The sequence below is a fragment of the Oncorhynchus mykiss genome, chromosome 3, assembly GCF_057628025.1.
Source record: "Oncorhynchus mykiss isolate SJ-2025 chromosome 3, ASM5762802v1, whole genome shotgun sequence".
NCBI classification, from domain to species: Eukaryota; Metazoa; Chordata; class Actinopteri; order Salmoniformes; family Salmonidae; genus Oncorhynchus; species Oncorhynchus mykiss.
The window spans coordinates 59,956,946-60,029,034 of NC_143024.1; the positions used below are offsets into that span (position 1 = coordinate 59,956,946).

Here is a 72,089-nt window from a genome sequence, read left to right on the forward strand (position 1 = left end):
AGTGTCACCTGTAGCTTAGACAAACTACAAGTGATACGTTGAGATTCCCCTCACTTTCCCCTATCCCGGGCTGCTAAACCTGGCTTTGCTGACCCCTGGACCCCTAGTCAGACAGTTATCCTCCTTGGTGATGGGCAGATGGAGAGGGAAAAGTTGTGGATCCTTAACTGGTTGAGGCTCAGCTGACTGTTAATTGGAGGTGGGCAGTGGCAGGCAAGTTGGAGGCTATCAAAGTCTCAAAGTCTCATCAAGACTCTGTGATTCTCTCTCCATCTAGCCTGGAGTCAGAAGAGACCCGGGCTATAGAGTTCTATAGCTCCAAGGGCTCAGCTCAACTCAACAGATCATACAGTAGAAGCAGCTGGGCTGTATCGATTGGTTTGGGAATTGTTTGAATACATATAAATGCTGGGTTGAATTGAAAAATGTGTAAATACATTATTTTCCTTTGTTGGAGTTAAGAAACAGTGAACGTGTGGCCCTTTCAAAAGTTTAGGTTTCAAATCTAATTTAACGCATTGCAAAAAGCATGTTTACTTATACCGTTATTATTAAATTATTCAGGTTTTTTTTTTTTTTTTTTTACAAAGTGATCGTCCTCAGTTTTTGCTGTCTCCAAAAATGACCTCGGTATTTCTGATCACTGATGCGTTTTGTTTCTTCTCATCTGATTACTTTCTCAAGTCAAGATTTGCTCTACTTGTATTGGCAAAACAAACTTAATCTCATTCTGGTTTTAAAATCTGAGGAAATACACATATTATCTTTAGGACATGTTTTTATATATATATATATATAAACATGTCCTAAAGATAATACGTGTATATATATATATATATCTGTAGGAAATGTCTGATATTATTAGCCAATAATATTCATGTACACTGAGTGTACAAAACATTAGGATCTTCTGCTCTTTCCGTGACATAGACTGACCAGGTGAATCCAGGTGAAAGCTATGAACCCTTGTTGATGTCACCTGTTAAATCCACTTCAATCAGTGTAGATGAAGGGGAGGTGACAGGTTAAAGAAGGATTTTTAAGACTTGAGACACATGGATTGTGTATGTGTGCCATTCAGAGGGTGAATGTGCAAGTCAAAGATTGAAGTGCCTTTGAACAGGGTATGGTAGTAGGTGCCAGGCGCACCGGTTTAAGTCAAAAACTGCAACGCTACTGGGTTTGTCATGCTCTACAGTATCCTGTGTGTATCAAGAGTGGTCCACCACCCAAAGGACATCCAGTCAACTTGACACAACTGTGGGTAAGCATTGGAGTCAACATGGGCCAGCATCCCTGTGGAACACTTTCGACACCTTGTGGTCCGTGCCCCAACAAATTGAGGCTGTTCTGACGGAGAAAGGGGGTGTAACTCAATATTAGGAAGGTGTTTTGCACACTCAGTGTATACGGACTATGAAAAAACATACAGTCTGTGTTTGTCGTGGTACAGTAGACTACTGTGTTTAATACCACCTCAATGAAAGCAAAAGCTGTATAGAGTACACACACTAGGTAATCCCTAGTAAAACAAAGGGTGTTATTTTAATGCACGGTTGAGACACCGATAATGAGACAGTCTAGTTCTAATCAACCACACAGAGCTCTAAAGAGGAACAGTAATCTGTCTGCTGCACACACAACACCACTTACAATTTTCAATTAATACAAATGTAATTTTGCCTGGTCCCTTAGGATAGGGATTAAATATGACTTCAGGGCCAACTCACACACGACACCACATTGTGGACAACACTTACTACACACACACACACACACACACACACACACACACACACACACACACACACACACACACACACAAACACACAGAAAACGCAGACCCATCATTGGAACTGTCTGTACGGTTTGTTAGCACTTGAGAGATAAAACTTTACATGCTGCTCCCAATTAGCACAGCAGTGACCATGCACTGTCTCATCTGCTGAACGCTCCTCCTGAAGAGGAGCTAGTTATGTGGGGGGGTGGGGGGGCTCGTGAGAATGGAAAGAGAGAGAGGAGATACGGACTGTGGATGTTGGAGAGGGAGGGTGGAGAGAACTAGAGCGAGGGGGGAGCGATGAAATGGTTTAAGCATTCATTTTGAGTAGAAAGACAGGTCCTATTAACATTTAACAGCATTTGTGCAACTTGGTGCGGAGGTTATGATGCAAATGAGGAGGAATTAAAAGTGGCCAGGGGTTTGGCATTGATGGATTGCAGTCTGGCAGTGCTCACACTTCCCAGTGTCCATCAGAGACGATTACTGTGTAATTAAACCTTATTTCTGGACTCTCCAGCGCATAATTACTTTGTGAATGTAACCATCATGTAAAAGCTACCAAAATGATTTTTTGCATTTATAGTCTAGCAGTCATTTCCATGGGCTTGTGTCAGATATAGCCATCAGACAGTGCAAAAGAACTGTCATTTTTAATAAGAGGCAAAATATTAAATGAAACAGTATGCTTATTACAAAAAAATTAGGCTTTCAAGAGTCCTTTATGTTATTTGCATAATTTATTCATCCCCCCCCACACACACCAAAAGCTTTAGGCAATTTCCCTCACATTTAAATAGATTGCACATTTAAGGCTACTTAAGGAAAATTATCACTTTGCATATTTTAATTGTTATGAAGGAAGTGATTTGAGAGAGGTCCGTGGCTCATCCTCTCGAGCCATGTGGTTGCTGGGCTGTCTGATTCGGCTGCTCAGCGCTGCAGCACCGAAGATAACCCCGGAGTTCACACACATCCACTTCAGTTTCATCAGAATGCAAATGAACCACTGAACACTGGGACAAGTGGATCTTTGATATTTACAAAATAGCCACTAATAACTTGAGTGTAATTTGTTTGACACAACTTTATTCCTCTCTTATCAGCATTGAGTTTCTTTCCTCATCAAATGCTCTGGTTTAAAAAAAATAAATGATGGTGGGGGGACAAAAGAGCAGAAGACAAAATGTCTGCTCAAATGTCTGATAAAAGGAGGTAGGTGAGATATGCTGCACAGTATATGTCAAAAATGAAAACAAAAGGTTATTTAAAAAAATAAAGAGTGTCCACCAACATGTGAATGTGTAAACGGATCAATAATGATTGAAAGAAACCATTCATCTGATGAATGGCAACATCAGAGGTACAGCAGCAGATGAACAGGAAACTATATTTGCTAACCAGGTGCTAGTGTTGCATCAGACAGGGGAATGACTCGAGAAGCACAGTGGGTGACAAACAGGAGAAAGAAACTCACCATTATTTAGATTGATTAAGTTGTGGAAAATAACATTGACATTTTTTTAAATACTCAATTATTACTACTATAATTACTATTCGTACAGAAGAATTAACAAGCAATTGCCTAGCTACAGTATGGAGGACATTGGTCTGATCCTAAATGTTTATTGTAGCAATATTGACACTTACCCATTTCAAGATAGGCAAAGTGGGAGATTCCACATTGACTTAGTTTAGCACGGTTGCCCAAGGAAAATGTGTAGCCAATAGGTTGTGACTTAACATTGAGAATGATGCATTATAAACGGGATGATCGTTTTCACCCCAATAAAGATCTGCAGTAGCACTGTGAGTACAGAAGCATAGGGTTCTATGTTGTCAAATTGGAAGCTCATCTTCAAGACCTTCTTGAACACAAAAGACAATCATGGTGGTCAACAGAACAGGAAGGTAGCAATAATTTCCCACATCATCTAGGTTAAGGATTATCCACTTTGATCGGTGTGGGGCCGCAGTACCCACATCCATACCCACGTATGTAATCATAGCTGGCCCTAGCCTTTTTGTCCCCCCAAAATTCTACACATTTTGCCATGGGGTGGAGAAAAGATTTTGCAATTTTCTAATACATTTTTATTTATTTTTTATTTTTTACAAATGCACTAATTTTTCAATGGGGTGGGAAAGAAAAATGAGCAGTTTTACAGCTAATTTCCTGCAATTCCACACATTTTGCCATAGGGTGGAGAGAAATGTTTGACGTGTTTAATATGATATCTGAGTGAGAGTGATTAACAAAATCAATGGGGAGATTCCCCGATAGCTGGCTAGACTAACTTGCATATAAAAAATGTTTTAGCCGACATGGGCTAATTGAGTGACACTCATTGACTGACATAACAAGAGAAAAACTGCTGAAGCGCAACCACATTTGGAAAGGGCACCTTGTGTAATTCTACTATTCTGACTCTCAAGAGTTAAGTTGAGACCCCGACGAGTAAAACCCCCAAAAATGAAGGAAGAAATGATCCGCGGGCTGCCAGTTGCCCATCCCTGATCTAGGCAGTAACATTTCACACATATTTACTACCACAATAGACCATACAACTGTCGGTAAAAGTTTGAATTCAGACTTTTATTTGAGGTATGCTTGTTCTCTCTGTCCATAATTAGTACTAAAGACATAAATTGCAAATGTCAACACACGGAAACAGCTAATACACAAATGTAACTTTTTTTTCTGCTTTTGATAAGCGCCATTGTTCTGATTAGGCCCAGGTTTGTTTCCTGTATAAATGGAGGAAAATCCGGTTGAAATGCGTCCATTAGCGCGGCTTGTTTTCATGTGCCCACTGCAGAGAAAAAGAGGCACAGCATTACAAATGAAACAGCACAGGGGCACAAAAATGCACTGTGACTTTTTTTTCCTTAATGTTAATTGTACAGCAGCTTCCTACGCACATACCATCAACTATATAATGATACCATCAAAAAAAAATACATAGAAAATCGACGCATAAATGTGCAATTTACATAAAGAGAATCAGTGGCAGTGTGGAGCTACGAACCGAGGGGTGTGATTGTATAATCCCTCTCCTTTCCTGTGATCATAACATTTTAATGACTGAAAAACAACACATTTGGTTAATGGAAGGATTACAATTACACAGTCGAGGCAATTTTCTATTAAGACACAGAAACCTTGGAAATAAATAGAGACGAATTGCCTCAAGAGAGCATCGCGTGTTGTGCATTGTATGGGTGTTATACAATAAATAACTGACGTTTCTAAATGTCATGTCTCTTGGCTAACATTATCCACGTCAGAACTGAAATTGTCAACACACATCGCGAACATGGACAGGTCCGCACATCTAATCAGTCGAGTCTAACCATTGAGAGAGTGGAGACAAGAAAACACATTTGGTTTCCAGAAAAAAAACATCTTTATTCAATATTTTATGTGTTTTTTTTTTTGTACTGTACCTTGGAATAGATGAAAATACATTGACGTTTACTGTAGGTATGGCAATACATACACACATATAAACATGTACTGTACTGTATGTGGTGCATTTTAATATGTATATATCAATAGCAAATGTACATTGAGTACACATATGTGCAAGTTTATTTCCTGTACATATGTATGAAATGTATAAATTTGTAATTTCACATATCTAAATATGTTAACCCAACACACTTACACATTGAATTGTAAGTGCACACAAAGACACATTAACATGCGCACTACAACAGTTCACAAAATATTAAAGCAAAGTACATTCTAGTTTAAAAACGGAATTTGCATTGGAGACCCTAGAGAAAGACCTATACAGCCCACAATATACTTGCAGAAATGTGGCATTATGAGTACCTATATATCCCACAGAAGTCAGTATCTCATGTATGCATCAGCGTCAACTTCACACTCACTAATGTGTCTTCTCAGTTCTGCTGATAATACTGTTCTGGTGTAAGGACTGTCTTTCGGAGGTAAGCTGTTCATTTTTTGGTCCATTTTTTTTCTTTTAGCGTTTTTTTGTTGTTGTTGTTGCCGTCGTTTGTTTTTGTTTCTTTATTTTTGTACAAATGCATGACATTCAAAAAAAGACAGAACGTAAGTACTACATGTACAATATGTAGCAATGAGGTAGAAATGGTTATAAAGAACAAACGTTTAAATAGGATAACGGATAAGAACGACATAAAGATGAAGCCGACGTCTAGAGCAGCTCGGGAAACAAAAAACCCACCCAGAGGGACAAGTGATACAGGCTGGAAAGCAACATTCAAGTGATTAACGTTGTCAGACGTGAAGGAGAATAGATGTGCTTATCAACCTTTCCGTAGCCAGTTCGTTGTACTTAAAGGCCTATCCTTTACATTGTTGCCCTCCAAACAAAATTACTTTGAGAAACTGTATTTGTTTGGATGTTAGTTGAAGTTTTTCTTCTCGTCCCTTAGTTTTTCCTGTTCTACTGCTCGTATAATTAGTGTAATGTAGTGTATTGTAATGTATAAATAACTTGTTGAACAGCTCGTTTCAATATGTTTAATTGCTTTGCCTTAAATTCATGAATAAACATGCCCTATTGGCATAAGCAAAATTGCTTACCTCGCTATTAAAGTAAGTAATTGCCAGTTTCAGTTTAAATATCTTATGTCAAAATAAAACTGTTGATTTCACTTTGGCTTCAAGTGGAGACTTGACAACAAATTGTTGTATGACAAAACAAAGCTTCAAAAGTGCATTTGGTTAACTACACTTAACTTCAGGGGACTTTTATCCCATCTATCTATGGCAATAAAAGCCATATAGCAAAATCGGAGTGTTGTTTCTTGTGCAGCTGTTATTCTTTATAATAGTGTAACATGAAAAAGCAGCTGTTGCCAGGTTAACGTTGGTCATAAGACTACACTAGAACATGAAACAGTCATAGACAGCCAGTGATTCTACAGCCTCCTGTTGCTCAGTAAGTGCCGCCATTGGAGGTGAACAATACATATGTTGTCATTGTAAACACAATAAGCTGAGAAAGAGCAAAAACAATCTAAGACGTATGAAACACAAATTGGGAAAATATCACGTTGAAATGCGGGTGAACTCAAACCCAAGATCCCTCAGTGCAGTTGCGCTGTACTGATAATACTTTCAGTGGTACTGTAGGACATCCCTTTCAATGCACTCGTGCGTTCTGACAGTTTTCATACTGCTATAGCGGGGGGGGGGGAACAAAAAACAAAAAACAAATGCAAGGCTTTTTCATGCATTCATCAGGCCTTGTGTCTCCATTGCCCCTTTTCTGGCACATTACTAAACACTGATAGTTAGTAACAACATAGCTTTGCTGTAAGAAATGACCCTAGAACAAGGGCTTAAAGATAGGGCTAACGGACACACGTCTCCAAGACCCCTTTTCAAGACCGCCCTGCTCATGTTCTGAGAAATGAATACTCCATGTACATAGGTGTCTATGAATGGGGACGACACTGGCGTAACACTAACTTAAGCTGATTTTGTTGTCAGCAAGGCAGCTTTTTTGTTCCCTCAAAAGGCTTCATAGTTTAATGAGCGAAATAGGCTCTGTCATCTTGCCCTACCCTTAGATTCTGCTTTCAGAGAAAACTAATAAACTGAGGTAGAAAACTTAGGGCATACATAATCCTTCGTTTTCATTCGTGATAAACTAGCAGCGGGATGGAATGAAATACCTTGGAGGAAACGGTCTGTTTCAACCTCGAGAGGCTCGTTTTCAGCCTTACACATTTCTCCGCAAGTGGCCGGACAGTTTTATCTGCAGATGAGATACAAATTTAAGCTGCTGACAATATTCGACAAATACATATGCTATGCTTTCTCCTACAGATGAGGTTTAGCAAAAACATACATCCTAAAAATGTGTTCTCTTAATGTACTGTGGCCGGTCGATGAAGGCCGGTCGAATGTGTTGTAGTTGATAAAAGAAACGTCATTCCTCCATCTTTGCCACATATCAAATAAAACTATATTCACAATAGGATTCTTCACTTGGGAAATTGCAAAGAAAAACACGACACTTCTCCGTTTGTCTTCCAAATACTCCAGAATCACTCTGGTACATTCAATGTCATACTCATTTTTAGCCTTTCCAGGTACCGTAAACCCTCCATTTTTGATAATGCAAATTCAAACGCAAGCCAAATGTTTAGTGCTTTGAAACAATCTTTGAGGTACTGTACATATCACAATCACTTTCCTGAGTTTTCATAAAGAGAGAACATCAAAATAAATGATGTCTATAAATTAGGGTTCAGATTACCAGTAACACATGTACTTTCTACTGTCCACAGAGAGCGCAAAACAGACACAGTTGAGGAATACTGTTTCAATGGAAAAAAAAGCAATTTTGTAGTTTTTGTCTCATATTAAAGCTTTTTATATTAGCACATGCCATCAATGTAGATTGTGAGGCGAAGAGATAATATTATAAAATAAAAGAGCACCACTTCAGGCACTTGATAGCAACTAAATCTCCAGAACAGCAAACTGATATATACACACAGGGGTTCCATCCTATTAAAGTCTACCCACTTGCACCTTGGTAGGCGATGCTTGGCCTCATCCGTTTCAAGCATCAAAATAACATTTCTCTATGTGTTGTGTGCAGATTGCCAGCCGTTGTGTAAAGCATGCCTCCGCTTCTCTAAGGCCTACCTTTACGCCTTTACTGTACTGCAGGTGTTAAAGTCACCACGACCTGTATTATTCTCTTGTCCACTTCCTGTTTACTGAGAATTCTAAATGGTATCCTTCTGAAAGGGGTTTCCTTCCCACGTGTTCGAATGCTTCAGTTTCATTGACTGCAACCAAACATTTTATTCCATTCGGTGTATGTGTCCAGTTCTTTTTGTGATATGTTGGACTGGAATTTGCTAAATACATTGTCAAAGTCTTGGTAAGAGACTGGTCTCATCTGGCTGGGATGGATGGCTGAGAGGTCAGAAGCTGGGATGCCATGTATCGGTCCTACTACTGCCTCATGGCACAGCCGGGCCACGTCCAGTCCTGAAAAGCCCTCCGTCCGCTGGACCAGCAGTGACAGCTCTTTGTCACTGAGGCAATAGTTGTGCTGTGAGAGCAGTTGGCTGATTATCTGGTGTCGTGCTGTGCTGTCAGGTAGGGGGATGAGAAGCCATTTGGTGAAGTACCTCCTCAGGGACTCTTGGATCTCCTCAGGCTTGCTGGAGGAGCAGACCACCAGGACGTGGTCCTCGGCTGAGGTCAGCACACTGTCCAGCTGCATGAGGAGCTCGCTCTTGATCCTATTCACTGGGCTCTCCTCGCTGAGCTGGGCCGAAAGCAGCATGTCCACCTCACTGATGAACACCACTGAGGGCTGGCGACACCTGGCTACCAGGAAGGAGGCCTGGACAATCTTCTCTCCCTCTCCCAGCCACTTGGTCACCAGGGCTGAGCCACTGAGCCGCAGGAAGGCAGCCCCCAGCTGGCTGGCCATGCAGCGGCCCAGCAGTGTTCTGCCTGTTCCCTGAGGTCCGAAGAGAAGGAGGCTCCGAGGTAATGTGGCAAGTCCACTGAACATGTCTGGCCTCAAAATGGGCCACAGAATCTCTTCTTTGATGGCTGCTTTGGCCAGCTCCAGACCTGCAATGTCATTCCAGTCTACTGGGGGACCGGGCTGAAGGATCTCTGTGGTGACCAACTCCACGAGGTTGGCATCACTGTTCTTCAGCTGCTCCTCTGCAGTGTGGCTGGATGAGGTAGCGCTGCCAATGTCCGACCCTGCTATGGAATGGGAGAGGAGCTGTCTATGCTCTTCACTGTGCTCATTCATTATGGGGGTTCCAAACTTTCCAAAGGACTCGCCCGATCTCAGGCCTCCCACAGAGCTTTTGGTTGATCCATAGGAGGGAGGGGTTAATGCTCGGCCAGACTGACTGCAACATTTTCTTTGCTGATCTGAGGATATTGGCTGCTTCGTGTGCTTAAATGCTAAAGATGACGGATCAGCATTCCTGTCAAATCCATTCCCTCTGCTTGAGTCTGAGATGCTGTTGTCTGGTATTCTGTACATAGGGCTTTGTGAGGAGCGCTGTTGGTTGTAGTTGAAATTACTATAGCTGGAGTCCATATCTCCATGCCCCGTCATGTAGAAAGCTTTTCTTTTCAATGAGTTGGCTGAGCTGCCATTCAAAGGTGTTGGTGCAATTGGTGCATGGTTATGGGACTGGTAGCTATAGCCAGGGAGTGTAGAGGGGGTTAGGGGCGTGGGAGCTGCGATGCCTGATGGCAGATAGGCAGAGGGAGGTGGGGCTCCCCCAGGGCTATAGCTAGGGGCAACAGCTGTCTGTGGGGGATACCCTGTCGGAGGATAATTGTAGTTGGAGAGGTTGGGAGACCCCGCGTTGTAGCTGGGCACTAGAGTAGGGGGAGGTGGTGGGGGTGGGGGCGGGGGTTGTAGGAGACCAGCATTGTGCAATGGAGAGGGGAGGCCTGAGGCGGTCTGCCCGCTGTAACTAGAGTGCAGGTAGGAGCCATTGTAGCCCGTAGCGTATTCCTGAGAGGACAGACCAGAGTGTAGACTGGTGGCTGTGTGACTCCCACAGTTACTGCTGGAATAGCTGGGCTCGGTCAGGCTGCTGGCCCCCCTTGGGGTGCTACCTATGCTGGCCGACACGTCTGTTGGGGGAAGGGCAGCTGTCATTCCAGATTTGCTCACAGATAAAACATCTGGAGCGCAGTTCATTGGGTAAATCCCCTCCTGCCAGGACTCACTCTCTGACTTACGTCCATTCAGGAGTCCAGGAGTGCCATCGGAATAGGAGCAGAGCAGCGCTCGCTCACTCGGACCCTCTAAAATCCCAGAGTACTTCTCTGCGTATTTCTTCAGCAGGTTGGAGGCGGTGAGTGCAGAGATGTCGTCGTTGGCCCAGGCGTACTGATAGGTGCGCTGCAGGTGCCCCCGGTAGGCCTCCACTTTGTGTGCAGGAGAGCGTGTGGTGGAGGAGATATCAAAGTGCTGCTCGGCCCACTGTGCATGCTCTGGGGTCCACTGCATCTTTAGGCCTAAACACCAGACAGAAAGAGAGACGAGTCAAAAAATACCATCAGAAGGTAGTTGCTATTTATTGTGAGTTTTCTTGCGTTGTCAGTATGTTGTGTCTAGAAGTTGGTACATTTAACGTGGTGGAAAAGTTGCCTTTGTAGCAATGAATGAACTGCCAAATATATCCCAAATCCCAATACCATTATACAACTAACTTCCTCTACTGTAAAATAGGCACTGCTGAGCAATTACATCATGGGCAGTGTGTGGATTTGGGACCCAACACCTGGTTAGCACAGTATAATGCACCCTGCACAGAACCGAATGACATAGACATTGCAGGTCAGTCTATAATCCAACTCTCATCTAAGGCATTCCGAGACAGTTTCAAATCTGCTTCGAGGAGTGCAGCAAAGCAATCTCCCAGGCAGCGCTCTGTTGCTTTCATCACACAAACCCCACTGCCCGGCATGAATTACAACGGCCTTGTGTCTGCCTACTGCTTCCCAGTCTACATGGTGAGAGAGAAAAAAACATGCTGTACTTGTCTTTCTCGCTTCCCAGACCATCTTTTTTCATTGCCTCCGGGGCTCAAAAGGCACCGTCGAGTTTAGTCCTAAACTCAATTTGCAAACACAAGCTGTTACATATGCTGTCATTTTAGACTCAGCATGGGATTATCAAAGACAGATATACCCAAGAAAGAAACAGATCATTGTGTTTACAGTATTAAAAGAAACACAGATACACAGCCATACACACACATACATATACACACACACACATGCACACATTGTTTTATCAAAGCTAATCCGAATTGAAACTCCATTAGTAAACACAGAATCACATTGCAAAACCACCCATTCCTGCTGTATTGATCCACCCCTTAGCCAGCCACACGCGCATCAGCATCCTATGAAATTGCCCAGTAGCCCATCCCTACCCAAGGCTTTAGGAAACCGACAGAGAGCGTCCAGCGACGGATTACAGCGCAGTGTTTGTCTAGTAAACAGGCGAGAATGTGGATTCCCCCATGACTCCCTCCCAGCCGCTTGCCCAGCCGCCGTACCAGGCACCAGGAGCTAATTAGCAGGATGATGCTGCGCTAATTGTGTTAATTTACAAGGTTTTAGTCAAAAGAGATCCATGCTATGGCTCACATGGCTGTCAGCCATCCAGGCTAATGATTAAGAAAAGGACAAGGCGGGGAAAAAAAATCCCTGTCAGACTAGCTGGAACTCTATTCACAGTCAACACAACCTATAAAACAAGACACTGGTCTGAGAGACACAACAAGTCAGTAGCATTTGAAACAGAGAAGAATACACGGGGCCTTCAGAAAGTATTCACACCCCTTGACTTTTCTCACATTTTGTTGTGTTACAGCCTGAATTTAAAATGGATTAAGTTGAGATTTTTGGTCACTCGCCTACAAACAATACCCCATTGTGTCAAAGTGAAATGCTGTTTTTCAAAATGTTACAAATGAATAAAAAATGTAAAGCTGAAATGTCTTAAGTCGGTAAGTATTCAACCCTTTTGTAATGGTAAGTTGCATGGACTCACTCTGTGTGAAATAATAGTGTTTAACATATAATTGTGTGTAAGGTCTATCAGTCGAGCAGTGAATTTCAAACACAGATTCAACCACAAAGACAAGGGAGGTTTTACAATGACTCGCAAGGAAGGGCACCTATGGGTCAGAAATAAAAAGCAGACATTGAATAATCCTTTATTCATTTAGAGGATAGTGAAGTTATTAATTACACTTCGGATGGTGTATCAATACACCCAGTCACTGCAAAGATACATGTCCTTCCTAACTCAGTCGCCGGAGAGGAAGAAAACCGCTCAGGGATTTCACAATGAGGCCAATGGTGACTTTAAAACAGTTAGAGTTCAATGGTTGTTATAGGAGAAAACTGAGGATGGATCAACATTGTAGCTACTCCACAATACTAACCTAATTGACAGAGAGAAAGAAGGAAGTCTGTACAGAATAAAATATTCCAAATCATGCATCCTGTTTGCAACAAGGCAAAAAAGTAACACTGCAGAAAATGTGTCAAAGCAAATTAACTTTTTTTCTTGAATACAAAATGCTATTTTTGGGGCAAATCCAGTGGTTGAATAAGTACCTAATTGTCATACTTGAGTAAAAGTATAGATACCTCAATAGAAAGTTACTCAAGTAAAAGTGGAAGTCACACAGTAAAATACAACTTGAGTAAAAGTCTAAAAGTATTTGGTTCTAAATATGTATCAAAGGTAAAAGTAAGTCCGTCAGATCAGAGGCAGTAGGGATGACCAGGGATGTTATCTTGATAAGTGCGTGAATTGGACACTTTTCCTGTCCTGTATAGCATTCCAAATGTAACAAGTACTTCTGGGTGTCATGGAAAATGTAGGGAGTAAAAAGTACATGATTTTCTAAAGGAATGTAGTCAAGTAAAAGTAAAAGTTGCCCAAAATATAAATGAGTAAACTACAGATACTCCAAAGAATACTTTTGAACATCTGCTCTTTCCATGACATTGACTGACCAGGGGAATCCAGGTGACACCTATGATCCCTTATTGATGTCACTTGAGACAATTGAGACATGGGTTGTCCACGTGTGCCATTGAGAGGGTGAACGGCCAAGACAAAATATTGAAGTGCCTTTGAACGAGGTCTGGTAGTAGGTGCCAGGCTAGAACTTATTACCATACAACTGCAACGCTGCTGGGTTTTTCACGCTCAACAGTTCCGTGTGTATCAAGAATGGTCTGTAACCCAAAGGACATCCAGCCGATGACACAACTTTCGGGAAAGACTGGAGTCAGCATGGGCAAGCATCCCTGTGGAACGCTTTCGACACCTTGAAGAGTCCATGCCCCAATTCATTGAGGCTGTTCTGATGGCAAAGGGGGTGCAACTCAATATTAGGAAGGTGTTCCTCATTTTTTGTGCACTCAGTGCTGTTGGTGTTCCAGGGGACTGTTTGTACTGTAGCTGTCTTGGGAATTCAAAAAGTTACTTTCACTGATGTCAGTACCTTTTAGACCTTTTGATATTTCTAGCATTACTCATCCTTTATGTTCTAGGTTATTAGACCTCTTAGTAGTCCTCTTGATGCATGTGGGTGGTGAGGCTGCAATACAAAAAAAGTAAGATATTTCAAGTGGGACATTTTTTTCTGGAACAACACATTCAAGTGTATAAGGGCCTCAAACAATATTCCGGCTCTGATTTGAACGGCTTTTGTTACATTATCAGTACACTTAACAATATAAAGTTATGGTTTTGTGTAAGCAAATACATTGGATAGAATACATATTTGGGCACCAGAGACAGTCTTCAACAATTGTTGTCTATCACATTTAACATACATCATTGCAGTGGTGTAAGATACTTAAGTAAAAATACTTGAAAGTACTACTTACAGTTGAAGTCGGAAGTTTACATGCACTTAGGTTGGAGTCATTAAAACTCGTTTTTCAACCACTCCACAAATTTCTTGTTAACAAACTATGGTTTTGGCAAGTCGGTTAGTTCATCTACTTTGTGCATGACACAAGTCATTTTTCCAACAATTGTTTAACAGATTATTTCAATTATAATTCACTGTATCACAATTCCAGTGGGTCAGAAGTTTACATACACTAAGTTGACTGCGCCTTTAAACAGCTTGGAAAATTCCAGAAAAGGATGTCATGGCTTTGGAAGCTTCTGATAAGCTAATTGACATCATTTGAGTCAATTGGAGGTGTATCTGTGGATGTATTTCAAGGCCTACCTTCAAACTCAGTGCCTCTTTGCTTGACATCATAGGAAAATCAAAAGACATCAGCCAAGACCTCAGAAAATACATTTGTAGACCTTTACAAGTCTGTTTCATCCTTGGGAGCAATTTCCAAATGCCTGAAGGTACCACGTTCATCTGTACAAACAATAGTATGCAAGTATAAACACCATGGGACCACGCAGCCGTCTTACTGCTCAGGAAGGAGACGTGTTCTGTCTCCAAGAGATGAACGTACTTTGGTGCGAAAAGTGCAAATCAATCCCAGAACAACAGCAAAGGACCTTGTGAAGATGCTGGAGGAAACAACAGTAAATCGAGTCCTATATCGACATAACCTGAAAGCCCGCTCAGCAAGGAAGAAGCCACTGAGCCAAAACTGCCATAGAAAAGCCAGACTATGGTTTGCAACTGCACATGGCGACAAAGATCATACTTTTTGGAATAATGTCCTCTGGTCTGATGAAACAAAACTAGAACTGTTTGGCCATAATCACCATCATTATCTTTGGAGGAAAATGGGGGAGGATTGCAAGCCGGAGAACACCATCTCAACTGTGAAACACAGGGGTGGCAGCATCATGTTGTGGGGGTGCTTTGCTGCAGGAGGGACTGGTGCACTTCACAAAACAGATGGCATGATGAGGAAGGAAAATTACGTGGATATATTGAAGCAACATCTCAAGACATCAGTCAGGAAGCTAAAGCTTGGTCGCAAATGGGTCTTCCAAATGGACAATGACCCCAAGCATACTTCCAAAGTTGTGGCAAAATAGCTTAAGGACAACAAAGCCAAGGTATTGGAGTGGCCATCACAAAGCCCTGACCTCAATCCTATAGAACATTACTGGACAGAGCTGAAAAAGTGTGCACGAGCAAGGAGGTCTACAAACCTGACTCAGTTACACCAGCTCTGTCAGGAGGAATGGGCCAAAATTCACCCAATTTATTGTGGGAAGCTTGTGGAAGGCTCCCCGAAACGTTTGACCCAAGTTAAACAATTTAAAGGCAATGCTACCAAATACTAATTAAATGTATTAAACTTCTGACCCACTGGGAAAGCGATGAAAGAAATAAAAGCTGAAATAAATAATTCTCCCTACTATTATTCTGAGATTTCACATTCTTAAAACAAAGTGGTGATCCTAACTGACCTAAGACTAATTTTTATTAGGATTTAATGTCAGGAATTGTGAAAAACTGAGTTTAAAGGTACGGTGTATGTAAACTTCCGACTTCAAATGTAAGTAGTTTTTTGGGGTATCTGTACTTTACAATTTATATATTTTTCTAACTTCACTACATTCCTAAAGAAAATTATGTAATTTTTACTCCATACATTGTCCCTGACACCCAAAAGTACCCAAAAGTTACATTTTGAATGCTTAGCAGAACAGGAAAATGTTCTAATTCCCAGACTTATCAAGAGAACATCCCTGGTCATCCCTACTGCCGATGATCTGACGGACTTACGAAACACATGCTCCGTTTGTAAAGTATGTCTAAGTGTTCGTGTGCCCCTGGCTATCTGTAAACCCCATAAAACAAGAAAATGACGAGGTCTGGTTTGCTTAATATAAGGAATATGAAATGATTCATACTTGTACTTTTACTTTCAATACGTAAGTATATTTTAGCAATGACATTTACTTTTGATACTTAAGTATATACTAAACCAAATACTTATAGAATTTTACTCAAGTTGAATTCTACTGGGTGACTTTCACTTTTACTTGAGTCATTTCCTATTAAGGCATCTTTACTTTTACTCAAGTATGACAATTGGGTACTTTTCCCACCACTGTATCATTGTCAATATCACCATTGTACAAATACCTGTACATAGTGCAGAAATACATTTTTCCTTGAAATACTCTTTAAAATCCAAGAGGCGCTCCTTGCAAAAATGTTCATATCAGATCCCTTCACATAAGTGGCTTAATGAAATGGAAAGCCAGCAAAAAAGCCAAATGATTTAAATACAGCGAGTAAGTGAACATCTACTGAACTGTGGATGAGGGCGGAGAGCCATCCCTCTCTCTGTAGAAAGGCACAGAACACTTCACTTTGAAACGTGTGTGACAAACTATAAACAAACTTGGTTCGGTTAGAAAATTGTATCATTGCCTAGCAAGGACACTTGAAAGACTTCAATCCGAACCAATAACCACATGAAATGTGATTACACACATCATGGGAGACATTAGCATGGACAACTGTGTTTTATTTACCTAGGCAAGTCAGTTAATTAATTAAGAACAAATTCTTAGTTACAACGACAGCCAACCAGGGAAGAGTGGGCTAACTGCCTTGTTCAGGGGCATAACGACAGATTTTTTACATTGTCAGCTCGGGGATTCGATCCAGCAACCTTTCGGTTAGTAAATTAACATTCCCAGGTTCATGCCTGATGTTGTTTTAGCCCAGAGACATACAGTATAATTTAGATTTGCATAATGAGTTTCTACGTCCACATTGCGTTAGAACACCATCCATTATCCCGTCTTTATAGAAATAGAAATACAACAACATCCACCGCTTCCTTTCTATGTCTTGCAAATGGTATAATTATTGACTGTTTCCGTTAGTGGAATGTTTTCAGACAGCCTGAGGGCTTAACGTTAAGCTCAAATTCCACTGATTAGCAACTCACAAAACTCTTTGTTTTTTAGCAGTCTCCTCTGTTGGTCAAATTTCAAGATGGCACCCTCCAAATCTCTTTGTCCCTAGTGACAGTTACGTATGACGATTTTTGTATTGAATCTGACACTCGCAATGTTAATAAAAGACATCACGAAGGACAAAGCATTGATATTGCATGATGTTTAATTTCTGCTACTGTGATCATCTCCGATGAAACAGAGACACTGACCTTTTTGAGAACTATTAATCTTGGTAGCCTTGGCCATTTTTTAAGCAAACAGGACTGGATCTCCGCTTTGTCCATCCAATTTCCCAGTGCGCAAATTGGACTGCCGCTTGCACAATTCTCTATTCATTACTGGGCTGCTGAAAGGAAGCACAGAGGTGGCAGAGCGTTTTTTATTCTCCTTTTTTTGTGTGCGAGTTGTGTGTGTATGTGCGTAGGTGTGTGTGTGTGTGTGTGTGTGTGTGTGTGTGTGTGCGTGCGTGCGTGCGTGCGTGCGTGCGTGCGTGTGTGTGTGTGTGTGCGTGAGAGTGAGAGAGAAAAAGGGAGATAGGAGAATGAGAGAGAGAGAGGGCAATGCCTTCTAGGAGGTTCCCAAGCATAAAGAGCTGGACTCCTCTCCCTAGCTCTTTTGGGGTGGGGGAGGGCTGAGGTAACAGCTAGCTGTCGTAATTGAAACGTGGCCTAATCAGACTCATTAACATTTCCAGCAATTTGCACCACCAAAGATGCTTATTAGGTAACTGTGTTTAATAAGCCGCCCTTTAGAAAACTAACTGTAATGAGCTCTTTAAAGTCAGACTTGAGCGTGATTATGCACTGGAAGTGTTTTGCAGGGCTGAAGCAGACTGGTACATTTAGTCGTGTACAATGTCATAATTAAGCTGCACAAACTCTGCACTCCGCAGCACACAATATATAGTCACAGCTGAGGCAGTAGACACGCTGAAAAAAATATTTTATAATTACTGATCATTACAGCCCTGGGATTTTCATCTGTGGATGTAAACATAATTACGAGAGCTTTTGCTTTTATATTGCAAACACAGACCACTCGATATGACAAGCGTGCAAAATACTGTCGACAGACATTAATTACATGTATAAATAAAAACAAGCTCATTCATATTCAAATTCACTCGAGCTATTTTGAAGGGAGAGAGAATTCTAACGCAATATGTAGTAATAATCGGTATTGGCAACCGAAGCCCATTCATCTCACATATAAAGCTAAGAACATCTAAACTCAATTTAGTGGTCCATGTGGCAGTAATTCCGACGAATCTTTAGACCGCAGGGCACCATTTAACCCCTCGTTTAGTAAAGATATGCCTTCCTCAGTCCCTGTCTTTTTCATTGTTTCAACCCATCCACTTCTAACCCAGACTGCACCGCCAATGAATTTGACAGAGGAGAGTTTGCAATGTGCTCTGTTGTCCGTTGCTGGTGCGGAGCATTTTCTGCTATCTGATGATTCAAATGAACCGTACGCTCATAACAACTAATAAACCTTTCAGGATTCAAAAGTGCAACAAACTGACTTTGTCACCTTATCTCCAGGGTATGGTCATCAAATTAAATGTTCAAACCACGATTAATCAAGTAATTACCTTTGAATATGGTCAGAGTCAACATCATAGTGGTGTTGTGGTTAATTGTGGTTACTTTCGCACCGATTAAGAGAATGGAAACTAGCTAACAGATTCCAGACGACTCCAAGGCAATCAGGATATGAGTGTAAATCTACAGTGCACTTATCATTATTACATTAATGTAGTTGGCCTGTCAATCAAACAGTCAATTTCCTGTGACAAGGCCACTCTTTGTAATCACAGTAATATTCATGATGCCATTCTCAGAGACACAGAGGCAGGCCCGCTGTCACAGAGCTGTAATCATTTCAATCTAGTAAACACAGATTATTCCTTTCAAAGCAGCCGGCTCCTTCAGTGATACAATGTGCCTGTTCCCTTTCCCTGGAAGCAAAAGCACTCTTACCTCCGACAATATATCCCCGAGGGAATAGAGGCGAGTGTCTCACTGTGGCATTTACCCTGCTACACGTGGGCCTGCTACACTATACAGTAAATGCAAACAGGTTTCCAAGTCTCCAGATATACTTCCGTTGTATCCAACTTGTATCCAACTGCTTTTGTTTACACCCAAGCTGCCATCAGGCACAGGTGCTTATTTTCGGCGGATTGCGTTAGATGGACGACACAGGGACTTGTTTTACAGTGCTTCGGGATACGGAAATATGGGATATTACCTCAATTCTGCGAAACAAATTGTCATCGTCTGTGGTTTAATTGAAATGGGTTGCCGACAATAATGGCACCGTGGATTATTTAAGAGAGTTGATATAGCCAACAATGAATTGTATACCTTTTATCCCAGGTGGAGACGGAAGAATGAAGTCATAAACTCAGACAAGGCAGGAGAGAAATAGAAATGTCTAGGCTTGAATTATTATTGCAGAAATGAATCTCTCTTCAAAACAACAGATTCAGTCAGTTTCTTTCCCCCACTGACATTAATAGAGAGAAAAAAAATGCCTTTCACCTCCTGCTTGGTCATTTATCAGATCAAATGTGCTAATTATTGAGCCAACAACCAAGACACAATGCACATTATATTGTAGTAACTATAAATCATTGCAAACAGTATGTTCTGATATTAAGAGGCCGGTAAGTACAATGGATGCATCATGTTTCAAGATCACATGACAGCAGGAGTGTAATGACTATCCATTATCTTATAATGGTTGCAATAATCATTTTCAAGTGACTTATTTCAAGGTTGGTCTAGTAGAGGCTTGGGACCAAGAGGCTCCATAATTACTATCTAAAGGTCTTTACCAGATTTGAAGTCCCAAAGTGAGTCATTTTTCACAGCAAATTTGGAACACGGAAGACATACTGTACATGTAAACTCAACTAAACAATCACCTATTGAAAATATAAATTAAATAAAACCAGATCAATGCAGATCAATGAAAACCAGCAAACTGAGACTCCCAACCCCAAAAAAGGGCAGTTTAAGATCTAACAGAAACCCACGCGGGCGCGCGCACGCACGCACACATGCACACGTTACACAGTCCTTTTGGCTTGACTGAAAACTATAGCCACATCATAATAATTGAAACGGCTTCATGTCAAAATGTTCCATTTTCTGCAGCCTGACTTGGGGCGGTTCTTAAAAGTATCATGAGCACAAAGCAGCCTAATCCTGTGGGTAGAGACAACAGACACTGCTAGATGTCTGGAAGCTCTCTCTCTCTCTCTCTCTTTCCCTCTCTCTCTCTCTCTCTCTCTCCCTCCCTCTCTCTCTCTCTCTCTCTCTCTCCCTCCCTCTCTCTCTCTCTCTCCCTCCCTCTCTCTCTCTCTCTCCCTCTCTCTCTCTCGGACAAAAACAAGGAAACACAAGCATGTATTGCGCCAATCTCCATCTCTATTCAACTCTTCTACCGTTGCATTCTCATTGGCCGATGATTGTCTTTTTTATTTTTTTTAACAAAGCTTCTTATTTCCACACTTTATATGCATGCCCATAAAGTACTGCACACATTTCGACCTCAACATCAAATGCTATGCAGAAATGCTGAAGCCCAGCAATGAATCATCATCATTATGCAAATCCCTACACATAATACCTCTTGTCCTGTTTTATCTGCCTGCGTAGATTGTTATAATAATTCATTTGAGTGAAACTTGCACGGGGATCCATATGATTCTATCCACAATGGCAATCGAGTATGCCCTTAAATTAGACAATATTGTAAAGTCATTTACACGAACAAGTAAAAAGCATGTGTTAGATTTCTACTGAAAGTTGAACACATCAAAACTACACCATCAAACTATCTCCTCTGAACATTGCAGGGCAGAACCCAACCGTACTTCAACACTAGTGTCTGCTTGTTGTCGCATCATGACTGAACTCTATGGAGCTAGCGCGGACTCTCAAACTCACAGATCAGTCGATACTTTTAATAAACACACGTGTCAACACATTTTCATATTGTCGAAAAAGGTTTACTCCTCATTCCCATGATAAGAATACTTTCTTCACATATACCACAATTCTATGATTATATAACATGTTCAGTTTACTTTTATACTGAGCCATTGATATATTAGTGTCCCTGACTGAATAAGAAAACAACTTGAGCAACTCTCTATCCTTGGATACTATTGGGGATTCTCAGGAGAAACTTATCTTGGCTGACATCTGAACTACAGAGAGTATAATAATAACATATTGATCTGTCATTTGTAAACAAACTCACCGGAGCTTAGAGGCATCAAATGGGTTGTTCAAATGGTATGAGAGCAGAGGATGGTTCAACGTGCCAAATGTGAACAGTACTTCTACTCTGAATTATGCAATGACAATTAGTTTCAATGTATAGGGTTTTGAAAGAAACAAGTGTCTTGTATTTGCCATGTTCTGATGAACCGTAATACAAAATCATGGGGTTGAAAGTGTTTCTGAGCCGTCATTGTTCTGTCCAAGCGATGCTCATTAAACCATGACTATTGAGGCCAAGAGACACGCAAGGCAACCTTTTCCATTACAAGTCTTAAGTACAGTTAAATCCTCAGACATGCAAATCAACAGCCCTCAACACAGAAACTGAGAACAATCCAATGTTCTTGTATGGAAAATAATACAATCAGGCTTAACAGTATGATACAATTCAAATGGCGAAGCTGAAGAATTATAGAATAATAGTTATTGTTTCAAATGTGCTCTGCTTAACCGTAGAGAACATTTTTAAAAAAAATATGTAAGCAGGGGTTTTGCAAGTCCCCGCAAACTCTGTTCAAGGATGGGTACTCCATCCCTCCCCAGGGATCTCTTACACACTTCAAAAGAGAGGAGCTGTGGACGGCGACCTTGCTACACTAAGGCTCATTGACCAAAATCTACACTCTCACCGGCGTCCCCATTCCCAGTCCCAAAAGTCCTATCCCCATAAGGATGTCTTCAATAAAGAGACAAAAAAATGAGGAGGAGGAAAGTATTCTGGGTTGTTTAACACATCTATCACTTATCAGATTTTTACCGCATCTCAGCGGTTTAATGACACGAGGAGCCGGTCATCTGATTCACAAACCAATAGGCCAGCCCCATTGGAAATGAACACATTTCCTTGTTCACTGGTCCGATTCACTACTGTGATTACTTCACACTTCCGCCCACTAGACTTTACAACGGACTAAAACTGCTAATAATCTGATTCCTGCCAACGCAATGTTGATGTAAAACACCAATCTGCAGGAAAGAGTGTATGGATTTTTGTTTACAAGGCGCTGGGTCGACAATGATAGGTTTGACCACCACCATCCACAGGCATCGACACTGCTCTGTTTCAAGGCCCCTGACTAACTCTACCGTAAGCCTAGGACGACTGGTAAAGGAAATGGGCCAGAACAGTCTTGGCAGACTAACAAACTACTCATCTACTTGTGCTATTCAAACTTTAAAAAAATAATAATAATAATGAAGCTCTTCCCCAGTGTCCATATACAGTGCCTTCAGAAAGTATTCATACCCCTTGACTTATTCAACATTTTGTTGCGTTACAAAGTGGGATTAATTGATTTAATTGTTACTTTTGTCAACAATCTACACAAAATACTCTGTAATGTCAAAGTGGGGGGAAAGTTCTAATATTTGTAAAACATTTATGAAATATAAAACACTAATATATCTTGATTAGATAAGTATTCAAACCCCTGAGCCATTACATGTTAGAGTCTTTCTGGGTAAGTCTCTAAGAGCTTTCTACACTTGGACTGTGTAACATTTGACCATTATTCTTTTCAAAATTCATCAAGCTCTGTCAAATTGGTTGTTGAGCATTGCTAATCAACCGTTTGCATGTCTTGCCATAGATTTTCAAGCAGATTTAGGTTAAAACTGTATCTTGGTCACTCAGGAACATTCACTGGCTTCTTGGTAAGAAACTCCAGTGTAGATTTGGCCTTGTGTTTCAGGTTATTGTCCTGCTGAACAGTGAATTCATCTCCCAGTGGCTGGTGGAAAGTAGACTGAACCAGGTTTTCCTCTAATGTTTTTCCTGTGCTTAGCTCCATTACAGTTATTTTTTTATCCTGAAAAACTCCCCAGTCCTTAACGATTTCAAGCATACCCATAACATGATACAGCCACCACTATGCTTGAAAATATGGAGAATGGTACTCAATAATGTATTGGATTGGATTTGCCCCAAACATAACACTTTGTATTCAGGACAAAAAGTGAATTGCTTTGCCACATTTTTTGCAGTATTAGTTTAGTGCATTGTGAAAACAGGATGCCTGTTTTGAATATCTTAATTCTGTACAGGCTTCCTTCTATTTAGATTAGTATTGTGGAGTAACTACAATGTTGTTGATTCATCCTCAGTTTTCTCCTATCACAGCCATTGAGCTCTGTAACTGGATTAAAGTCACCATTGGCCTCATGGTGAAATACCTGAGCTGTTTCATTCCTTTCCGGCAACTGAGTTAGGAAGGACACTTGCATCCAAAGTGTAATTAATAACTTCACCATGCTCAAAGGGATATTCAATGTCTGCTTATTTTTATCCATCTACCAATAGGTGCCCTTCTTTGAGAGGCATTGGAAAACCTCCCGGGCCTATGTGGTTGAATCTGTGTTTGAAATTCACTGCTCGACTGTGGGGTACAGAGATGAGGTAGTCATTCAGAAATCATCTTAAACATTAGTATTGCACACAGAGTGAGTCGATGAAACTTATTATGTGACTTGTTAAGCAAATTTGACTCCTGAACTTATTTAGGCTTGCCATAACAAAGGGGTTGAATACTTATTGACTCAAGACATTTCAGCTTTTCATTCTTAATGAATTTCTAAAAAATTCGAAAAACATGATTCCACTCTGACATTATGGGGTATTGGGTGTAGGCCAGTGACAAGAAATCAAAATTGTATCCATTTTTAAATTCAAACTGTAACACAACAAAAATGTAGAAAAAGTCCAGGGGTGTGAATACTTTCTGAAGGCTATTGTGACAGACATTTCATCAGTGGATGTCTACATTTCAGGTCGTCTCCTCGCTCTAGGGCCAGTCTGGGGTGTGCTAGTTCTCTGCTAGGTGCTCTGCAAACAAAAACACACTCTGAAGACTAAAGGAACAACCCCTGGTCAGCATCTCCCTTTCTCTGTGCTGCACAACTCCATCCACACTGTGTGGTACAAAACATTGCTAACTCACCTGTCCTCTACTAGGGGAATATTTTTTTCGTTGTTCTCCCGAAAGTGAACTCAGCTCTTCCGCAAAGGCATCCATGTAGTTTAAGAACGCGGGAATAGATCCTATCTTCTACGAAGGAAAAATAAATCCAACATAACCAGGCCCACGAACGACACAACTCGGTACAGTTCACTTGTAGGGGGAGTCACTTCTATCAAACTCATGCGGAAATGACAGAAAGTGCATATATCAAGAGGCCTTTGTACAGACACTGATAGAGACAGGCCAGCAATAAAAGTAACAATGCAATGGTTGTCTTTCACACAAAAGACGACAAGGCCATTGTTTTATTCAATTACCTCCTATCTGTAGAACAATTACGGTTTTCAATAGACGACTAATTGAAACTGTTTGATTAAACGAACCAAGAAAGGAACTTGGTCTGTCGCCGTAACTAACTTTCCCTGAAGCATTCTACTGTATGGTCACTATCGACTGCCGGTGTGGAGGAAGGTCATTTCTCCAACACAAGCCAGACAAAAGGTGAAATGAGACAACTGAAGCAATCTTAGGTCAATATGAAATAGAAATCTCTCAGCTATACTGTAATAAAGTTACTGAAGTGAAGTAGGGAAACTATAAAGGGGAACTTTTACAAGGAGAGAGCTGTCTGGGAGATTGGTTCGCCCACCGGCACACACTGCCCAGTAAAGTGCTCTGTGGCGAGGGCAGTACAGTTACACTTCCATAGAATCTGATTACTACGTGTTCTATGTATCACTCAGTTCACAGTTGTTGTTGTTTTTTTTAACCTCCTATCATTTACGTAATTTTCAATCTGCTCTGGTGTTTTATTGTGGATATAGTTAAAGCCCTACAGCCGAGAATATATCACGGCTATTCAGTGGAGAGACAATAAAGTTAAAAGTGAAAGTTTCTAACAAAGCTAGTCAGAAGTTTCGTGGAGAAATCATCATAGCCTCAGTAAGTAAGTATTGGCAGTCCCATTGTGCTGGATGGTCCTTAGGACTTCCTGATTCAGACCCGATCTATTTATCTGTGTATGAGTTCTCACTGCCTGGATTCAGCTGTCATCTCAGTATTGATTGGCAACCCGAGACAAAAGACATCTCTAAACTAATGCAATTGAGAAGACAAAAGCTGAGTTGAGCAAATGGGAGACAACAAGCAGCTTGCAAACTGACAAACATGCAGCGATAAGCGGTATAAACAACATTTGACTTTAACGGGGCACACTGTGCCTCCCTCGGAACTAAACGTCGGGCCAAAAATGAATGATGCACTTCAGGGCTGTTCCTCTTCCATGACTTGTCATCGCTACTACGCTACATTAATCAAGTGGCCAATCAATACAGATTGGGGTGTTTTTTTTGCCAAAAGCTTTCTTCAAAATCTCAAGAGAATCCAGAATATTGTAGGATTGATAGTATTATCTCAGGAAAGAACGGGGGATCCTTTAAACCATGGGACTGGGATCTCTGCCCACTGGGCACAGACATCTTTTCAACATCTAGTTTTGTGGAAACAATGTTGTTTCAACCTGTTTTTACCCAGTGGGTGAGTTACTGTAACAGGAACCAGAGGGGCATCAACACACTAGCGTAGTACACATTTACAATACGCTTCACTGGTTAACATTGGTCATTGGTCAGCCTAATGGGCAGAAATGGAGGCCATTGGCAGTAAACTGCTGATTGGGTTGCTGGTGGTCACTGGTGGTGGATGGAGCATTGACATGGTGTCTAGTGAGGCCCAGTGCAAACCAGTGTGGGCGGTGCTGATGACAGGGAGGGGGCGGCCCGCTAAGAGGACAGTGATTTTGAGGAAATGAGCCAAGAAGCCCAGTAGAATGAATTATTCCAAAACATTCCTTTATCAAATTGTGAAATGACTGAGGCGAAAGATCATTTCTAACCTCCCTGCATTTGGGCTTTAAACAGACATGGTGCAGGGAATGATGGTCACCGGTGATAATTAAAAGACAAGGCAGTTGTAAAACAGGTGTCTTTCTAATGTCTTATTTATCCTTAACCCATTAGATATAAATTGTTCCACCACACCAGAATTACCTGTTCTGATCACTTCTTAAAGCACAATATAAAGAGCAACAAAGAACAACGATATTCCATTGAGTAGACGCTGATGTACAATTACAATTTTTTTACGCAGTGTAAATAACGATTGAATCAGAATGTGCCGCATTTGCATGTTCCGCTTTCTCCCAATTAAAATCGAATTAATTAGACCCAATTCTATTAAGAAACAAATCCCAATCGATATACACAACCTAAGGTCACCCACCCATTGCTCAAATGTGAATGGTCTCTTTTGAATTGTGTGGAACTAAAAATAGCACAATAGCAGACTTTGGGCTTAAAATAAATAGGTTGGCATGGGTATGCTCTAAGGTGCAGGATCTCATCAGAGCTGATGGATTTTTTCCCCCCCACCGGCAGACACAGACATTAACATCAGATGCTTCGCTCATACAGTAAAGACACATGGCCCCCGAGTCTAAGTGAGCCTAAGCCTTCATGTGGTGCAATCATATTTTAAGAATGATCAAATGCAGAAAAAGTTCATGCAAAAAGACAATTAACAATGCTCCCCGTCCCTCTCTGTCATGTCCATTTATGTTGGTTGCAACAGATGTCTCCTCATGAATTCATGGTGATTAATTCCAAACCATAATATTAAGCTGACCAGTAAAACAGCACTGGAAGTTTACCTTATTGTAAATAAGTTACTTGAGGGAGTATTGAGAAAGTTAGGAACAGTTTGCCGCTGTTTCATTTGATTTTGCCACAAATACAAATGGTGACAGCAAAATTGAAGCTTGCTAGTTACTCTTTCTACAATGACGTTTGTGAGAACGGTAGTGGGCAATGAGGTTGTATTCATGGGGAAATGATGGGGTTTCATGAGCCATTGTTTAAACTCTGCGCTCCTACATACTGCCGGTCCGACGGTGGTGTATTGTTAGTGCCGTTGCTTAGCAACTGAACAGTGATTTGCGGCAGGATCTTCGTGAAACATTTTGATCACCTTTCTTTCAGGGAAATGTGGGTGGACGTGTTTTAATAAAGCGACAATGCACTGGGGGCCGTGATACAGTATATTGTTAATGTTACTCAGTGTCTAACAACGCCCCGTAGCAATACCCATTTTCATGAGATACCATGGCCTCTCGGGCCTTATTGCTTTATCAAGAAGATTTATGTCCACTACCCCCTTCCGTATTTACCATCATCCCTGACCCAGCACTCACTGGGCAATAAACAGTCTTAAAAGCCCATCTTCTGTTGTTCAGACGGAAAACTTGTTATGGTGAGAATAGTCTGTTGTATCCTGATGACTAGCCTACAAAAAAGGGCAATGTTTTACAGATACTATTTCCCTCATAACACGTTTCTGATTTATTCATTCCATTTTGGCTCTCTTGCAGCTAGTGTGCATAATGTTTAGCAAATCTGCTTTTGGCTGGTAGGCTTACGAGTCCCCTTGATGAATAGTCAACAGTAAGTCTCTACAATACGCAAACGCTCTGCACAAGGCTATCACCGAGCTGTTCATTTGGGTATGCATGAAATAACAACAACCCACAGGGAGCATTCCAAGTTTCAAACACTCAGGTCAAATACCCGAGCAGATTCCACATGTGCAGCCTCTGGCCACTGAGGCCTGGAATCCACATCCTTTCTGGCTCGATGTGACGTTGCATGTTCTACTTCCAGAGTGAGGGTTGAAGTAAGGCTGCTGGGAGTGTAACACTGACCTTCATAACCTCTGTGACCTAGAAAAGCTGCCTGAAGGCCTACACACAAAATCTTCACTCCTTTGCAATTATTAGCAAAAAGAAACACAAGCTTCCACATGTAGTATGCCCCTTTCATGCCAAATGATTTGCATCCTTTTTTATTCATATCTTTGACTTTGTTGTCAACGTATTCCACCATGGTTGTGGAGCTTGATGTTTTGTCTCTTTAGTCCAGAACGGAGAGGGATAAGGGGAGAGAGAGGCAAACAAGCAGTCTTGTTTACTTTCAGCCCTAGTGTCCACGGACCACATGTCTCCGGTCATCTGTCACTAGTTTACATATATACAATGACACTTCCCCCTCTCTGTGGGAAGCTGTTGTCACCGCGTGGCCGGCAGCTGAGGCAGACCGGGTGCTGGTGGGGTCTCCCCCAGGTATCTCTAGGGATGAATATTAGGCCTGGGTGACAGATTGACAGGCACACACAGCCTGCCACCATACATGCCTCATCCCCTGTCCAAGCACTCACTCCTCCTACATGCAACCGCTGCCTCCCAAGGCAGAGCACATTTTGCATAAAACAGCGACTTTGCTCTAGATACAGTTAGTCAGACCAAAAAAATATTGCCCCCACTAGCCTCCCATACTACATAAAACTTTTGGAGTGAATAATGGAAACAACAGGGGTGGCTGAGGGCTCTGGGGATACGGTTAAATATGTGGGCGTGCAGATTCAGTCAGGGTTTGGCATAGAGCTAAATCTACATGGGCCAAGTGTGCTGATAAAAATCTAATAAATGATAATATTTTGGATAGAAATAGTTATTGAGTAAGAACCCTCTTTGGTGACTAATTCCTGTTTTATTCCAAAATAATAAACACTTTTTCCCTTTGTTACCTTTAAATATCACATTTCAAAACAAAGAAACCTGGGTCATACTTAGTCTTGAAAACGGTAGCGAAGTTAAGTGAGTGGTAAGTACTTGAATAATATCACCTTGGCTAAAGAGGAAGGACAATCGAGCGCCGGGACTGGAAGTGAACGTTTTTGATTTAGCAATACGGTATGTACTGCTGACTTTGGGGTGCCAATCACTGACAACTGGTCAGTTACAGTAATTCGATGGTTCGTCAACTAACCAGACTCGATATCATGTTCCTCCCTCAAACACAAAATATGAACAATATCAGAGAACATGAGATCAATATAATATGGGTAACCACTCTCCGAAAGGGGGCATTCGTTTGTACCGAAGTCTCCTCAGAGTCCATACTTTCCTCCAGGCACCAGCTTAACTAGAATAAAGGTCAGAACATACTAGAGAAGGATAGACCGCCAATATAGGCTTCAGCTGACTTGATTCCCTTTTCGAAACAGACAGAATTAACACAATGTTTAAGGTTTCTCAGCAAAACGTTGATTGGGTATTTCCACCTCCCTCCCCCGAGCCCAGGAATCTAAGTGAACCAGAGAGCATGGAACAGTGCTCTGTAACAGCTATTTTAGACCATGCAAAGTCAACACTACTCCCTGAGGTGATTTCCCGATAATGAACACAAAAGAGGTGTCGGCCCTCATAAAGCTCCAGGATGATGCTGAACTCTTTATGACGACAATTTTCCCCTGGTTTAAATTAATCTAATTCCATGCGGACACTAAGAGGGAACGTCAAATAGGCCACACGCAAAACAAGCCTTTCCATGGCTATCCGTTTCCAATGGGATAGTCTGCTTGTGGCTGAGAGAGACAAAGGACTCATGGTATTCCAAGTAACTTTAGATATCTGATCACATATATTGGCTTTGCGTCTATCCACACCTAGTCCACACAATTTGAGCACAGGACATAGATAGGGTCAAAGGTTTCACAGTGGGGCATTATTCATTCAATGTGTACAGTATTTACAAACCGTGTTAACCAATCAGCATTCAGGATTAGACCCACCCGTTGTATAAAAACAAACATCCCTGTGCAACAGTGAGTGTTTGTATTGTGCAGGAGCTGAAATGAACTTTGTGGAAACTCATTTTAAGCTCATTTGAAACCAAACATATTGTGCCTTTGTGGCTAGAAATAGGGTCATCTTACACTATTGTCTTGGGTTGAAGAAGGTGGTTAGTAAGAGGGATGATGTTTGCAATATCCTAACCAATAAAATACATCTCCAGTCTTTTGAGGATGATCATTATACTGTTCAGTAATATATTGCTGCACCTGGTCTACCAAATAAGCAATATCAATCAACAGGCAACAAATAGGCTGCTTTTCGCATCTGCTCATGCGAAACGTTTCTGCTTTTATGAAAACAACGGAGAGCGACGCACCACTTTGTTCTCGGGGCTAATCTTTTCCGTTTCAAAACACTAACTTTAGACACAAGCATTTGCTTCATTGTGTACTTTGTTTAACTAGGCAGCCTAGTCTAAACTCGAATAGAAAACCAGGACATAGGACATTTGCCTTGGAAAAAGACTAGGATGAGCCAGGGTTGTCTGCCGTTTGTCTCTCTCTAAAGTGGCGCGCTCCAGTGCAGAAGGCAGGATGAGATAATCACACTACGTAGTCTAGCCCCCACTCCCCACCCACCCACCCACCCGCCACGGCCAGTAGCACTCACTCACCCCTGCACTGGTTGATATCATCACGTCACTGACACCGCAGACACACAGCCTGCCCGCCGCAGCCTGATGCCTTAAACCTCCATGGCAGTGTACCAGCCCCTCTCTTTCCCTCTCCTCTCTCCTCACCCGCTCTCCTCTCCTGCAGACAGGCCTCTCAGACCCATCCTCTCCCCGGCACTCAAGGTTCTCTCTGCCAGTCCATGGCACCCAGCCAACCTGTCAGCCACACAATTCCGCCGAGGATGAATGAATCACTGTGAAGTTAGCGAGCACCACTGATAGCGCGTCTCCCTGTGATCATCTTCCTAATTAAGATTTGACTTCTTTTATGTGTTCTTTAGTGAAACATCAAAATATCAATTTGAGACAATTAACCAGTCAAAGTGATGACTCTATTCATCATTCCAGAAGGAATTTCCAAGACAGAAAAGCAGCTAAAACATTGACTTTCAGATTCACGGAAACGCATGCCTAGTCTCTTGAATATTAATGCATAACTTTATTGAGACATTCATTTCAATACAGTAATTACACAATTACTGTGTCATTATGTGAATCTATTCTGGTATAGTCAGTAAGAAGCTGCACAGCTACTAATGTCTTTTGTGGCAAAATCTCCAATTAAAAGAAATCAACCTGGCATTTTACAAATTATGATTATGGAGGCTGAATTACAGCACATGCAGACTCTTTCCATGTTCCCAATTGCAATCCAACACAAAGTTAACCAAGATGAAGAGACTAGCAAATAATATGAACTTGGAATAATACAATGCATTTCAAACACTCAAGGAGCATATTATAGTAAATAAAACAGGTTAACTATTGCGTGATCTTAGATTTACCCTAGCTCTAAAAAGAGACAAAATGTTAATTGGAAGCTTTGACCTGAATCTTGAGTCGAGTATGTGTTCTGTTCCAGACTTGTTGAATACATGGGCTTGGAGGCTACCAAGGATGGTGGCCTCGCTCAAATGATTAGGCATGTGTTTTGTGAGAAGACAAGTGGAATTTCAATACAGTAACATATTCTCTTATCCTCTTGTGAGGTACTTCAAATGCTACAGAAAACTCTAAAAGCATTACGCAAGGAAACACCTTGAAGCAAGGAAAAAGCGCCTCACTTTTTCCCCAAGGATGTTCAATGTTAAGCTACATACTCAAGAACAGAATGATAAACTCTAACCATTTTTGAAATGTCCCTAATTTTGAAAATCATTAAATTGTAGAATTTGTTGAATAGAATCCTTGAGTGTCTGACATTTCCTGCCATTCCCATCGGCTACCTCACATGGCAAGATCGGCTTTAGGGAGCCACATCCCAGTCACAAAAACAAGTCCTTGCAAGAGCAAAACTTTTAACACATAAGAATGTACTGTAATTTTAAAAATATCAAACTTGTTTGAATATTTCTTGATATGATGACAATTTGACAATAATTTGCCTAACCCAAACATGTTTAAGAGAGCACTCAGGGCCAGCTCTAGGCATGGTCTGAGTAGGGTGGTGGAAACCGAAAACTAGCTGTTATTGGCAGAGAGATTTGGATCTCTTTTTGTTATTGGTATATTACCGCATGGTGATGTCACCATGGAAAGCCAAAAAAAACTCCCGCCCAATGCAAACCTGCTGATTAGGTCCTGTGTAGATTGTACTTTCCACCAGCAACTATCAGGAACTAAAACTGATTGAAAACAATCTGACTTTTACAATGTTAGTCTCATCAGATGTTGTACAATATGATACAAAAATCAAATGTTGACTGCACTGGGCCTTTAAAAATATATTTCCTAGCATGGTGAACTGTCATCAGAGGAACGGCTCCTCCTGCCATTACAGTATAACTGTATGATCCGCATGGAGCCTCTGCCTCCCTTGAACTAAAGAGGAGAAAATCTCCAATCATTATGGCCATTAGAAATCAAAAGTTTGTGCATGTCTAATTAAAATGTAAACAGTGTAATGAGGACCTCAGTGATTTAGGAAAAATGTCTCTCTCACTGCCACTGGGTGTCTGATCATTACTGAAGCAAATCTATGAATGCATACGAATCTCCTACAAGTCCAGGTTAAAAGCATTACTGCTAAAACCTAGTTTTGTACACCTGGGGATTGTCTATTCTAACCAATCCCCAATAGGCTCTGTGCTGCCTCCACTCTTTATGAGTGCAGAGAGACAGAGACAGGCTTATGTGAACGAGATGAAACAAAAACCCTACATTTCATTGCTTCAAATGGCAAGAAAAGGGCTTTAACGTTACGATACATTTCAATGATTTAAATTACCCCCTATGACATACATGGCCTGAGCGAGGGATTTTGCTGTAGGAATTTTGAAATCATTTTAAGTTATTACCGGTCACTAAGTAAGCTCAGCATACTGTGGAATAGTAAGATCTATATGAAAGACCAGGACGGATGAGGTTATGCAGACTAACATGTTGGTCAGTCAAACAATTGATGTGTTAATGACTGACTATTCTCTGGAAGGATGTATGCATATTACAATTCTATGTGCATATGTTCCTCATTTGACTGTTTTCTAAAGCCACTGGTTATGGTTTTAAGGGTGATGGCTAGGGTTAAGGTGAGGGTAAGGTTAGAGGTAACCTGGCTCTAAATACACTAAAACATAACAGTCAACTACTAATCTTCAGAAAAGGTTGAATAAAGCAACTGTTTGAAAAACGCTGCTCTTTCCACAACACGTACAGTAAATGTCAAGCATATATCTGAATTGGGGTTTAAACCCCTTAAAAGACAAGGGCTTCAAAATAAATGGACCCAGTGCCTTTTAAGACCAAACAAACGCCACTATGAGTTTATGGAAGTAACACAATAGCCAATAAGAAGTAGCCTACACTAACCCACATCTATTGGATACAAAACCAGGTGTATGATAACGGAGTCAGTTAATGTCCAGTGTTATCCCTGTGTTAGTGTATTAAGTTTACGAAGGATCTCAATAGAAACGTTTGTCTTTAGATCCAGAAAGTGTACATAAATAAGAGAACAGGGCAGAAGGAAGGAGATGTGAAGTGTAAGCACAAGCAACTGATAATGGACCCACATGCATTTCAGAAAATGTCTATGCTATGCTGTCAGTCAGAACAAACAAAAAAAACACAGTGAGCAGACAGTCCCTGTGTCTAAATGAGATGGTGGAAGGGGTGGGAGGGGAGGATGTCAAGGATTCATGATCCTTCGTCTTTGCAGTAGAGCACACACGTCTCTCAGTATAGCAACAGACAGCTGTTTCCACTTTCTAATGCACCCCAACTTAGATCACTGGAGAAATTGTCAGCGCACCGAGACACACACAAAGATAACATAGCAAGCTGCCATGAGGGAGACGAAAGAGACAGAGAGAGAGAGAGAGAGAGAGGGAGAGGTAGAGAGAAGACGGGGATGCTGCTCTGAGAAGAGATGGGATTTGTTCTATTTGCATGAGTCTCACTCCCTTGGGCTCTCCCTCGCTTTTCAGACGAAAAGCACGAAAGACAACACTTAACATATTTGCTTAAAGATGACAACCTTGTACTGGTTTCATTTGCACAAGGCTTTGTCTTGAATTGAGACGGGAGAGACTGAATGGGATTTGTTACCGTTGCTGACAAATGTATCCGTCAGTACGGATGAGCGTGTTATCAATTTACAACAGCCCCGCAGACCTCCCAGGGGGTGTTTACACAGGAGTTACTTAAGTTAGTCACAAGCTCACTTTAATTGTCACTATTAAAGGACAATAAAAACCTGTCAGCCGTATTCATACACACACCATGTCACAGGAAATGGCTCTGGTCACATCTTCCACTGAAGCCAATTCGAGCCCTCACTTATCATAATGCACCCTATACTGTAGCTCTCTGAGGGAGGAAGGTACACTATCTACAGACAACGGTGAAATCCCACTGCTTCATTATGGTTCTACCAGACTGTCTGTAGTCTACGATCTCTATACTTGGTGTTAATCGGAAGCAGTGAGGCTATTTATTGTAGGACAGGGTTCCCAAGCATCTGACAAGGTGGAATGAGTGTGTTCAAAACAGCTATATTCTACAATTCAACGGCATAACTTATGAAAGTGTATGCATACAGCATATGTATGATATATCATCATGTATGGTGTTGGTTAAGAAAATGCTAGAGTGAAAAGTATCTCAAATAGTGGCTAAAAAAATCCAACATGTTTGACCAGTGAATTCTGAGGTTTATATCGTAATGAGAGGGGACAGAAATGTCAATATCATAAGGCTCTGTGCCTTCTATGTTTTGTGAGGACTTGTTGCTCCAAGAAGAAGAGAATGTGGTGGTGTCATATATAGTAATAATATAAAGTTCCTTCACAAGGTTTTCATACGCCTTGACTTATTCAACATGTTGTTATGTTACAGCCAGAACTCTAAATTGATAAAATTGATTTTTTTATCTCACCCATCTACACACAATACCCCATAATGACAAAGTGAAAACATGTTTTTAGACAGTTATGCTAATTTATTGATAATGAAATACAGAAATATCTCATTTACATAAGTATTCACATCCCTGAGTCAATACATGTTAGAATCACCTTTGTGGGTAAGTCTCTAAGAGCTTTGCACACCTGGATGGAACAATATTTCCCCATAATTATTTTCAAAAGGTTGTTGTTGATCATTGATAGACAACTGTTTTCAAGTCTTGCCATAGATTTTCAAGCAGATTTAAGTCAAAACTGTAACTCGGCCACTCAGGAACATTCACCGTCTTCTTGGTAAGCAACTCCAGTGTAGATTCTGGGTTTGTTTTAGGTTATTGTACTGCCGAACGGTGAATTAATCTCCCAGTGTCTGGTGGAAAGCAGACTGAGGCAGGTTTTCCTCTAGGATTTTGCCTGTGCTTAGCCCCATTCTGATCATTTTTTTATCCTGACATACTCCCCAGTCCTTAACAATTTCAAGTATACCCATAACATGATGCAGCCACCACTCTACTTGAACATTTGGAGAATGGTACTCAGTAATGTGTTTGTCCCAAACATACCACTCTGTATTCAGGACAATAAGTGAATTGCTTTGCTAAATTATTTTGGAGTATTACTTTAGTGCCTTGTTGCAAACAGGATGCATGTTTTGGAATATTTTATTCTGTACAGGCCTCCTTCTTTTCACTCTGCGATATGTGACTTGTTAAACATATTTTTTTTACTCCTGAACTTACCATAACACAGGGGATTAATGCTTATTGACTCAAGACATTTCAGCTTTTAATTTTTAATTAAATTACAACAAAAAAAATCTAAAAACATAATTCCACTTTGACATTATGCGGTATTCTGTTTAGGCCAGTGACCAACAAATCTAAACGTAATACCTTTTAAATTCAGGCTGTAACCCAACAAAATGTAGAGAAAGTCTAGGGGTGTGGATACTTTCTGAAGGCACTGTATGCCATTTAGCAGTTGCTTTTATCCAAAGCACTACCTAGTTTCACATCTCTTTCAGCAGCAGTATGCTTAACTATAGGTATATGATTATCCAAAGCAAAACACAACCCCACATGTATAGATTTCACATATGGGTGGATCTGGGATTTGAACCCACTATCCTGGTGGAACCCACTATCCTGGTGTTACAATCACCATGCTCTACCAACTGAGCTACAACAGATCACCGTATTGACTAGCATCCCAATCTTGTTGAGTAGCATCCAGAATATATATCCTATGTTCTTCACTCAACGGTTGCTGAAGAATACAATTTGAATTGTACAGTACTCTAAATGGTCAAGACTACCTTTTCGTGGACAATGAAAAATATAATTTCACTGGCTCAGCACCATTCTGATCAAATGCATGTACTATCAAATCAAATCAATGTTTTGTCACATGCGCCAAATACATCTGGTGTAGACTTACAGCTTTATCTGCGTTAAGCCTTTTTAGGACTTCAAGGACGTTATCTAGTTTCACTCTTCTTTCATCAGCAGCATGCTTAACTGTTGCTATATGATTCGTATACATGCTGTCCAAAATCAATAGGGTTGTAATGTCGAGAAAAGTTCAAAACAAGAAACAACGAAAATTCTTAAAATTACATACATTTGTTTAAGCAACACAGAACACTGATGGCCATACATGTATTTAAACTATTCAGGAGTGTGTGCATGTACATTTGCATTATTTATGACAAAGTTATTAACTATATGTTTCCCAAACAATATACACTGCAAATGTAGTTTGCCTAATTGCAACAGTTGCATACGGTATCTTTCCCAATATAAAACCCCAAATTATGAAGGGTGTCGCAAGAAATGTGGATGCAATGAAAAACAATAAGTCTGTAGTAGAATGTAGTCACGCTGTCAAAAGCTAAGATCTATCACGCTGCAGTATTTGCTCATAAGTACTCTGCTAATACGTTAACATGCACAGGCATAAAGGCGAAAAGAGAGTGGTGAAAAGGGGAGTGGTCAGCATCTGTCATCAAGCGCAGTGCAAAACTCAACTAGAGGATCCATGTCAACCACAATCCGAAGTGCAACCAAATGAGAAATAAACACGAGTTGTCAGGGCATTCACCACACACACTGGAGAAGCCAAAAAAGGTTCAATCAGGACTAAAGAAAATCTCCTATCAGCAGCCTATGGCGCCGGTGCTATGTTAGGACATAGTAATTAACGGGACTAGGTCCTAGTAATCTATTTTTATCTATTCTATCCGCAGCTACTAATAGCCAAATGAAAGAATACTGTACTCATAAGTGACATGTGAAATGTAAGATGTTCATGTGCTGAAAGGAAGCAGAAACGCTCAATTCACAGTTTTTTTAAACCACACAGCTACATCTTGAGAGGGAGTGCTGCATGCAAATAGTTAGTTTCACCTAAAAGCATCAGGCATGTGAAAAAGCAGTGAGAAATACAAAAAAAAACACACATGTACTGTATGGCCATGTCCACTTTTATGAAAACACATTACAGCAAAACACTTCAGCATAATGGAAGTGGTTGTGGTGTACATTTTCCTGAAGAGGAATGAAAACACACTTCAGCTCTCTGTTGATGATTTAATTCCCTCTCATATAAATGCAAATGAGATGTGTGAACAAAACTATTTTGGATTACTGTATTGAGAAAACAAGTGTTCAATTGGAGGATCAAAACTTCATACAGCTAAACCAAGAAGTTCTCAAACAGAATGTATCCTCATGTGTCAATATTATAATGTGAAGTACGAATCTGTAGTAAATGTATTTAATACCCCCCAAACAACTGCTAAAACTTGTGGAGTGTGCTGTGGATTGCAGCGGATCGTAATATGTGCCCCTGTAGACTATAGAAATAGGTTAACCAATTATGGTGAAGACAAATCATGTGTAAATGCTGAATGTGAATGTTATGATATTAAAATAAAGAATGAGCAAAGTTTCCCATAATGTTAAAAAATGGAAAAAGGCAGCACAACACAATACTGATTTGAGGGGTCCTAAACAGCACTTGTGGGAGTTGTGCTGCTGATCATTGTCCTTATTGATTAACTCACACATTGGCCTACTTCACAATACAATATGCCTGTACTGAACATTCACACACAAACGTTTCCTCTAATTCAAACCTTTTGCTGTCTGTGAGGCTAACATGTGATTTATTGGTTTTAAATAACTATCATTTATCAACTCTCCATATCAGAAATGGCATATACAAAGTAACATCTGATTAGTAACACGTGCATAGGTCGACTGTTGACACAGCAGGTAGCCTAGCTGGTAAGAGTGTTGGGCCAGTGATCGCTGGTTCGAATCCCTGAGCTGACTAGGTGAAACATCTGTCGGGCAAGGCACTTAACCCTAATTGCTCCTGTGAATCGCTCTGGATGAGAGCGTCTGCTCAAATGTAAAAAAGTAAAGATTTGATGGGCCACTTACCCCTTCATTTCACCACAAAAACAGAGTTAATAACCCAAACCCTTTCATAAGCATGAATGTCTTAAATGAGAAAACAGCCCCTGGACTATGCTGCTGGTTGCAATGACCATTCAATTTGGAGCTAATGCCAGTGGTCTAATGTGTTGGTTTAATTCAATCAGAGACAGGCAAAACAGTAGAGAAAATACATTAGATCTTGTAACATACGTGGAAGAAATACCTCATCCGGCAATCACTTTGTCTATGACATAAGAGCCGGTCTCCCACTCTCAAATACTACTTTTAAATGATGTTAATCTGAAACCCTCCCTATCATTTTGTTTATGCGGATAGGGGAAGCATTTTGCATCATGTAAAGATAAATGGTGAATTAAATATGACAATACATCAGAACATACATTTTAGGACACATGCAAAAATAGATAAGATGGAACAGTATGCGAAAACCAGGCATTTTGAATGCAAAAGACAGATAAATTACACACAAACTTCTAATTTACACAATGTGAAACTGATAATAGGCTAATATCATTATTAACAGGCTAGTTTCAGTATTATGTTATTCCTCTACTATTGTTATTATTACCATTATTAGTAGTAGCATACTAGTGTAGGTTAGTTAACATTTAATTTTGAACACATACACTAAAATAACATTATAGCAAATCCCAAATGTGATCAAGTGCAACCACATGATAAGCATGATATTTCTATTTCAAACTATTTCTGAAATTGCTACCTCATCCAGTGTTTAACTTTTCAACATTAAAACGAGCCATGCATACACCATAAACGCACCGGAAAATGTCTCCCAGTTATCATGTAATCAATAAGTGAAATTGTCCAACATACCATAAATACCGGTGCTAGTGATCATGTCTTCAAGCCTAAAAACAAGGGAAAAGGAAAACAGCAGAATCGGAATTTTCACGAGGAGCAATTCCAAAGGTTGCTTCTCACTTTTCCTCTCGGCTATCGAATATCACTGCCTGAAACATGGGCCCTTTCGTCAGGTATTCATTTGAACCTACATGCATATAATTTAAAAAATAAATACAAAAAACAACAAAATCTCTTGGATAGCATGCGGAGAGGAAAAACACATGACCACGAGTGTAAAGCCCATGTCAGTTCTCCTTGTTCCTTGTTGAGGCTTCGTATGATGACATAAAAATATATATATATATATTTTTGTGTAACCCCATTAGAGGAAGCGATTAAAGCATCATGATGTCCCATTACTTTTAATAATAGATTACATGCAGTCAATTGTCACCACGAAGAGCGCAATGTCAACGTACGTATTTATTAACCTCACACAAACAGTTATCGCGGCAAGTTTGTTATCTTCAGATTATCATACATGCATTTACTTGGAAATTACTTTGAAACAATTTGTATCGCCCTCGACACAATGATTGATTCTGAAATCATTAAATGCTCAAGCGCCTGAGTGATTCTCAGCGGTGGCATAAACTTCACATCCTCGCAGTACTTCTGTATTTGGTAAATGCCAATCTAAAATATTTTAAATACGTTATAACTGTATATGTGACTACCACAGAGATTCTAAACCTGCAATTCTGCATGACGCGTGAGAACGCTTCCAGGGGCATACCGTAAAGCGCTTGCTCTTACGTAGTGCAGCCTCGCTTCTTTTTAATTGTTCATATCGAAAATAGAGACACATTAACTCTTACCTGTGTATATATGACAGTGCTGCTTCAAAGATTAGAGTAACATCGATCCACTGGATATGCTTGATGAATGGGTGTTCAGGTTAAGCGCGGTTGTTTGCGATTTGAAACCATTCCAAGTCAAATGAAGACTGACCACAGCCTCTGCCATGTTGGAATTCCAAACACTGGACAGCTGCTCTACAGAAGGCATAATGCGGCGCACTGCGCATGTATTCTAGCAGAGGTGGCAAATTCAAAGCGCTTCCAAAAACATTGACGTGACAGTATATATTATATATATATATATATATTTGCTCTTCATTATGAACAATACATTTCACATAAAATATATAGCTTCAGTATGAAGAACGAATATATTCACCTGTATGATTAGAAATGGCTATAAAACTACTATAATGGCTATAATGATTAGGCAATAAATAGGTAATGCACTGGTGATCAAAATATAGCATTCCAGTATCTGAAACTGATCTGTTAGGGTAATTATACAATTACTACACACATTTCATTATAATTAAAGTCGCTGTGTGCAATGTTTATTGGTGTACAACAACACATAGGATACAGTAATGCATTGTCAAACTCGTCAAATGTATCTTTGGGGAAAATAGATGCTGGATATTCCCTGCTTGTCTTGATTCCGAAATGTATTCACTAAATACTTAATTCAGTATGATGTTAGTTACATTATATGACATTGATCATTAGATCCCCAATTCCATCTCTCTTGTATCATTCCACAGCTCCTTGAAAGGAGGAGGTTGTCTCTCTAGCCCATTGGGATGGCAGGCTAGGAGTAGCCCCAGTTAGACACGTGATCTGGATCTTGGCACCCTTAGTCCCACAATGTCCTATCAAATTCATGTGCAAGGGCCTTGGCTTGATGCATTGATTTAGCCTTGAGCACTCCCCACAGACCTCCCCATGCCACTTTTAGCAGATCCTGAGTTCTTTAGAGAATTCGTACACATAGGCAGCCCAGCCTCAGCTGCTGTGCCGCTCGGACCAATGACAGCTCCAGCTCACACACTGCAAGGTAATAACTGCACTGATTCAGCGGTGCAAAGCTAATACCTATAGCTTGCAGCCTGTGGGAAAGAATATCCTACCTTGATTGCTCTGTGTTGCTTGTCAATTTTCCAATCATTCCTTCCTTATTCCATCTCTTAAGGTTTTTGCAAGGTAATTTGGCATTGTTCATTTGAAAGAAAAGGATGAGCAAGATAAATAGATAGTTTACTGATAAAGAAACGTCTCTAGAAAGGAGACTACAAACATTGGTCTCTGTTCATGTTCATTGCTTCAAGCTATTTAGATCATACAAGGCGAGCACAAAGGAGGAGCGAGAGTACAGACAGAACAGTAGATGTAATCAGATCAGGTACTAATCTCCTGCTTGAGATGTTTCCAGCCCTGGAATTAAGTGAGAACACGCTGCTGCTCATCAGTGCTGGGATTGCGCTACCTGAGTGTTGCAATGCCCAGTTAATGCTATGGCTACCAGACTCTGTCTGCTCCTAAGAACAGCCTCTGACAATCTCAGTCTGCGTCCTCAATGGCACCCTATCACTAGGCTATATTGTGCCCGACTTTTGACCGGGCCCATAGGGCTATAGAGCTCTGGTCAAAAGTAGTGCACGATATAGGAACTAGGGTGCCATTTGGGACATAGCCTCAGTGTGCTCTAGAGGTCAGGGATAAAACAACCGCAGTGCATTTCCAGGTGTAGCCACGTCCATTGTCTCCTCCCTCATATGAGAATGTTCTGTCTGCGCCTTTTGTCCTTGTGTCAGCAGGTAGGACATTCTAAATTATTTTGCTCAGCTGCCTCCCTGAACTCTTGCTACAGCACGTAGATACACACATCATCTCGACTCCCCCACATATCAGGGATGCAGCTCATGTCTATCTGAAACCTCCTACGGTGGGTGATCAAGTTAGGAGACTTAAAGGAACATTGATCAGGAATTATTGTTTTTTTTTTCTCTCTCCCTGTTTTCACCTTTGTTCATGTGCATGACTGTTACTGTTAATCATTCATTAGGATTGACCAAATTAACATTCATTACCCTCAGAGATAATTCATTAATGGAAAAGAAATGCATCCTTCTCACAAAATACGATACACAAAACCCAGTAAATGTGGTATTATACAGTGTTTTCAACACATAGGCTGAGGAATAATGCTGTTACAATTCAGATACAATTGTATGTTATTTTACAACACATTGCATTAATGAACCCCTGTATCATGATCAGCTAAAATGTTAATTGCAACATGATTCATATCGAAATAGTTCATGCAACATATGAAGTATGTACTGAAATAGTTCATATTATGTATGAAATAGTTCATACATAATATAGACAACAGGTTGCATAATACAGAATATAACAATATTATGCACTTTATATTTAACTAAACCACTACATTATGATAATCAGAGTACATTTTAGATCAATCTGAGGTTACGATCTGGGCCCACTACACCTGTAACAAGAAGTAGCTCTTTGACGCAATGAGAATGTAGTGTGGCTAGAATGTTTGCTCAAGATATGTCTCACACAGTAAAATTGTTCATCTCCTCAGGAACAAGGTTAGGGGTTTGCAGAAGCATGTGACTGGCTGTTTTTTAACCTTCTGCCTACAGCCTCTTATGTCACCTCTGATCACTTCAAAGTGGCTGCTCTTGGTTTATTATTTCTGCCATGAAACACTAGCTTTGGAGAAAACCAAACAACGGCTGCTCTCAAAGAAGGAGATTGTGTCATTCGAGATATTTTAAACAAATAGGAAATGTTTTAGCCTAGATCCCTGCTTTGTGGAATCCGATAATTGTCTCGTTCTATGTTCATTGTATTTAGACTGTTCTCTTTGATTTTGACATGCGTGATATCTGTAACTTAACGTCAATCTATTAATAGAGATGAGAACATCTTATCTCATTTATCTAGCAAAACACAGATGGATTAGTTTTCACTTTAAAGTCTAGGCTGTATACAAAATATTATGCCTTAAACGAAATATTTAGCTGCCTTTGAGCTTTTTTTGGGGGGGGGGGGGGTAAATGTTGTTAATATCACTCTAATTGACTGCCTTCTTGTACCTCTTATACTTAGAGTAAGCACTGCGCTGTGTCATTTCAAAATGCCGTCCTCAGGTGCATCTTAACAAATAAAGCTCGTGCAAATCACCAAGGTCCACGAATAGAAATATAAAGTAACCGTGATTTGTGTGGCCCTCTGGGGGGTTGATAAGAGAGTTTGGGAGGAGGAAGTGGTTTGATAAAGAATAAAAGTCTATAGCAACCTCCACAATAAAACTCAATGGCTGCTGAAGAGTCCAGGTAGAAAATAACAGAAAAATGAAAAAAATAAAAGGTTTGCTTTCTCACATTATTTCATGATGTGTAGCCAAGTCCCTTTATGGACTGGGGCTAAAATCCTAATGGGGACAAGCTTGAAGTGAATGGAGCCCACAGAGGATAAGCTACTAAATCTTGCAATAAAAGCAATGTGATTTACAGTAAATTCCACAAGGCTGACAGTGCCACAGCTAAGGGCATAAACACTCCTTTCAAAGCTGTGCTGCCACTCGGCTCTATCTGCTGTTGAACTACAGTTGCACAGCGAGCCGTGCTGCTAACCAGCAATGACGTTGATAAATAACCAGGAAGACCCACTGTTGGCTTAAAACTAGAAGTTGTTCAGTTGCAATTCTACATTTGTCCCTCTTGAATGGGTCTGGAAGTGGCTTTACCAGTAATCTGTCAGTGATTGATTGGGTCTCACCAGATCCCCACCGTGTTTTCCTCTGCAGCCTCAATGCTCAGCCACAGCAGAATGCTACAGCAGGATGGCTGTATTAGGGAAGTGCATGCCTTATTTACCTGCTACACAAGCACACTTAATTCCACTTGGGTAAATATGTGCAGGGGTGAACGCCAATAAAACAGGAAATGAGAAGTGACATGTTCTTGTTGGTGCTGAATGCATGCGCCCAGGGATAAACAAACACATTTGTATAGACCAATGACTCTAAGATGTTTAAAATAACTATTTCACCTGTCATCATCAATGTTGAATTGATCGTTTGTCCAGTATCACCAGCAGAAAATGGATGGCATAATTTGATGGCTTTAGTTGTTGTCAAAATAGAACCACATTCAATTCCCAAATATACAGCAATTGTTGTCAAAATGGCATTGTCTAATGGTACGTGCACAGAACTGTTGGAACGCCTGATCTTTATGGGATATGCTTTAGGTTTATCCAACACTGCTATGTCCAATTTAGACTGGGTGCTAGATATTGATTACATTTACCAGAAGATCCATTTTAATTAAGTGAGAAGGCTGAGAAAGATGGCGAATGTCTACCAGTGATTCCTTCTTATTGTTCTTTGTGCATCTTCTGAGAAATGATAGCAAAAAAAGCAACACATGGAAAACACATTTCATACAGTTAGACTTTATTCTTTAATCAGGCATTTAAAACGGGCCTGGGGTAATAATCGAATTCATTTCACATGCAAAGAATATTTTAGTTATTTTTAACAGGAGGTTTGGGCACGAGCATTTCATGTATGAATTTTAATGGAGATACTTAAATGGTAATTATTCCACCCAGGCTCAAACGCAGGTAACAAATGGAATTCAATCAGTGTCCGTGCATAATGACCGTCATTATGAGAAAGAAAATAATAATGACATCCTATCTGCATTAAACCTGCAGACACTTTACACAGTGATCCTGTACCCATTATTGATCTCCATGGAGATAAGCAATTGTCACTTTTCAGCATTGTGCACCAATGTTAAATACAGCACATGTTGTTTGCTGCTGCAAACTATTCCAGTGGGCGCCACAATCCATTCAATTTACTACTTGAAATCACTGTACTTGTTCTTCTTAATTTACATTTTTAGAAATGGCCGGCATAGTTAGCTGGTGCTCACTCTCCAAACCCCCTGTTGTTAGGTTTGAAACCAGCAAACATACAAGCTCACATTAACTTCTGTTCAAAAAAACGATCTAGTGTAAATGACAGCTGAAGTTTGTTGTAGGGACATTTGGAGTTTTACTGTGATGAGATTATACTGTTTGTGCTCGATATTCAAGTAGCTATGCTCTCGCTCCACTGCAATGCAGCCATCAGGTCCTCAATCAAATGTACACTTGAACAAAATCAGGTAATCTCCACTCCCACATCACTGTTTTAATGTTTTACCTAAGTAGTGTTTATCCAAATGATCAACTATGAATGAATCTGAATGATACAATGGTACTGGTAATGCATTCACTTATTGACATTAGTGGTTGGTTTAATAAAAAAAAAAGCACTGTAGAGATCTGCAAAGGACAGCATGTTTCTGTATGGAATGCAGATAAGAATAGCAGTTGTGACTATACCACAAGTTTAAACTCTAGAATACTCCGCTTTTTTTCGGTCCACTCCAGGGTACAGTAATCATGGATCTACTGACAGGGTAACTGCGGCAAGGTTGAGAGGAATATTACTTGGCTGGACAAAATCCCTATGGTTTACACTAGATTCAATAGCACTTCAGTTGGATGGACTCAATGAAATATCTAAGCTCTGAGGAGTAAAACTGAACTGGGCCTCGAAAGCTTCTGACAGATTTTTAAACATACACTGTAGCAGAATGCTCTCAGAGTATCAGTATAACGATATATTTGTAACATACCGTACATCTCCCATACTGTTTTCATACTGTTTTACTTTTCAGATTGTATAGCCAAAAGCATCAGGCCTATTTAGATACTATTAGGTCTTTGTCACTGTTTCAGTGTTTTTATTTTATCTGTTTTTTTTCAGTCTATGAACACCGCTGTGGCTAAGTATTATTGAAACTGAAATATGTAAATTTCCAGATAGTATTTGGGATTTGAAAAATAGTATCAAACAGTATCAGTGACCATTCTGGCCATCTTCTTAAAATATATCCAATCATTCATTCACTAAGTGAATTTCACAAGCAGTAGTATGTGTCAGGTTCAACATTATAAGTTGCCAACACACACACACGGTAAACAGCACTTATGAAGACTCAAAGATGGCCAATTGGAAAAATAATTGAATGACAATTCCAACTAGTGAGCCAAGCTTTACATACCTTCTGTTCCAGACTAGCTCCATCTGTTTGATTTTGAGAGCACTGACAAGGACATTTTCCATGGGAAGTTAAGCCCGGGAATTTTGTGAATTTTGCTTAAATTCATCAAAAAAGTTAGCTTGAAGCAGTTAACCTTTTTTGTGGGATACACATAAGGCAATTCTAGGTCTTGTGGTATATTTTGGTTAAACTATCCCCAATTCAATGGAATTGCAACCCTCTGCATGCACAGTGCACTCTTCCATCACATGTACAGCTGATTCTCAAGATCTTGAACACTAATGAGATGCTATTGAGCCCACACAACTACATGCTTTCTGGTAAGTTTTGATTACAATTCTGGGTGGGGCAAATATATTTTATATGACATACATGATTTTTTGTTCACTAGTACATAGCAGCCTACAGCAAAGTGTGTTTAAATAATTTCTAACTTTTTAACTATTTCTGTTAGTTAGTTTTTGCTACAAAGTGGGTTTTAGCTTGCTTGAGCTTGCCAACTGAGGAGTGTTAATTCACCTGTTTCCATACATGTTTCATTTTAAAACATTTATCTTACAAAGGAGTTGTTTAATCTAACTGCTTAACTATTTATCTATACATGGATATCTGTACATTTTTTGTATTAATTTTTTTCTAATCTTTACAGGAAAATGCCAAGGACACTATCTGATGTGTGGAGACATTTCACTGCAGCTAATGTAGAAGGAAAAGCTGTGTACATTTGCAAATACTGTGCCAAATCATATGTGAAGAATGCAACAAAGATGCAGAATCATCTGGCCAAGTGCATAAAGTTCCCTCAGTGCTCACAACAAGCAACCTCTGACAAAGTCCCTCTCCTTCTATTCGAGGTGAAAATGATGAATCAGGCACCTTATCAATAGCAACAGCTCATGGCACTCCTGGAATCAGAAGTGTTTTTGACTCAAAGGAGGAACGTAGTCAGAGAAATGTTGATGAAGGTCTTGCTCGAGCTGTGTATGCAACTGGTTCACCTCTGATGCTCACAGGCAATGCATATTGGAAGACATTTCTCAAATCAAATCAAATCAAATGTATTTATATAGCCCTTCGTACATCAGCTGATATCTCAAAGTGCTGTACAGAAACCCAGCCTAAAACCCCAAACTGCAAGCAATGCAGGTGTAGAAGCACGTTGGCTAGGAAAAACTCCCTAGAAAGGCCAAAACCTAGGAAGAAACCTAGAGAGGAACCAGGCTATGTGGGGTGGCCAGTCCTCTTCTGGCTGTGCCGGGTGGAGATTATAACAGAACATGGCCAAGATGTTCAAATGTTCATAAATGACCAGCATGGTCGAATAATAATAAGGCAGAACAGTTGAAACTGGAGCAGCAGCACGGCCAGGTGGACTGGGGACAGCAAGGAGTCATCATGTCAGGTAGTCCTGGGGCATGGTCCTAGGGCTCAGGTCCTCCGAGAGAGAGAAAGAAAGAGAGAAGGAGAGAATTAGAGAACGCACACTTAGATTCACACAGGACACCGAATAGGACAGGAGAAGTACTCCAGATATAACAAACTGACCCTAGCCCCCCGACACATAAACTACATTTCTGAATGTTCTTTGCCCAGCATACGCCCCACCAACCAGACATGCGTTATCTACTCTTTTGCTGGATGTAGAGTTCAGAGTTCAAGTGAAGGTCAAGCAAATCATAGAGAAAGCAGACTGTATTGCAATCATCTCTGATGGGTGGTCTGTCAGGAGGTCTATGTGTAGCTGGTGTATAGGAGTCAGGCGCAGGACAGCAGTAAATAAATATATTTTACTCAACATATAATAAATGTAATACAAAAACAGAGCCCACAATAACGGACATTCCTACATAGAAACAATCACTCACAAACAAACATGGAGGAACAGAGGGTTAAATAATGAACAGGTAATTGGGGGATTGAAAGCAGGTGTGTAAGACAAAGACAAAACAAATGGAAAATGAAAAGTGGATCGGCGATCGCTAGAAGGCCGGTGAGGTCGACCACCGAACGCCGCCCGAACAAGGAGAGGGACCAACTTCGGCGGAAGTCGTGACATGGTCAAAAGTTTGTGGGCAAGGAATAATTAACTACATCATCTCCACCCCTCAACCAGTATTCTACAAGAGCACAGACACAAGGGACAACAGACATACCGGTCTCTACATTGCAGATGAGCTGAAGGCAGTTGTCAATGACCTTGGACCACAGAAGGTATTTGCACTGGTGACAGACAATGCTGCGAACATGAAGGCTGCATGGTCTAAAGTGGAGGAGTCCTACCCTCACATCACACCCATTGGCTGTGCTGCTCATGCATTGAATCTGCTCCTCAAGGTCATCATGGCACTGAAAACAATGGATGCACTCTACAAGAGAGCCAAGGAAATGATTAGGTATGTAAAGGGTCATCAAGTTATAGTTATCTACCTCACCAAGCAAAGTGAGAAGAATAAGAGCACCACATTGAAGCTGCCCAGCAACACCCATTGGCGTGGTGTCATCATGTTTGGCAGTCTCCTGGAGGGGAAGGAGTCTCTCCAAGAAATGGCCATATCACAGTCTGCCAATATGGACAGCCCCATCAAGAGGATCCTCCTGGATGATGTATTTTGGGAGAGTGGTAAGCAGCATGAAACTCCTGAAAACTATAGCAGTAGCCATTGTACGGATTGAGGGAGACAATGCCATCCTGTCTGATGTTCGGACTCTGCTTGCAGATGTAAGAGAATAAATGCGTACTGTCCTGCCCACTTCACTGTTGCTCCAAGCAGAGGAAACTGCAGTTCTGAAATACATCCAAAAGCGTGAAGACTTCTGCCTGAAGCCCATACAAGCCACAGCGTAAATGTTGGACCCCAAGTATGCTGACAAGAGCATCCTGTCTGATGCAGAGATCAATAAGGCCTATGGTGTCATCACTACCATGTCTCGCCACCTTGGCCTGGATGAGGGCAAGGTTCTTGCCTGTCTGGCGAAGTACACTTCCAAGCAAGGGCTTTTGGATGGAGATGCAATATGGCAGTCGTGCCAACATATCTCATCAGCAACCTGGTGGAAGGGACTTTGTAGATCTGAGGCTCTTTCCCCTGTTGCCTCCATCATCCTCCAAATCCCACCAACATCAGCCGCGTCAGAGCGCAACTGGTCCTTATTTGAGAACACACACACCAAAGCACGCAAAAAGGCTGACCCATACAAGGATTGAAAAATTGGTGGCAGTCTGGGCAAATTTGAGGCTTTTTGAGCCTGACAATGAGCCATCCTCAACAAGGTTGGAAAGTGACAGTGAAGATGAGGCCTCAGAGTCTGATGTTCAAGAGGTGGACATTGAGGAGGTCCAGGGAGAAGACATGGAAGCCTGAGAGGAAGACAACCAAAGCTTTAGTTTCTAGACTATAATTTTACTGATGTATGTTGAAAACGTTTTTGGGAGATGCAATGGATCATTGGGGATCATTCAATATTCCCTTACTTTTTTGTCCAGTGAAATCATCCCATGTGAAGAGTCAACTAATTTAATTGAAGTTCAATTCGTAACTAAATTGTTTGTTTGTACATTTCTATTGGAAGGATTTAATCATTTGCAATTATGTATACTTATGATAATGTAAAAGGTTTATGTTTCTGTCTCCATATGATATTGTAAATATATCCAATGCAAAAAACATCCACATCTACCTATTAATGATCCACCCCTTTTTTTCAACTTTAGCCTAAAATGACATACCCAAATCTAACTGCCTGTAGCTCAGGCCCTGAAGCAAGGATATGCATATTATTGGTACCACTTGAAAGGAAACACTTTGTAGTTTGTGGAAATGTGAAAGGAATGTAGGAGAATATAACACAATAGATTTGGTAAAAGATAATACAAAGAAAAGAACAACCGTTCTTTTGTATTTCTTTAGTACCATCATCTTTAAAATCATCTTTAAAACCATATTGTATTATTCCAGCCCAGGTGCAATTTAGATTTTGTGTAGTGTATTTGCAAAGTTTTAGGCTGATCCAATGAACCATTGCATTTCTGTTAAAAATGTATCAAGACTGCGCATATGTGTCTAATTTGTTTATTAATATATTTTCATGTTCAAAATTGTGCACTCTCCTCAAACAATAGTAAGGCATTCTTTCACTGTGATAGCTACTGTAGATTGGTTAGATTAACAATAATTTAAGCTTTCTGCTAATATCAGCTATGTCTATGTCCTGGGAAATTGTCTTGTTACTTATAACCTCTTGCTAATTACATTAGCCTACATTAGTTATTCTGTCCGTGACACCGATCCTGAAGAAGTTAAATGGTATTAATAAATGGTATTAATATTAATTTGCATATATTTCTGTTAATTCCAATATATTCCCGTTAATTCTCACGGAAATTAACCTCTGAATATTCCCCAAAATGTGCAACCCTAGCACTGACACAGTCGCTCTTATGATTTAAACAGTAATGATACTATTGCATACAGTGCATTCTGAAAGTATTCAGACCCCTTCATTTTTTCTGCATTTTGTTATGTTACAGCCTTATTCTAAAATTGATTAAATATTTGTTTTCCTTCATCAACCTACACACAATACCCCACAATGAAGACACGTTTTTAGACATTTTTGAAAATGTATAAAAAATTCAAAACAACATAAAACCTTATTTCTATTTTGTATTCAGACCCAGAATTGAGCTCAGGTTTATCCTGTTTCCATTGATAATCCTTGAGATGTTTCTACAACTTGATTGGAGTTCACCTGTGGTAAATTCAGTTGATTGGACATGATTTGGAAAGGCACGCACCTGTCTATATATGGTCCCACAGTTAACAGTGCATGTCATAGCAAAAATCAAGCCATGGTGTCGAAGGAATTGTCTGTAGTGCTCCGAGACACGATTGTGTCGAGGCACACATCCGGGGAAGGGTACCAAAAAATGTCTGCGGCATTGATGGTCCCCAAGAACACAATGGCCTCCATCACTCTTAAATGGAAGAAGATTGGAACTACCAAGACTTTTCCTAGAGCTGGCCACCCGGCCAAACTGAGCAATGGGGGGAAAAGGGCCTTGTTAAGAGAAAGGCCGATACTCACCCTGACAGAGCTCCATAGTTAACTCTGTGGAGATGGGAGGACCTTCTAGAAAGACAACCATCTCTGCAGCACTCCACCAATCAGGCCTTTATGGTAGAGTGGCCAGACAGATGCCACTCCTCAGTAAAAAGCACATGACAGCCCGCTTGGAGTTTGCCAAAAGTCACCTAAAGGACTCTGACCAGGGGAAACAAGATTTTCTCGTCTGGTGAAAACAAGATGAAACTCTTTGGCCTGAATGCCAAGTGTCATGTCTGGAGGAAACCAGGCACCGCTCATCCTCTGGCCAATACTATCCCTACGGTGAAGCATGGTGGGGGCAGCATCATGCTGTGGGGATGTTTGTCAGCGGTACTGACTGGGAGACTAGTCAGTATTGAGTGAACGATATACAGGGCAAAGTGCAGAGAGATTCTTGATGAAAACCTGCTCCAGAGCTGTCAGGACCTCAGACCGGGGCAAAACTTTACCTTCCAACAGGACAACGACCCTAAGCACACAGTCAAGACAACACAGGAGTGGCATCGGGACAAGTCTCTGAATGTCCTTGAGTGGCCCAGCCAGGGCCCGGACTTGGACCCGATCTAACATCTATGGAGAGACCTGGTAATAGCAGTGACACTCCCCATCCAACCTGACAGAGCTTGAGAGGATCTGCAGAGAAGAATGGGAGAAACTCCCCAAATAAAGGTGTGCCAAGCTACGTTGTTGGTTAGATGTTTCAAAAGTGAGAAAAAAATGGAAAGGGAATACACAAATTATAATTAAACAAACAAGCTATCCCGAGCTGTAGAGTAGGACACTAAATAAAGTATGTTTTAAATGTCTATCTTTACAGGGATGGCACGTAAGCCATAGACCTCCACCTTGATCAGACAGATTGAACATGTAGCTTTTCTTATCTTTGCTGTGACATCAGGCCTGGCTCGAAGTCGGCGTTCCAATTGATCCCAAAGTTGTTCGTTGGGGTTGAGGTCAGGGCTCTGTGCAGACCAGTTAAGTTATTCCACACCGATCTTAACAAACCATTTCTGTACAGACCACGCTTTGTTCACTGGGATATTGTCATGCTGAAACAGGAAAGGGCCTTCCCCAAACAGTTGCCAGAAAGTTGGAAGCACTGAATCTTCTAAAATGTCATTGTATGCTGTAGCATCAAGATTTCCCTTCACTGGAACTAAGAGGCCTAGCCTGAACCATGAAAAACAGCCGCAGACCATTATTCCTCCTCCACCAAACTTTACAGTTGGCACTGCATTGGGGCAGGTAGCGTTCTCCTGGCATCCGCCAAACCCAGATTCGTCAGTCGGACTGCCAGATGGTGAAGCGGGATTCATCACTCCAGAGAATGCATTTCCACTGCTCCTAGGTCCAATGGCTGTGAGCTTTACACCACTCCAGCCAACTCTTGCGCATGGTGATCTTAGGCTTGTGTGCTGACGTTGCTTCCAAAGGCAGTTTGGAACTCTGCAGTGAGTGTTGCTTTTTTACGTGCTAGGCTCTTCAGTACTCGGCGGTCCCGTAATGTGAGCTTGTGCGGCCTACCATTTTGCAGCTGAGCAGTTGTTGCCCCTAGATGTTTCCACTTCACAATAAGAGTACTTACAGTTGAGCAGGGCAACTCTAGCAGGATAGAAATTTGACAAACTGACTTGTTGGAAAGGTAGCATCCTATGAAAGTGCCACATTGAAAGTCACTGAGCTCTTCAGTAAGACCATTCTACTGCCAATGTTTGTCTATGGAGATTGCATGTCTGTGTGCTCAATTTTATACACCTGTCAGCACCGGGAATGGTTGAAATAGCCGAATCCACTTATTTGATGGGGTGTCCACATACTTTTGTGTATATACAGTGCCTTGCGAAAGTATTCGGCCCCCTTGAACTTTGCGACCTTTTGCCACATTTCAGGCTTCAAACATAAAGATATAAAACTGTATTTTTTTGTGAAGAATCAACAACAAGTGGGACACAATCATGAAGTGGAACGACATTTATTGGATATTTCAAACTTTTTTAACAAATCAAAAACTGAAAAATTGGGCGTGCAAAATTATTCAGCCCCCTTAAGTTAATACTTTGTAGCGCCACCTTTTGCTGCGATTACAGCTGTAAGTCGCTTGGGGTATGTCTCTATCAGTTTTGCACATCGAGAGACTGACATTTTTTCCCATTCCTCCTTGCAAAACAGCTCGAGCTCAGTGAGGTTGGATGGAGAGCATTTGTGAACAGCAGTTTTCAGTTCTTTCCACAGATTCTCGATTGGATTCAGGTCTGGACTTTGACTTGGCCATTCTAACACCTGGATATGTTTATTTTTGAACCATTCCATTGTAGATTTTGCTTTATGTTTTGGATCATTGTCTTGTTGGAAGACACATCTCCGTCCCAGTCTCAGGTCTTTTGCAGACTCCATCAAGTTTTCTTCCAGAATGGTCCTGTATTTGGCTCCATCCATCTTCCCATCAATTTTAACCATCTTCCCTGTCCCTGCTGAAGAAAAGCAGGCCCAAACCATGATGCTGCCACCACCATGTTTGACAGTGGGGATAGGGTGTTCAGCTGTGTTGCTTTTACGCCAAACATAACGTTTTGCATTGTTGCCAAAAGTTCAATTTTGGTTTCATCTTACCAGAGCACCTTCTTCCAAATGTTTGGTGTGTCTCCCAGGTGGCTTGTGGCAAACTTTAAACAACACTTTTTATGGATATCTTTAAGAAATGGCTTTCTTCTTGCCACTCTTCCATAAAGGCCAGATTTGTGCAATATATAACTGATTGTTGTCCTATGGACAGAGTCTCCCACCTCAGCTGTAGATCTCTGCAGTTCATCCCGAGTGATCATGGGCCTCTTGGCTGCATCTCTGATCAGTCTTCTCCTTGTATGAGCTGAAAGTTTAGAGGGACGGCCAGGTCTTGGTAGATTTGCAGTGGTCTGATACTCCTTCCATTTCAATATTATCGCTTGCACAGTGCTCCTTGGGATGTTTAAAGCTTGGGAAATCTTTTTGTATCCAAATCCGGCTTTAAACTTCTTCACAACAGTATCTCGGACCTGCCTGGTGTGTTCCTTGTTCTTCATGATGCTCTCTGCGCTTTTAACGCCCAATTTTTCAGTTTTTGATTTGTTAAAAAAGTTTTAAATATCCAATAAATGTCGTTCCACTTCATGATTGTGTCCCACTTGTTGTTGATTCTTCACAAAAAAATACAGTTTTATATCTTTATGTTTGAAGCCTGAAATGTGGCAAAAGGTCGCAAAGTTCAAGGGGGCCGAATACTTTCGCAAGGCACTGTATATAGTGTATGTTTAATTGTTTACCTTACATGTACATTATCAGCAGACCAACTAAATCTGAGCAATATACTGTACATACTCAGCCATCACCTTCCTCTCCTTCGATGTCACAAAATGTATTGAGACATCAAGTTTAGACATCTTGAGTTGAGACCCTTTGAAACAGACTTTTCAAGACATCATAGGACATCTTGAGATACATTATGAAGGCATGCCTTCAGACACGCTATAGTCAGTGATTTCCACAAAATGAAAGTTTTTCCCAAAGTGGAAGGACATCACTTACATATCTTTTGACCTACAAAGTGTGATGTAATTTATTTAAAACTCCATAGGAGCAGGGCTGTGAAGAAGGTCACCAACGTTAACTGTTTCATGTTATTTAGGCCAACAATGGTCAGTGTTCAGAGAGACATGGTCAAAGACAGAGATGTTGAACTGCCCACTAAAATACAATTTTCTCCCGCTGTATGCCTTTTACGTTGAAGTGGATCTCCTCATTAAAACTCGTGATGCCAAGGTCATTCAATTAATGTCTGGGCCTTTCATCAGCTTTAGTAGCTCCATTGTGATGGAGCCACACTTTGCCCATCACACTAAAGTGCTCTGCCCATAATAGAAAGAAACCCACCATGATGAGTCCATGTGGTTTTTCTACTTCTCCTGCATTCAAATGATTAAAGTAACTTAATATATTCAGGCATGGGAATACTGTATGTATATGAGACATTGCTGGATGCAAGGAATTGATTGTGTTAATTTATTCATAGCATTCTTATGGACAAAGCTGGATGGCATTGACTTGAATTACTGAACAAGTTGTAGGTCTGTTATGTAATCAAATCAACATGAATGCCTTTCAGCTTAGCCACTGTGTATGGTCAACTAATTTACTTGATGAATACAAATAAAGACCAACCTACTGTATTTGCAAACAGTGAAGCATTATATTACACTACTCACAGTTATGATCAATGAAATAAATATTCATAGTATTAATTCTACATAATAGTAAGGACATTGGTCTCAGAAAGCAGAAACAGAAACATGTTATTTCTATGAATGATTTCCAAGGATTTAGCACTATAGATGCTAAAGAAGAAATTGTTCCTCAGCAAGAAATGAGGGATGTGATGTGAAGTCAGATGGTTACATCATTGACAATACATGATGATCACGTACACTACTGTTTAAAAGTTTGGGGTCACTTAGAAATGTCCTTGTTTTTGAAAGTAAAGCACATTTTTTGTCCACTATAAAATAACATAAGATTGATCAGAAATACAGTGCAGACATTGTTATTGTTGTAAATGACTATTGTAGCTGGAACAGGCACATTTTTTTGTAATCGAATATCTACGTAGGCGTACAGAGGCCCATTATCAGCAACCATCACTCCTGAGTTCCAATGGCACATTGTGTTAGCTAATCCAAGTTGATCTTATCCAAGTTGGCATGGCAGTCTGACGTGTGTTTGTCTTGTCCCATCTTGTCCCCGGGAAAATTTCCTTGTTTTTTACTGTATATATTTTGTATATATTTGAATCTCACTTTCCATCTATGAACTGAATATACTTTCCTGAAACCCGCCTCACCCAATGTGGTATGGATGTGCTATTTTTATACTTTCGAATTGGAACCTCCATCAGAAGATAGACAGCTAACTAGCTACTAGACAGTTAGACACTGCTAGCGGTCTTCACCGTTAACTCGGACACCAGCCAGCTTCAGCTTGGTCAATACCTGCCAGTCTGCACAGCGTGATATCAACCCAGAGCATATCGGACTGCTTTTTCTCTTCCACATCACCGGATTCCTGACGCAAGCTCTGGGCCTTTACACCGGAACATTGCAGCTAGCTAGCTGCAACCGAGTGGCTACTGCTGGCTAATGCCTCTGTCCTGAAGCAAGCACTAGTTAGCCTTGAGCTAGCCTCGAGCTAGGTCCATCTCCCGGCTAGCCGAAGATGTCTACCAGCTAATTCTTGGGCTACAATACCTCTTTTGCCAATTGGCCTGGACCCTTTATTGCTGACACGGATCCCCGCCGAACCATCACGACTGCCGAAGTAATCGTCCAATGTGGTTTCAACAGGCTCTTCCGTTGCGAAGTCGCCGAAGACCCATCTGCTAGCCCCGGCCAGCTAGGTTTCTGAATCGCCGTGTCTCCAGCTCGCCTAGCATAGTAGCGAATACTGAACGGCTCCCTGACTCACCTATTGCCCCTCATTGGAACACTTGGCTACACATGCCTCTCCCTAATGTCAATATGCCTTGTCTACTGCTGTTTCAGTTAGTTATTTTATTTCACAATAGAATCCCCAGCACCGCCGAACATGCCTTAGATAGCACTTTTGTCCCACCCCCCACACATGCGGCGACCTCACCTGGCTTAACTGGTGCCTCCAGAGACACAACCGCTCACATCATCACTCAATGCCTAGGTTTACCTCCACTGTACTCACATCCTACCATACCCTTGTCTGTACATTATGCCCTGAATCTATTCTATCATGCCCAGAAATCTGCTCCTTTTATTCTTTGTTCCCAACGCACCAGACAAACAGTTCTTATAGCCTTTAGCCGTACCCTTATCCTACTCCTCCTCTGTTCCTCTGGTGATGTAGAGGTTAACCCAGGCCCTGTAGCCCCCAGCACCACACCTATTTCCCAACGCTCTCATTTGTTGACTTCTGTAACCATAAAAGCCTTGGTTTCATGCATGTTAACGTTAGAAGCCTCCCCAAGTTTGTTTTATTCACTGCTTTAGCACACTCCGCCAACCCTGATGTCCTAGCTGTGTCTGAATCCTGGCTTAGGAAGGCCACCAAAAATTCAGAAATGTCCATCCCCAACTACAACATTTTCTGACAAGATAGAGCTGCCAAAGGGGGAGGAGTTGCAATCTACTGCAGAGATAGCCTGCGGAGTTCTGTCATACTATCCAGGTCTGTGCCCAAACAATTCGAGCTTCTACTTTTAAAAATCCACCTTTCCAGAAATAAGTCTTAATATAGACATCCCTCAGCCCCCAGCTGTGCCCTGGGCACCATATGTGAATGGTGACCAGTGTTAGGTGACCTAAACTGGGATATGCTTAACACCCCAGCCGTCCTACAATCTAAGCTAGATGCCATCAATCTCACACAAATTATCAAGGAACCTATCAAGTACAACCCTAAATCCGTAACCATGACTTAACTAGGCAAGTCAGTTAAGAACAAATTCTTAATTACAATGACAGCCTAGGAACAGTGGGTTAACTGCCTTGTTCAGGGGAACAACAGATCTTTACCTTGTCAGCTCAGGTATTCGATCTAGCAACCGATACACCACTGCTGTCTTCAACCAGAATCTCAGCGATCACTCATTGCCTTCGTCCGTAATGGGCACGCGGTCAAACGACCACCGCTCATCACTGTCAAACTCTCCCTAAAACACTTCAGCAAGCAGGCCTTTCTAATCGACCTGGCCCGTGTATCCTGGAAGGATATTGACCTCATCCCGTCAGTAGAGGATGCCTGATTGCTCTCTAAAAGTGCTTTCCTCACCATCTTAAATAAGCATGCACCATTCAAAAAATGTAAAACTAAGAATTGATATAGCCCTTGGTTCACCCCAGACTTGACTGCTCTTGACCAGCAAAAAAACATCCTGTGGCATATTCCATTAGCATCGAATAGCCTCCGTGATATGCAACTTTTCAGGGAAGACAGGAACCAATATACACAGTCAGTTAGGAAAGCTAAGGCTATCTGTTTCAAATAGAAATTTGCATCCTTAGCACTTATCCCAAAACGTTTTGGGACACTGTAAAGTCCATGGAGAATAAGAGCACCTCCTCCCAGCTGCCCACTGCACTGAGGCTAGGAAATATTGTCCCCCGCTTCTCCTTCACCCAAATGTTCTGAAAGAGCTGCAAAATCTGGATCCCTACAAATCATCTGGGCTAGACAATCTGGACCCTCTCTTTCTAATATGATCTGCCGAAATTGTTGAAACCCCTATTACTAGCCTGTTCAACCTCTCTTTCATATCGTCTGAGATCCCTAAAGATTGGAAAGCTGCTGCGGTCATCCCCCTTTTCAAAGAGGGAGACACTCTAGACCCAAACTGTTATAGACCTATATCCATCCTACCCTGCCTTTCTAAAATCCTTGAAAGCCAAGTTAACAACCCGACCATTTCGAATCCTACCGTACCTTCTCCACTATGCAATCTGGTTTCTGAGCTGGTCGTGGGTGCAGCCATGCTCAAGGTCCTAAACTATGTCATAACTGCCATCGATAAAAGACAGTACTGTGCTGCCGTCTTCATCGACCTGGCCAAGGCTTTCGACTCTGTCAATCACCACATTCTTATCGACAGACTCAATACCCTTGGTTTCTCAAATGACTGCCTCGCCTGGTTCACCAACTACTTCTTAGATAGAGTTCAGTGTTTCAAATCGGAGGGCCTGTTGTCCGGACAGCTGGCAGTCTCTATGGGGGTGCCACAGGGTTCAATTCTCGGGCCGACTCTTTTCTCTGTCTATATCAATGATGTCGCTCTTGCAGCTGGTGATTCTCCGATCCACCTCTACACAGACGACACCATTCTGTATACATCTGGCCCTTCTTTGGACACTGTGTTAACAAACCTCCAAACGAGCTTCAAAGCCATGCAACACTCCTTCAGGGCCCCCCAACTAATTTTAAATGCTAGTTAAACTAAATGCATGCTCTTCAACTGATTGCTGCCCAGCACCCACCTGACAAGCATCCCTACTCTGGCTGGTTCTGATAAGGAAATGTGTTTTAATAAATTATTAGAATGTTACAGTCCTGAAACCATAGGTCTGATACCATGTGATTGTATGAAATTAATTTGAATCATTAGATTATTATAATACATGTGTGTAAGTGTTAGACTCATTCGATGATTATATTATAATACTGTGTGTGGTTTTATTCAGAATCAACGTTTTGGGAACAATGTGTCTAGTGTTTTGAGAACAGACTATCTGTCTGAGCCAGATCCGGGGAGACCTTGGCTGGGACACTGAGAACTTCCCAGTCCCAGGTCTCTCCCTATCTTAGGGGAGGGTAGGAAGACACTATTCTCACGTACTCCCCTAGGCTCTATTGGCGGGCGGATTTGATGGTTGGTGTGGAAGTATGTGCGTCGTTATAAATTGAAGGTCCTGTACTGTACACGTCAGAACGTTCCCGTGAATAAACATTTAACTTTGGTAGACTGGGCCTCTGTCTGTTTCCTTTTCTATCAGTATCTTACATATCCTGATATAACAGACGAAGGGTAACTTAATTTAGTTGATAAATTAACAGGAGTATAGAATTCTCCTGACAAATTCTGACTTAGAATATGTGGACAACTACAAATACCTAGGTGTCTGGCTAGACTGAAAACTCTCCTTCCAGACTCCCATTAAGCATCTCCAATCCAAAATTAAATCTAGAATCAACTTCCTTTTTCGCAAAACAAAACCTCCTTCACTCATGCTGCCAAACATACCCTCGCCCCATATACTACCCACCACTGCAACCTGTATGCTCTCTTTGGCTGGCCCTATTTTCACATCTGTCGCCAAACCCACTGGCTCCAGGTCATCTATAAGTCTTTGCTAGGTAAAGCCCCGCCTTATCTCAGCTCACTGGTCACCATAGCAACAACACATGTAGCACATGCTCCAGCAGGTATATTTCACTGGTCATCCCCAAAGCCAACACCTGCTTAGGCCACCTTTCCTTCCAGGTCTCTGCTGCCAATGAATGGAACGAATTGCAAAAATCACTGAAGCTGCACACATATCTCCCTTTCTAACTTTAAGCATCAGCTGTCAGAGCAGCTTACTGATCACTGTACCTGTACACAGCCCATCTGTAAATAGCACACCCAACTACCTCATCCCCATATTGTTATTATCTTTTTATTCTCTTTTGCACCCCAGTATCTCTACTTGCACATCATCATCTGCACATCTATCACGCCAGTGTTGATGCTAAACTGTAATTATTTTGCCTCTATGGCCTATTTATTGCCTTACCTCCCTAATCTTATTACATTTGCAAACACTGTACATAGATTTTTCTATTGTGTTATTGACTGTATGTTTGTTTATCCCATGTGTAACTCTGTGTTGTTTGATTCACACTGCTTTGCTTTATCTTGGCCAGGTCGCAGTTGTATATGAGAACTTGTTCTCAACTGGCTTAGCTGGTTAAATAAAGGTGAAAAAGAAAAGAAAAAAAATGTAATGGCTTATCGATCATTAGAAAACCCTTTTGCAATTATGTTAGCACAGATCAAATCAAATCAAATCAAATTGTATTTGTCACATACACATGGTTAGCAGATGTTAATGTGAGTGTAGCGAAATGCTTGTGCTTCTAGTTCCGACCATGCAGTAATATCTAAAAAGTAATCTAACCTAACAATTTCACAACAACTACCTTATACACACAAGAGTAAAGGAATGAATAAGAAAATGTACACAAAAATACATGAATGAGCGATAGCCGAATGGCATAGGCAAGATGCAGTAGATGATTTAGAGTACAGCATATACATATGAGATGAGTAATGTAGGTTATGTAAACATTATATAAAGTAGCATTGTTTAAAGTGGCTAGTGATACATTTATTACATCAATTCCCATTATTAAAGTGGCTAGAGATGAGTCAGTGTGTTGGCAGCAGCCACTCAATGTTAGTGATGGCTGTTTAACAGTCTGACGGCCTTGAGATAGAAGCTGTTTTTCAGTCTCTCGGTCCCTGTTTTGATGTACCTGTACTGACCTCGCCTTCTGGATGATAGCGGGGTGAACAGGCAATGGCTCGGGTGGTTGTTGTCCTTGATCTTTTTGGCCTTCCTGTGACATCGGGTGCTGTAGGTGTTCTGGAGGGCAGGTGGTTTGCCCCCGGTGATGCGTTGTGCAGACCTCACTACCCTCTGGAGAGCCTTACGGTTGTGGGTGGAGCAGTCGCCGTACCAGGCGGTAATACAGCCCGACAGGATGCTCTCAATTGTGCATCTGTAAAAGTTTGAGTGTTTTTGGTGCCAAATTTCTTCAGCCTCCTGAGGTTGAAGAGGCGCTGCTGCGCCTTCTTCACCACGCTGTCTGTGTGGGTGGACCATTTCAGTTTGACTGTGATGTGTATGCCGAGGAACTTAAAACTTTGCACCTTCTCCACTACTGTCCCGTCGATGTGGATAGGGGGGTGCTCCCTCCGCTGTTTCCTGAAGTCCACGAACATCTCCTTTGTTATGTTGACATTGAGTGTGAGCTTATTTTCCTGACACCACACTCCGAGGGAGCTCACCTCCTCCCTGTAGGCTGTCTCGTCGTTGTTGGTAATCAAGCCTACTACTGTAGTGTCGTCTGCAAACTTGATGATTGAGATGGAGGCGTGCATAGCCACGCAGTCATGGGGGAACAGGGAGTACAGAAGAGGGCTGAGAACGCACCCATGTGGGGCCCCAGTGTTGAGGATCAGCGGGGTGCAGATGTTGCTCCCTACCCTCACCATCTGGGGGTGGCCTGTCAGGAAGTCCAGGACCTAGTTGCACAGGGCGGGGTCGAGACCCAGAGTCTCAAGCTTAATGACGAGTTTGGAGGGTACTATGGTGTTAAATGCTGAACTGTAGTCGATGAACAGCATTTTTACATAGGTATTCTTCTTGTCCAGATGGGTTAGGGCAGTGTGCAGTGTGATTGCGTCGTCTGTGGACCTATTGGGTAAGCAAATCGTTAAGCAAATTGGAGTGGGTCTAGGGTGTCAGGTGGAGGTGATATGGAGGTGAAATGGTCCTTGACTAGTCTCTAACTGGATGCAGTTTATCACAGTGCCATCCGTTTTGTCACTAAAGCACCTTATACCACCCGCCACTGCAACTTGTATGCTCTAGTCGGCTGGCCCTCGCTACATATTCGTCGCCAGACCCACTGGCTCCAGGTCATCTACAAGTCCATGCTAGGTAAAGCTCCGCCTTATCTCAGTTCACTGGTCACGATGGCAACACCCATCCGTAGCACGCGCTCCAGCAGGTGTATCTCACTGATCATCCCTAAAGCCAACACCTCATTTAGCCGCCTTTCCTTACAGTTCTCTGCTACCTGTGACTGGAACGAATTGCAAAAATCGCTGAAGTTGGAGACTTTTATCTCCCTCACCAACTTCAAACATCTGCTATCTGAGCAGCTAACCGAGCGCTGCAGCTGTACATAGTCTATCGGTAAACAGCCCACCCATTTTTACCTACCTCATCCCCATACTGTTTTTATTTATTTACTTTTCTGCTCTTTTGCACACCAATATCTCTACCTGTACATGACCATCTGATCATTTATCACTCCAGTGTTGTTAATCTGCAAAATTGTAATTATTCGCCTACCTCCTCATGCCTTTTGCACACAATGTATATAGACTCCCCTTTTTTTTCTACTGTGTTACTGACTTGTTAATTGTTTACTCCATGTGTAACTCTGTGTTGTCTGTTCACACTGCTATGCTTTATCTTGGCCAGGTCGTAGTTGCAAATGAGAACTTGTTCTCAACTAGCCTACCTGGTTAAATAAAGATGAAATAAAATAAAATATTTTTTTTATTGGCCAGTCTTGGATATGTTTTTTTCTTTGCATCTCTGCCTAGAGGGCCAGCATCCCGGAGTCGCCTCTTCACTGTTGACTATTTAATGAAGCTGCCAGTTTAGGACTTGCGAGGCATCTGTTTCTCAAACTAGACACTAATGGAATAGCCTTCATTTCTCAGAACAAGAATAGACTGACAAGTTTCAGAAGAAAGTTCTTTGTTTTTGGCCATTTTGAGCCTGTAATCGAGCCCACAAATGCTGATGCTCCAGATACTCAACTAGTCTAAAGAAGGCCAGTTGTATTGCTTCTTTAATGAGAACAACAGTTTTTAGCTGTGCTAACATACTTGCAATTTTTTTTCTAATGATCAATTACCCTTTTAAAATGATAAACTTGGATTAGCTAACACAATGTGCCATTGGAACACAGGAGTGATGGTTGCTGATAATGGGCCTCTGTACGAATATGTAGAAATTCCATAAATAATCTGCCGTTACCAGCTACAATTGTCATTTACAACATTAACAATGTTTACCCTCTATTTCTGATCAATTTGATGTTATTTTAATGGACCAAAAATGTGCTTTTCTTTAAAAAACAGGGACATTTCTAAGTGTCCCCAAACTTTTGAACAGTAGTGTAAATGGAAAATAAAATCCACTAAAGCTACACTGTATCAAAGTGTGACAATAATCAGAGGAGAAAGAGAAAGTGGTCTCATTGTGAAACAGTGGAGTTAGCGTCTCATTTTGCGAGGCGGCATTGCTTCTCCAAACAATCTCCAGGACTTCCTGATCAGGCCCTAATCCCCAGCTTTCACACATAACTCATTGAGAGCGATGGAGTCCTCTCTGTTTACTCACTCCAAACCAAATGATCTTTCACAAGCAGACCACTTCAGATGTGAAATGTAATTTGCCAGGGTGTTCTATCCTGAGTCTCTTTCTCTGCACGCTTTACCAATTCTCAAATAGAGTTCAGTCGTTCACAGACAATGTCTGTGTGGATTGAGCTGGACTCCTCGGCCATGTGGTAAAGACCCATGGGAGAGGCATTTGAGGGAACTAAAGAAGTGCTGTGAAGCACACACGGTGCTCAATTTCATTTTGTTGTATTTGCCCAAATGCATTTGTTCATTGGACAGTTGAAGAATGTGTATATCAGGGTTTGAATGACTGAACAATAAAATGGAGTCTGTGTACATTGAATCAATAATTGAGTTCCAAACTAACACCAGCACCCCTATAAATATACAATAAAATTGCTCAACAGAAACACACATAACACACGCAACCACTGTAGGATGAAAAGCCAGGCTCTATATGAGGACTCTGTGGTAAGACGATACTCCTTCACTAGTATGACAAACCCAAAGGCAAAATGTATTCACTGATCTACTTGATTGTATTGTCTCTCAGTAATATTCCTGTTAGACTGGAAAGATTTGGAACACTGCTGATGGCCTCGTCTTAGAAAAAGATTATAGTATTGCTGCTTTGGGATGTAGTGATGATAAATGGTTGTTCTAGGGTGTCTGCATTTACTTTGTAGAGTCGTTATGAGATTATTATGGAGCAGACAAACAGCCATTAATATTCATTATAATTGCGGAACCCTGAGATGAATGCAGATTGAGTGTCTGTGGTGCCAGCAGAGAGTTGCTATTGTTTTTAATGTATTTCTCTCTGCACCTCCAGAACAGCTGTGCTGCTACAAGTGAAAGTCTTAAAGGAGGTGACTATTAACATTTTTACAGATTTTGTCTTCCATTTAACCCTCTACAAACTGGCAAGTAGGCCTACTGTACTGATCAATCAATGGGAACATGATGACTTCTGGATATTTTCCTTGATTTCACCCACATGACAAATGCTTTACAATGCAACGTTCAATTGTCAGCTTGGAATGCATACTTTATAATGCTTTACCTTATATCTGACATGTTATGTTATTTAGTCCAGATGCTGAGCAATAATCTACTGAGAATTCCAACACCATTTCAACTCATGAGGGTGAGCTAGCTAGCTCCATCTTTGTTTGTGGCTGGTAATTGGAGGGATGTTGAAGTGAGGAACATTGATATGTTCCCTGGTCTATCTGTGCATGTGGCTGACTGTGGAAAGGAGAAGGTCAAGGCCTGAATTGGCCCCTCTCTCTAGGGCCTCCAGCTGTAGGGACTGGAGAACACCACAAACAATTAAACATGTTGCTTTTCTGGGTAGAGCAGCCAGACTCCTGTTGGTTAAAGGAGTTTTACCTCAGCGGGATACTGTTGGTCACTCTCCTCAGCAATAATCTGCAGGTTTGAACAATCAATACAGACCCGACAGCTGCAGCTTCTATTACTGCCCGCATCTCTGGAGTGCCTGTGCATGAGGAGGAGAGCACAGAGCAGGAATCAACCCTCTTTCACCCCACCACCACCCTCCTGCCGCGCCTCGGCACTGTCCCTCAGTCACAGATATAAAGATGTTTGTCCATAAAGCAGAGGTTAGAACCAAAATTATTTTCCAATCATTTCGTTCTGAACAGAACCAATGTTTTTTTCATTCTGTTCCACTGTTCAGACTAGCAAAATAAAGTGCTGAACCGTTTCGAACCCCCAAAAATACTGGTTTAAATTGTTCCTTTGTGTACCTTTTTAAACCTCTGGAATATACAGTACCAGCCAAACGTTTCGACACACCTACTCATTCAAAGGTTTTCTTTGTTTACTTGTTTCTACATTGTACACATATGGAATCTTGTAGTAACCAAAAAAACAAACCTAAATATATTTAGTATTTTAGATTCTTGACAGCTTTGCACACTCTTGGCATTCTCTCAACAAGCTTCATTAGGAATGCTTTTCCAACAGTCTTGAAGGAGTTCCTACATATGCTGGGCACTTGTTGGCTCCTTTTCCTTCACTCTGCGGTCCAACTCATCCCAAACCATCTCAATTGGGTCGGGTGATTTGTGGAGGCCAAATCATCTGATGCAGCACTCCATCACTCTCCTTCTTGGTCAAATAGCCCTTACGCAGTCTGGAGGTGTGTTGGGTCATTGTCCTGTTGAAAACAAAATGATAGTCCCACTAAGCGCAAACCAGATGGGATGGCGTATCACTGCAGAATGCTGTGGTAGCCATGCTGGTTAAGTGTGCCTTGATTTCTAAATAAATCACTGACAGTCTCACCAGCAAAACACCTCCACACCATCACACCACCTCCTCCATGCTTCACGGTGGGAACCACACATGCAGAGATCATCCGTTCACCTACTCTGTGTCTCACAAAGACACGGTGATTGGAACCAAAAATCTCAAATTTGGACTCATCAGATCAAATTACAGATTTCCACAGGTCTAATGTCTATTGCTCGTGTATCTTGGCCCAAGCAAGTCTCTTCTTATTATTGGTGTACTTTAGTAATGGATTCTTGGCAGCAATTTGACCATGAAGGCCTGATTCACACAGTCTCCTCTGAACAGTTGATGTTGAGATATATCAAACGCATTAAGAAGGAAAGAAATTCCACAAATTAACATTTAACAAGGCACCCCTGTAATTTGAAATGCAACTGGCTGAGAGAATGACAAGTGTGCAAAGCTGTCATCAAGGCAAAGAGTGGCTACTTTGAAGAATCTCAATTATAAAATATATTTGTATTTGTTTAACACTTTTTGGTTACTAAATGATTTCATATGTATTATTTCATAGTTTTGATGTATTCACTATTATTCTACAATGTAGAAAATAGTAAAAATAAAGAAAAACCCTGGATTGAGTAGGTGTGTCCAAACTTTTGACTGGTACTGTATATATTTTTACATTTAGCTCAATATTAAAATGCTTCACCAATCAGTGCAGCCAGAGCAGCTTGCTGTGGAGCGGGTAAGCAATTTAATCTGTACAGGAAAGTCGTTAACCTCTCTAGGCTAAGGGGCGGTGTTTTCACGTCCGGATGAAAAGCATGCCCAAAGTAAACTGCCTGCTCCTCAGTCCGAGAAGCTAGGATATGCATATTATTAGTAGATTTGGATAGAAAACACTTTCCAAAAAACTGTTTGAATAATGTCTGTGAGTATAACAGAACTTATTTGGCAGGCGAAACCCCGAGGACAAACCATCCAGGAATAATTTTTTGGGGGGTCACTTTCTTCAATGGGTTTTCTATGTGGATCTAAGGCACTTGCTTGGAGTTCCTATTGCTTCCACTAAATGTCAACAGTCTTTATAAATTGGTTGATGTTTTTCCTTTGAGAAATGTAGAAGTAGGGCTGTTCAGAACGAGAGTTGAGTCTAGTGTACTGTTTGTTAGGGGCGCGTGACCTGAAAGCTCGCTCCACTTAGTTTTTATCTGCTATTGAACGCAGTTTATCCCGTCTTAAATTTTATCGATTATTTACGTTAAAAAATACCTAAAGTTGTATTAGGAAAGTTTTTGGAAATGTTTGAACAAAGATTACAGGTAACTTATTAGATATTTTGTAGTCATGTTGCGTGAGTTGGAACCAATGTTTTTCTGGATCAAACGCGCCAAATAAATGGACATTTTGGAGCTAAAACGACAGAATTAATCGAACAAAAGGACCATTTGTGATGTTTATGGGACATATTGGAGTGCCAACAGAAGAAACTAGTCAAAGGTACGGCATGAATTATATAGTTATTTCTGAGTTTTGTGTCGTTCCTGGTGGGATTGTCTGTGTTTGTTTCATGGGGTGCTATCCTCAGATAATAGCATGGTTTGCTTTTGCCATAAAGACTTTTTGAAATCTGACACGGTGGCTGGATTAACAAGAAGTAAAGCTTTAATTTGGTGTATTGCACTTGTGATTGTATGAAAGTTAAATATTTCCAATAATTTTATTGGAATTTGTTGCTCTTCCATTTCACCGGATGTTGTCAAATCGATCCCGTTAACGGGATTTGATCCCTAAGAAGTTTTAAGAGCAAATTGTATTTTGCTGTAACATTATGGTTTAATCATAATGAAAGACAAACACACACACACTGTGCTGCAGTCACAGTGTAGGGAGCGAGATGCAACTGACATTTTGAGGGTGAGGAGAGAGCGAGAGAGGATGGAGGAAGCTTGCCTTGAATTGCTGGGCATTTTGTTATGACATGCATTATCTGAATAAGGCCAACATAATTATACCTACGGAGGAGTGGCTTCTATGGAGGAACTTTGAATGTCTTTGAACTTCTGAGTTGGTTTAGTGTTAGACCAGGGCAAACGTTAGCTAGCTGGCTCGCTAAGAAGCTTGTGTATGCAGAGCAGCACAATAATTAAAAAACACATCTTACCGTTTTATATTTATTAAATATATTGCAACGTGATAACAATAGTATCCTTAACTAGTACTGAAAAATGAAATCCATTCTTCATTAGTTAAACATCTCTTCCTAATTTCTGAATTATGCTTGTAACGTTGTCAGTAGGCTAAAGTAACCTATGTTTCAGAGTGAGGAGAAAGTAGCCTGCACACAAGCACACCCACTGGCAAAGATTTCCAGCTGGCAGGCAGACACTGGAATATGTTTCTGAGTGACGGAGTGAGGGCTTTGCATATTCGGCTTTGTTGTGGTTTTTGTGGGACTGGAAAACAATGCCCCGGATGTAAAATAACATTATTTACTGGTTCCCATGCTTTTAAAAAAATGGTTCTGTTCCGGAACAGTATAGATTACTTTTGTTTTGTTTTCGGTTCGGGTTCTGTTCCTCAAATAATGTTGTTATTTTCTGGTTTTCGGTTCTGTTCCCTGTACCTGTTCCAACCTTTGCCATAAAGTCAAGCTGGCTGAGGTATTATCAACAAGGACAAGTCAAACAAATTCCTCTTGCTGATGATGAAAAGGACAGCATAAAACCTTTGTCTGTGCAATCATAGGTTGCTGCTAAATATGTCTGCAATAGTTGCTCAAAACAATGAAGAGCCCCATTTGGGATTTCTGCTTACTGAAGATGATAATGATTGAAGAAAAAACTAGTACGACCTGCAGCTATCTAGTGAGTACAAATAGCTACTGTGAAATGGTGTCACCTTCTCTAAAAGCCTACGCCCATCAAATCCAGCATTAATAAAGTAGAGGACAGGAGACAACGTATCCATTAGGAATAGATGAAAATACTTATAAATGAATAAATGAAAACACTTCTTTCATGCAGGGAATTTAGAATGTATCTTACAACTTCATCCCACATAGCATATTTTTGTGTTAAACACTCATTCTCTTTTATTTCCAGGGCCAGCCCTAGGCATAGGCAACATAAGCGACCACTTGGGACACCGCTGCCCCCTTTTTTTTTTAAGGAACTCAGTCAGGGTCTCAACTTACTGTTGAGAGTTAGAATAGTAGAAAACACAAGGTGCAATTTTGAAATTTGTCTGTGCATCAAATCATATCAAATTGTGCTTGTCCCATGCGCCGATTGCAACAGGTAGACCTTACAATGAAATGCTTTCTTATAGGCCCTTAATCAACAATGCAGTTTTAAGAAAATCCCTTTAAAAAAAGTAGGAGATAAGAATAACAAATAATTAAAGAGCAGCAGTAAATAAGAATAGTGGGGTGATATACAGGGATACCGGTACAGAGTCAATGTGTCAATGTGCGGGGGGCACCGGTGTCGAGGTAATTGAGGTAATTATGTACATATAGGTAGAGTTATTAAAGTGGCTATGCATAGATAATAACAGAGAGTAGCAGCAGCAGGGGGGCGGGGAGGGGGGCAATGCAAATAGTCTGGGTAGCCATTTGATTAGCTGTTCAGGAGTCTTATGGCTTGGGGGTAGAAGCTGTTTAGAAGCCTCTTGGACCTAGACTTGGCGCCCCAGTACCCCTTTCCATGTCGTAGCAGAGAGAGCAGTCTATGACTATGGTGGCTGGAATCTTTCACAATTTTTAGAGCCTTCTTCTGACACCGCCTGGTATAGAGGTCCTGGATGGCAGGAAGCTTGGCCCCGGTGATGTACTGGGCCGTATGCACTACCCTCTGTAGTGACTTGCGGTCAGAGGCCGAGCAGTTGCCATACCAGGCAGTGATGCAACCCGTCAGGATGCTCTTCAATGGTGCAGCTTTTGAGGATCTGAGGACCCATGCCAAATATGTTCAGTCTCCTGAGGGGGAATAGGTTTTGTCATGCCCTCTTCACAACTGTCTTGTTGTGCTTGGACCATGTTTGTTTGTTGGTGATGTGGACGCCAAGGAACTTGAAGCTCTCAACCTGCTCCACTACAGCCCAGGTGATGAGAATGGGGGCGTGCTCGGTCCTCCTTTTCCTGTAGTCCACAATCATCTCCTTTGTCTTGATCACAATGAGGGAGAGGTTGTTGTCCTTGCACCACATGGTCAGGTCTCTGACCTCCTCCCTGTAGGCTGTCTCAGCGTTGTCGGTGATCAGGCCGACCACTATTGTGTCATCGGCAAACTTAATGATGGTTTTGGCGTCGTGCCTGGCCGTGAGGTCTTGAGTGTACAGGGAGTACAGGAGGGCACTGAGCACGCACCCCTGACGGTCCCCCGTGTTGAGGATCAGCGTGGTGGATGTGTTGCTACCTACCTTTACCCGTCAGGAAGTCCAGGATCCAGTTGATGTTTTTCTCTTGTTATGTCAGTCACTGACAGTCACTCATTTAGTCCATGTCAGCAATTTTTCGGGGGATTGGTAAGTTAGTCTAGCCAGCTATCTAAACTTTTAGTAATCATGGTCCTGCCACTGACCAAGCACGCAGAGCCACTACATTTTACGTAGGGCCCCAGAAAGGCTGATGCCGGTCCTGTGTATTTCTCTGATGGAAACACAGGATGTACATGTTTGTGCTTTAGAAATGTAAAGATCATGACAGAATCAAACAAATATCACTGTGGGAAATTTGCCAGTACTCTTTGGTCTGCATGGCAGCCATCTTTGTTATTGAATAGTTAATAACGATGTAGTTCTTAAGGTCCTCCAGACATCTCTGAGGGTGCATCAACCAATGCAAACGTAATAGACTGAACACGTAAAGCAGAATTGGCACGGATCCAGCAAGTCACACCCCCAGGGAAGGCAGTTCTACAGTAGTTTCACAATTAAACAAACAAAGAAATATTCAGCTTAATGCTTCCTGGAGGAAAATCATAACATATCCAGAGGGCTTGATTTTTGTTTTTTTCAACTCGCAAAACTAATTGGTTCCCTTGCCTATTGTTTGTCGTCCACAATACTGTGAAAATGCCTTTGACTCTCCGACTGCTCCTCATGAAGAAGAAGGGGGTCTGAACACAAGCAGGTCACATGGATTCTATATAGACTGTCACCTTGCAATAGGTTAAGACTGATGCCATTCGGCTTGACTAACACACCTGTTCTTGTATTTTAACTGTTCTTTATTGAAGGCATGACTCTATGGAGTTGCTCCTGGCTCTGAGTTAATGTGCATTGAAACATAGAATCAAATGATCTGATGAGCTTTGGTTAGTACATTTAAGGTCAAGGACCTCAGCCACCCAAGCCACAGCCTGTTCACCCTGCTACCATCTAGAAGG

General features: G+C 41.2%; 1 protein-coding gene across 2 annotated transcripts; it reads right to left on the reverse strand.

Moving 5' to 3' along the window:
* Positions 1-5,168: 5,168 nt before the first annotated feature.
* Positions 5,169-40,624, reverse strand: LOC110520071 (fidgetin). Of its 2 annotated transcripts, none has more exons than XM_021597083.3 (2): positions 40,459-40,624; positions 5,169-10,808 (listed from the first exon to the last, which is right to left on the reverse strand). In XM_021597083.3, the coding sequence occupies exon 2, from the start codon at positions 10,798-10,800 to the stop codon at positions 8,578-8,580; it is 2,223 nt and encodes a 740-aa protein (XP_021452758.2). In that variant the 5' UTR covers positions 10,801-10,808; positions 40,459-40,624; the 3' UTR covers positions 5,169-8,577. The 2 variants fall into 2 exon arrangements, with proteins under 2 accessions (XP_021452758.2, XP_090086842.1); XM_090230716.1 differs by lacking the exon at positions 40,459-40,624 and adding an exon at positions 39,611-39,895.
* Between the last annotated feature and the right edge of the window lie 31,465 nt (positions 40,625-72,089).

Bases quoted from the DNA above. Each gene is read 5' to 3' on its own strand.
- LOC110520071 (XM_090230716.1), bottom strand. From the start codon at position 39,635: ATGATCACTAGCACCGGTATTTATG. The intron at 10,809-39,610 runs GTATGTTGGACA...TCTGGTGTTTAG, and splicing joins CACTAGCACCGGTATTTATG to GCCTAAAGATGCAGTGGACC.